Below are 72,089 nucleotides of genomic sequence, written 5' to 3' on the forward strand. Positions count from 1 at the left end.
ATACATATTGATGAAGATTAAGATAACACAAGCTCTCATTGATTGCTAGAAAACGCAAAATGGTACAACCACTTTGGAAGACATTTTGTCCGTGTTTTACGAAGCTAAACATAAGCTTATTATATGATTCAGCAGTTGTGCTTCTAAGTATTTACTCAACTGAGCTGAAAATTATTCCACACAAAATCCTGCATGTGAATGTTTACGATAGCCTTATTTATAACTGCCCAAATTTGGAAGCAACCAAGATGTTCATCAATAGATGAATGGACAAACGGTGGTAAGTAAGACCAAACAGTGGAATAGCATTCAGTGACAGGGAGAAATGAACTATTAAGCCATGAAAAGATATAGAAAATCTTGAATGTATATTGCTAAGTGAAAGAAGCCAGTCAGAAAAGACTAAATATTGTGTGAGCTAACTATATGACACTCTGGAAAAGGTAAAACAACAGAGGCAGTAAAAAGATCAGTGGTTGCCAAAAGTCTGCAGGGAGGGAGGGAGGGAGGAATAATAGATGGAGCACAGGGGACTTTTAGGACAATGAAGTATTCTGTATGATGCTGTAATGGTGGGTACATGACATTATGCATTCGTCAAACCCATACAGCTGCACAACACAGACAGCGTAACGTAACCTATGGACATTAGTTAATAATGATGTATCCATAACAGTTCATCAGTTTTAACCAATGCCCCACACTAATGAAAGACATTAACAATAAGAGAAACTGTGTGGTGGGGAAAGGGGTATATGGGAACTCTCTATACTTCCTGTGTAATTTTTCTATAAACATCAAACTGCTCTAAAAATAAAAATAATATAAAAAAGAAATATTTGGCTGGGAATGAACACCTAACAGCAGTTTGATCCAAAACTCATATATATATATATATATATATATTATATATATATATATATATATATTATATATAAATTTATAAGATGTAAATTCTCTCAGTATTTGGCTCTAATTTCTCCATGTTGGCTCTCTTCTTCTCTTCTGGGGCAGGTTATTTTCTCCACACCACAGAGTGATTGCCTTTATTTTCTTGGGTTATGTCTGTTCTCCCTTACATCCACCCAGAAATGAAAGCTCACTTTCCTGATAGCTCACATAGAATCCCAAAACTGAGTTTCATTGGCTTTAATTGTCCTGCCTGCTGTCAAGTGATGGCATCTGAACCAACCACTGTGGCCAGAGGATGAGATTTTCTTCCAAGAGGAAGGAGAACAAAGTATTACATCATTAGATGGATACAGATGAATTCCATCCAAGCTACACAACTGGGAAACCCAGAGTACCATTAATAAAGGGAGAGAGAAGAAAAATACATAAATACATGCTGGGAGGGCACCTAGCAAATCTCTACTGCTGTGTCTGTGTAAAGAATGCAGATTCTCTATACACTAGCCTTGTGCTTTAGCAGCTTATAGCATATTTGCTTTCAAGTGTGAAACTTCCATATCACAAAAAAAAATGCTTCCTCTATGGCTTAATGATGTCTGATATTTAATGATTGCAATTATGTTATTTCAGTTTATTCAACTAACACATATGTATCCAGTATCAATAATGCTCAATTGTAGGGAATACAAAGTTACATAAGACACAGAATAAGACATAGCCCCTGGCTTCAAGGGGTTTACAGTCTAGTAGGACAAACACAGGCTTGCTGTCTGTTGTCAAGGGTTGTTAAGGAGACAGTAGTTGCTGTTAAACAGGTGCCAAGAGAAGCTTCAGAGAGAAGTTCAGACTAGGGTTCAGTCTTGAAAGGCAAACAGAATTTCACCCAGTGTATCAATGGTGGAATTTATTCCAGCCTGACAAAAAAACAGAAACAAAAACAAAACAAAACAGAGCAAAAACCCTCTGAACAAAACATGGCAGCATGAAACCCCATGAAATATTTGAAAATCAGTAGTAGTTGAGTAAGATGTAAGAGTGGTACAGGGAGACATGAGGCCAGAAAATTAGATGAAGCTTAATTTTATCAAATACTGGATGGAGAACGCTTTGAGGCAGAAGGAGTAGCAAGATGAACATTTCCTTGTAGCATGTTTACAACTGTGTAGTCTGACTTGGGATTGTAGGACACCAGGCTATGGAAGAAGGGAGAATGTTTGGAGGCTGTTGTTGGAGACAAGATGGGAACTTCTCGGTTTTGAGTTGGGACAGTAGGGTAGTCATGGAAGAGCAGATCGACTTGAGGTTTCTGCTCAGTTAAGTACAAATCGCCCCGAGTTATAATACTTAGATACATAGCAGTCCTTTACACTTCAATGTGGATTTATATCAGGCTCTGCACTGTGCAGGTTTCCTTAAGGAAAATGAAGAGGGGCATGAGGACTTTAGGAGCCTATTGATAACAAAGGGTGGTACATACAGTTCTGGTAAATTTCCAGACATGATGGTAGAAGAATGGAAAAGGTCAACTTCTTCCATGTCAGTTTTTCCTTGCACTAGCCCAGTATAATCAGATGTCCAGAATGTAATAAATCCAGATGTTGTAAAGAGAATTAGAGCAAATGTTGATTTGCATGGCATAAAACCAGCTGCTAAGCACAGATCATGAATTCACTGTGGCTGGGTGAATCCATTTGATGTTTACATTACAGTGTAGGTTTCTCTAAATATAAATTTCTCCCATGTGTAAATGTGTCCCCAAACAGATTTTAAAGACCAGTGTCAATTCTTGTCAGCAAAAATATGCCATAAACTAGATTGCAAACACATCCACTAATATTTATGACTGATCTATTCCATTATGATGCTCATTAAGACAAGTTATCATCAAGTAAATTTTGAGGAGAATAAAAATATATCTTTGCTAATAAATTATGTATGTAAATTATTGCCATCGGTTTGTCTTTTTGAATGGAGCAGAAGACAAATTTTGTCCGTAATTCCAAAAGAATGCCACTCCTGAACTTTCTAAATCACCACTGACTTAAATTTAGAATGCTGAACTATTATAGTGTAGAATTTTGATCCAGTAAGACACTGAGGTTCTGAGCCTTATATTTGGAATATTACGGCCGACCATGGGAATACTCATGTTTATTCCTTTTACTGATCACGAATTGGAAAAGAAGAGGAACATTTGGAGAACAGCCCATCTCCAGCCACCATCTGCTTGTTGTAACATAGTTGTATGTTGTCATTTTTTTCTCTTTTTTTATTACTGTTATTAACACACTATAAAAAATACATTTAAATAGCATTAAGTTTGCAACACAAACCAGCAAAATGGAGTCATTCAATCTTTAACTTGTTCTGTGGAAATTGCTTTATTCCTCCTTTTAGACATTGTTTGGAGCCATGCAGTATCCTGCTGTTCAGTTATAGTGAAAACAGGTGCCCAAGAGAGGTAATTACCAGTGTTACATTTGGTGCTTTGTTTTCTTTTAATTCAAAGTCTTTTGTTCATTTCCTGCGTACTCCGATTGGTACCGGATTAATGTATGCAAGGATGTCTTAGTGTAGAATTGATCAAAGTTAAGAGAGCGTATGCTTTAATAGAAGAAATGACAATGTGACAAATAATATGCTAAAGTGAAATTTAAAAACAAAATAATATTAATTTAATAAACATGTATTAAGTCTGTTGGAAAAGCAGTGTGGTCATACTATTTTACATGATGTCTGATTGTTCACCTCCTATTGTTTATATTACAGATCGTGTCCAACCAACATAATCAAATTAGTGAATATAACATTTTTATAACACATTCATGTGCTTTTAAGATATTCAAACTTTATTCAGAATGAAGATAGGTTCATAAAGCGATGCACGTTTTTAACATAAAAAATGAGAGTAAAAACCATTAATATTCTCTACCATGAGCTAATGGTTAATGTGATGGTCCACATGGACATCTGTGTGTGTGTGTGTGTGTGTGTGTGTGTGTGTGTATACTATACATACGTATATGACCGAGAATTTGCAGATATTTGTATGGAGGAATGTTTTTGAGTCCCTGCGCTCCTGGCAAGCCAGCAGAAGATTGAGGAGAAGGATTAATAGGCAAGGACATCAGCCAAAGTCCAGTCAGAAAAGTAGAAAACAATTTAAGTGTTTCAAACAGAGGGGATTTAATACAGGGAATTGGTTACATGGTGTTGAAGGGCTGAGGAAGTCAAAAAGGGAAGTGAGGTAATCCAGAGATAAATAATGGCAGGACACGTCACTCAGGGAAACGAGAAAGGAGTCGGCGCACCCGGAGGCCCAGGGCTGAGACGGCGGAGGAGGCACCGAGGCCACAGCTTCTGGGAAATTGCTGCAACTTCTGGAGCGGCTGCTCGAAGCAGCAGCACAAAAGAATACAGAGGAGAGACAGAGAGGGAGAAAGAAACATGCCTTCCGCATCCTTCTTGCTTATGAACCTGCCAGGCCCGCCTATTAGGACAGGCTAAACGGCAGCAAGCCAGTTAGCAAGGGAGCCCGAGAATTGTAGCCCACAAAACCCTAGCTCCAGCGTTGGGGAGCAGAGAGGGGAAGGGAGGGGTGCAGGGCGGGGAGCAACGCTAACTCACCAGCTCCCGCGGGAAAGCGCCGAGACCATCTGGGAGGAGAGCCCTGGGGGTCGACTAGACGCCTCGACAGTTTAACAGGTAGGGGCTCAAAGGCAGTGAAGGGAGATTGGACGACTTTGTTTTATATTCACAGGCAGATGAGCTCTGAACATCCGGGTTGTGTGTGTGTGTGAGAGAGAGAGAGAGAAAGGGAGGCAGAGACATGGAGAAAGGGAGGCAGGGACAGGTAGAGAGAGAAAGACAGAGAAAGAGACACTGATGCTTGGCTCATAATAATGTCCCCAAATGGTAGCTATCATTGTTCTTTGACAGCATTTTTTAAATTATTTGAAGTTTTCATAGTTATTCTTTTGAGTGAAAAAATGACCTCATTCTTTTTCCATCCTCCATCCTTCCTTCAAAAAAAAAAAATAAAAAAGAAGTCGTTTAACATGTTGGATTAATCCTTTACTTAGCAGCAATCAGCTTTTCTTAGGCAAAACCAAACGGGTGAGAGTTGATTCTTCAAGCTATCCACCTAGTTATGTGAACTTCAAAGTGCTGATTGATAACACTATCCGCAATTACTTATCGGGGACGTGTGATGCCATGTGTGGGACCTCAAGGCATGAAGGACACAGAAGGCATTACTAGCACCAAATGAGCTTACAGTCTGTATGCGGGGGTGTCTTACATGTAAAATGTGAAAACTAATCACAAATGGAAGCAAATGTTAAGTTTTACTGTTTTTTCTTTCTTTTTTTTTCTTTCACACTCAATCTCTGGAAATCTATCATAATTAAGGCAATGAAATGACTGGCTTGCCTGTTCAGGTACATACATTCAAAATGACAATAAAACATGTGGGAACGTGGTGCCCAGTGCCCTTTTGTTCTAGTCTTAACGTTCTTTTTTGTGTGTGTAAGGGGATGGTTTGTTTTATTGTTAAAGATGGGAGGTAATGGAAGGAGAGACGTTGACACAGAGAACAGAGGGGTCTGAGAGGAAGCCAGACTAGGTTCGTACCTGGAACAGAACAACGGTGGGAGAGATGTTGTTTGGAGCCTCAGTGTGAGCCTGGCAGTCAGTGGGCTCAGCTACAGACAAGCCCACAGAGCCCGGGAGTCAGAGGCAGAGCCCTGGCCAGGTCCAGGGCGGGGGCGCAGAGGGACGTGGCGGACACAAAGTGTGTGAAATTTGTGATACTCGCTCACGGGAGTTTCAAAGCATTGTGTCCTTGAACTTTGCTCAGTGTCTTGGAAATTTGAACAAAAGAGATTTTTTAAAACTTTGTTATTTTTTTTTTCTCTTTCTGGGATTTATTCATGAGTCTGGAAGTTGATCCAGAAACGTGAATGGTGAAGACCACTGGCTGCTATCGTAAACAGTATCCAGATTCCCTCTCTGCCTCTAGATAGGATCCACATGGCCACATGCTAGGTGTGCACAGGAATTCTCTGTCTCCCAAGAGATTCCAGGACTCATATTCAGATAGATTTCAAGTGACCCCCTTCTTTGGCCCTGAAGACATGCCCAGATAGTTTACAAACCTGGACACAATAAGTTGCAGGGATTCTAAACTGCTCATATTAACCCCCAAAAGCATAATACTGCTTCTCAACTCTACTCCCATGATTGAGCTCACGCTGCTCTTTTTAACCGGAATGGCTTTCTGCCGTCACTACTTAGTGGAGTTCCCCAACTTCTACAAACTGTTTAAAATTCATCTCAGGAGTCACTCCTCCTAAGAAGTGTTCCCAGACACTCCAACACAGGCTTGAGGTTATTTATACAGAAACTTATTTATTCGTATATCTGGCTTCCTCAAAACATTGTGAACTCTTTGAAGACAAACAACACGTCTTACTCATTTTTGTATTCCCAGGGCTTAAAACGGTGCTGGCACAGAGTGTGTGTTTAACAGATGTTGAACCACTCCTCCATCTCTCCAGGTAAGTTTGTTTTCAGATTTCCTATCACTTCTTCTCCACTTAGGGGAGCAAGCAATATTGGAAAAGAGGTAAAATGTGGCAAAGTGAATAGAGTCATTCTGTTTTTTAAATAATATATTAATTTCATGCTTGCTTCCCCAGCCTGTTTCTAATCTTCCTCTAATAGCAACTGAAATACGCTCAGGGAAATCAAAATGCTTCTAAGAGAAACTTTAAATATATAACAAAATAATTGAACTTCAAGACAACCAAATGGTGCACCATGTACTATACATTTGAAAAGACTATTAGTTATCATTTAAAATAAGCCTCTGTTTTCAATAATAACAGATTCTTCTGCCAGTTTTCTTTATGCCATGTGCTGATACAAATACTTTGCACATAAATTCTCATTTAAATCTCACCATACTATGAAATAGCAATTAAAATATTATTCTAAATTTGCATACCAGGAAACAGATTTGGTGACATTAGGTCAGCCTGCTGAAGGACACACAACTAATAGCAGGTAGGGCCCAAGTTTCGATAGAAATCCTTATTCCAAGCCTGAGATTGTAACTGCTGCCCGATTCTGGCAGGCATTTGCTTTATTATGAAACTATACTCACAGCAATTAAATAAAAACCATGAAGAAGTAAACTACACTATGATGTTTTCCTTTAATCTTTTGCTTTAGTTTTATTCTTCAGGAAGGTAGTACTGACTTTACCAAAAAGGATTCCATTTGGAAGTTTTATTTGTCAATAAAATACTCCTAGTCTCAGATCAAGGCCGAGAGAGATAAAAATGAAAAAAGTGTTTTGGGAAACAATGGGAACTCTCGTGGCAAAGATGATTTGTCCCAAGGAGAACACAGGAAGAGAGACCATAAAACAGAGAGAACATTTCCATCTGCGCCGAGTTCAGCTCAGCAGGACAATAGCTCGTGACTGACCAGGGAGCCTCCTCTGCTATAAACCACAGAAATTCTGGTTCGAATCTCCATACTTAGAATGTAAAGAAAGCATAAACAAGAAGTTCAGCTACCAGATGGGGACCCTTCTAATTAGTTAAGTCTGCTCTAATTTTTGGCCACCGGTTGGCAGATGCAACAGATGCCAAGGGAGTAAACAGAATATGTTGGCAGTTTTGAATTTTAAACCAGTATATCACAAATAGATTCAATTTAGAAATATTTTCCCCTTTGGTTAAACTCTGTAACTTAATTTTGTCAAATGCCAGGAAGTTAGAGATCTATTATGAAGCATTTCTTTTTAGACATTCCACATTTTTGCCTATAAATTGATGGCAATGAAAGACATGTCTTCAGGCATGTGGTCTCAGAATTTGAACAGTGTAACAGTAATGCTTGTGTAAGAGTCATATTTTCTTACCAAAGGGGACTAAGGTGGTATTTAGCGATTAGAAAACCCTAACCAATGTGAGAGCTGTGTCTGGGAAAACGTATCTTAAGATGAACAGGGACATTAAGAAACTTAAGAGACCTGGTGACCATCATCGCAATCTCTAGACTCTGCACATTTTGGTGGTTCATGTCTTGTAAGCAGTTGGTCCTTGAAAGCAAAATTCCGTAACTACGTAGCTGATAGGAAGGACAGTGTCGTTTGAACTTTTTTGGACGTAACTGCTTTCCCTTGCAATAATACATCAGTGAGGAAGTTCTAATTTTTCCATTCCCAGGAATGATCGGCAAGTTTTCTTAAATTACTTGTCCATTCAGCTACCATCAGGGGTGGGGAGGGTGATTAAGTTGTACCTTATTTGCTGCCGAAAAATTGTGTTCTTAATTTTATCTGTATGTGTTTAATAACTCTTTGTGAGTGCTCAGTATATGCTAGCACAGTGCCTGTCCTGGGTCCACCGAGCTAAACAAGACACAGTCCCTAATGATTGCACATATATATAAGAAATCTAACTGCTACAATGTATTATGACAATCATTGTATTGGATGTAGGTCAAGTGTGTCATTGGTATTCACAGGCAGGGACATAGAGAAGTGTAAGTGATTCTGCCTGACTTGGTGGGGTGTGTATTACGAAAACATTTCTAAAGGTAGTAATATTTAACATGATTATTTGTTTTTAGAAAGTAAGAATTACCAATAAAATTCATGGAGTAGAGGGTTACAAAAATAGAGATGTATCTTTGGTAAAATGTAGTTTGATGGGACATAACTTAGTGTCTTGGAATCTTAATAAGAGGAAGAGTTGTTTGTGTTGGTAGAGAACAAGCAGGTGAGTGTAGGATGGACAGGAGGTGATAGAGACGATGTTTTATAGGTTTTTGACTTAGAAAATGAAGTTAACTTATGCTGAAATTGATCAAGATAGGAAACGCAGGGGAACCAGATGGTTTTAGGAAATGGATGAAGAGGTCCATGTTATAAGCATCAGATCAATTATTAATATTGATATCAATATCACTAGTATTAATTTTGTGTGGATAACGCTAATAATGCTGGTTATGATAATACAACATTTATTTGGGATTGACTCTGTGCCAGAAGTTGTGCAAGGTGTTTTGCACATACTACCATATTTGGTCCCCATCACAACCTAAAGAGATAAGTGCAGTTTTCATAAGGATTCAGAGGTACTCCAGGCCATGGTAGGGTCGTAATTCAAGCCCTGGTAAGTTAACTCCATATTCTTCAATAGTTCACGCAGTTTGGACCCAGCTTCCATAGGATTCTGTTTGCAATGTCTAAAAAGCAGCTGGCAATCTGGTTTCTGGACCTTAAGAAAAAGATCTGAGTTAGAGTCACAGGTTTAGTAGTCATCGTGTTAAGGTTGTATTTAAAACTATAAACGTATATTTTGTTTTGTTTTTGTTTTGTTTTTCTTTGCACCTGTCCAGAGCAGTGGTTCCGACCATGAGAAAATCTTAAGCAGTCACCCTGAAATTATAGCTAAATGCTGTTGCCTGTGCACTTTCTTGGGAAAAATTGCCCATAGTATTTGAAACATCCTAAGGAAGTCACAGGATTTCCCCCACCCATCAACATTTTAAGAATCTTTGATATGGAGTGATCAATATTTATAATAATGCCTAGAATTCTGAGTCTTGGAGAATCCTCTGGGTCTGCCAGTGTTCTATTGGATTTTCAAAGAAAGTGATGGTAGGGAAACCCATCAGGATAAAAGCTGTGTAAAGGGCTAAATCTGGCATGTAGAATCCTAGAACTGAATATCTTAGGTGTTTCATTCTTGCATATCTGTAGCTTTCATCCTGGTTTGCAAGGATGATATGACTTCCCTAGGGAGGCAGTCATCTCCTTCTTGGTCTTGGTCTGTTTCTTTCTTCAACTGGGCCTTTGCTTCAGATATAATCTGGAAATCTCTCAACTTCGGGCATTGGTATAGGTGAGGCTTTCATCTTAGAACTGATAGTTTTATATATTTATCTTCTAGGCCCCCTACGCTTACCTCTTGGAAATAACCTTATGTTTTGTAGCCCAGTGGGGAATATGGAGAATACCCAAGGTAAGAATGTGCAAAGATAAAATAACCAGTGTAGGGCTGTCTGGTCTTAATGACCCTAGAACATTTTCTGTCTTATCTCTTTCATGATCATGGCATTAAAAAAATAATATACATCACCTGGCCATAAAAATCTGTAGTTTATCAATATTTATTGCACAGATGAGTTTAAATGACAAAAGTACATGTGGGGAAAACTTCACAAAGCAGTAACAGGAGATATATAAAGTCTTTATCTATTTAAGCAATATTTATGTTTTTTAAAGTCCATATAGAATTACTTCAATATTTTTAACTTTATTAATGATAAGATAAACATTTAATGAAAGCTCCTATAGGCTGAACACAAAGAGGAACCAGAAACGTATTTTTCAAAGGGGAAAAGTCATGTATCTAGGTAATTGTATATCTGGGTAGATAGTGATGTGAGTTTCAGATAAAGGACTTCGGAATTTCGGAAAAAAGAGAAATCACAGTAGTGACTCCCTTGACAGAACTCCTCTTACGAGGCGTTTACAGGGGCCCTGCATGTCCCCTGTAAGGCAGACTGTCTGAAGTCTGAAGCAGGCTAACTGCTCTGCTCCCTAACACCTTTTTCTTTCTCCTCCCTCCTTCTGTGCTAGATTCTTAGCAAGACTGGGTTGTAAATCTGATTATGCTGCTAAATAAACCAAACCTGATTAAGCCAGTTTCACTAACTAAGATGATGACTCAAAGCATTCAATATTAACTAATGAATATGAGTTTTAAATGAAATTTATTTTTGCAAGGAAATCGAAGTGGAATGCACTTTTTTTCAAGAACTAATTGCTATATGAGTTGTTAAGAAGAATTTACTGCTGAGCTAGAAGTAGAAATTTTGGACGTTGGAAAATTTCATACAACAAAAGACTGATGTTTACTTTCAAGACTAAACATTTTCACTGTGTTGGGAGTGCTTTGCACATCTTAAACATCTTGCTGCCTCTTGAAGAAATAAAAAATGGGCACCATTCATTATGAATTGTGGAGGTGTTTTATGCAAAGGGCCAGAAGGTAGAATTCTGATCAGTAGCTCACTAGTCAAGGAAAAGACTCTTTCCCTAATCAAAAGTTTGTAACTGAAGCATTTGTCTAAGTTTTAAAGTACATTAATCCTCAATATGTGTGTAGCATGTAAAAAGTTTTATGTGGCAACCTTTTTTTTTTTTTTTTTTTTGATTAATTAACTAATCGGAAGTCCTGAATGAGTTGGAAGAGGGCTAGGACAATAAGGTATACTTTCTGAAGAAAGGATATTTTTCAACCCTTACTAGATCTTCCTTTACTGGTTTTATTTACTTAAGGAAGCAAACTCTTACTCAGTGAAGAGATCAATTACATTGAGCAAAGATTTATTGGATTTCCATTGCTTCAGGATACAGGATAAGTTACTGATCAGGGCATGAACGCATCTTCACAATCTGGTTCCTCCCTGGTTCTTCAGCCTCATCCCCCATCCCTCCTCACCTGACATCTTTATAGGTTAACAAGACAATGTACTTGAGAATTTTAAACCCCTACTATGTGTCAGCATTGCATGCTCTTGTACATTCTCTGCCAGAGGCCCCAAATGCCTCTCTTGTCATCAGGCAGGTAATGAATGCTGATTATGCAATGAAAACTCTGTTCATCTTAAAAAAAAAAAAAAAATCAGGATCTTTCCTCTGCCCTAGTTTGAGAGAATGCCAAACTATTTTTAATATCATCATGCCATTGATATTACACAGCAAGACAAAGTTTCCCCTGAATTTTCTCCAGAGTTTTTTCAAAAAATTCTCATGTGTTTTTAGGAAAAGCCTAAGGGGATTGGCATAGTGTTTATTTTTTCAAAAAAATTGTTAACAATATCAGAGTTTTGTTTTTTCACTTCAGTTAGCATTAATCCTTAATTATTACTTACCCCCCCACCATGTTCTAGTAAAGAATAATGTATCTTTTCCCCCTTCAGAGGATATATGGTACTGTGCTTGCCCATTCATATTTTCTTACTGAGATTAAAAAAAAAAATTCTTAAAGGTTCTACCATTTCTTGATGAAAAAATGAGACTATAAAAACTTTATTTTCAGTTTTTAGACTGATGACTGGTTTGTCTCATTTCCAGTTTTTCAATTTAAACGAACAAACAAACAGACAAAATATCCGGCTCTCTGCTAGATGAAAGGAAAATCAAAGACAAAGAGAAAAGGTTGCCCTAGGAAGAAAGACTTGAACTCAAGACTGTGCACCAACTTAGGGCTGGAAATAAGGGCCTAGGGAGCTACGAGGAGGAGGTGAATGACATTGCTTGAGTGGCCCAGGTGTGAGAGGTGGCTTTAAGGAGGAGGGGACCGTGTGTGTGTGTGTGTGTGTGTGTGTGTGTGTGTGTGTTCAGTGTCACATCCTCGGTTTGGGGTGTAGGTCATCCGTGCTCTGCATCATGACAAGCACAGGGAAGCTCAGATGGGCTAAGCAGGTTTGTGATGCCAGCTGTCTGTGAAACCCAGGTTGCTTAGTGGGGAAGACAGATGCCGTATAAATTCTAGTATTATGAGTGTAGAACATGAGCAGAAGGAAATGATTTCGATTTAGATGTAACAGAGCTGGAGACATAGGAAAACCTATGTATGTATGGGACAATATGGTGGAGGGGAAGGGAAGGGAGCTAACTGAATCTTTGAATACAAGAAAGGCTACTCTTAGGAAATGATGTTTGAGCTGATAAGCGAGGAAGCTGAAATTATTTAATTATGGACTGGATGTGAGAAATAAGAAAGTGGAGTTAAGGACTATCCTCTAAGTACTGGCTTGGGCACCTGTCAATGGGGATGCTATGAATAGTCTTGGAAAAATGATTTTGAGATGCCTGTGAGGCATTCTGTGTAGAAACATGGACCACATATTTCACTATATGGGTCTGAGTATCAGACAGGGTCAGTCTGGACTAGAGGTGAGATTTGCTGAAGCTGTGGATATACGTAAGATCCGTCAGGGAGATATGGAAAGAGAGATGAGCATGGAGTCTTGAGGATGGTGCTGGTAAATTTCAACGGTTCAAAAATGGGTAGAGGATGACAAGCCACAAAGAGACCTGGGCAAGACAGCTCAAGCAGGAGTGCATGGTGTGCTGACGCTGAGTCAAAAGTGCATGTGTGTGTATGTGCTTACAGGAGGAAGTGGTTAGTAAGGTCAAATGTCATTGCTAGGTCTAGCAAAATAAAAACTGAGAAGAATCTGTTGGATTTAGAGATAAGGGTGGAGATCATTGGCTATCTCAGCAAGAACAGTTTCAGTGGAACAGAAGGCTGCTTTGAATGAGTTAATGTGAAAAAGAGAAGTGAAGAAATTAAAGAGAGCGACTTTGAGAATTGTGGCTTTTGACAAGATAAGAGAGATTAGGGTCGAAACTGGAGGAGTGTGGGCCTGGCAGAGAATTTGTCCTCTTTCTTTTTTTTCCTCCTCTTAACTTTTACAATTTGATATCTTTAATTAAGTTTATTTGCTGATATGGAAGAACCAATAGTAAGGGGCAGTGTAGCTACCAGAAAGGATAAGGATAGTTCAAGTTGGGAGAACTGGAGTCGGGAGGCTGAACGGGATGTATTTATCACACAGGCTTTGCCTCTGTGAGGATAAGGGACAGCTCTTCCACCTAAGAACGATGTACAAAGATGAAGGACAGAAGGGAAAGGGACAAAGGTGAATTGATACATCTGGTGATGGGACGTCAATGGACTATGTCTTTCACAGAAAACATGGGGCCTTCAGTGAAGACATCTGCTGAGAGAGGAGAACATACCAAGAAGGACAGAGGTGGGTGAAGATGGCAAATGGTTTGTAGTCGTTGCTGTGAAGTGTTGGATTGGGAAACCTACCATAACAGCATTTTCAGAGTGTCCTTAATTTAGAGCTCATTAAGCTTGGCTTTGTCCCTCGCCCATGAGGCTTTTCAGTAAAGAGCAGATTCACGGAAAGAATAAAAAAGAATGTTTTCTTTGTCTTGGCCACCCCTTGTCTGATTTCTAGCAAGACGTTGATGAAAACTGCTCTGATTTCCATGTGCCTGTTGCTTCTCTTGATCCGGGTCCCATGGTGGTTGATTCTCTGGGATACAGTGACTGCTATGGAGATCATCACCGCTGTCACCGATGAGGGCTACTTCTCAGGGGACGGAGAGCTTGCAACGGCAGGCAAGCAGCCTCTTTGCAGTACACACCCAATTTTCATGAAATTTCCTTGGCAGTAAGGGAAGAAGCGAGGATGAGAAAACAAAACTTAAATCAACTGAAATTAAGGGAGTCACGAGTCTGGAAGAGGCCTTGGGAGAGAGATATTCTGACTTCTTGTGGACAAGGATGATATCTTACTTGATTTTTTTGTGTCCTCTCTGCCTGGCAGGGAGTAATAATAGCCAGTGTTTATTGAAGGTTGCAGTTCTGTGCCACAGACTTCTCAATGGTTTATACAGGGTAACTCGTTACATTCTCACCTTAGTGTGAGGCAGCCACTATTAATGTCTTTGCTTTTAACATAAGAAAACTGAAGGCACAGAGAGGCCTAGTACCTTGCCCCAGGATCACATGGCTAGAGTGAGGGCTCGGATTAAGCCCCAGGCAGTGGAACGGTGAAGCTCGCCCTGTTACAGAAACCCGGTGCGTGCTGACTTGAGTAAGTCACGCCCTTTTGCCGTGTTACCTCGTGTAATATAGTATTGCGATTTTATAGCTGAGGTCCAAAGTCCAGTTCAGGATTGACCAAGGTCACACCGTGAGTGACAGAGCTGGTATTTAACTTCAGCTCTTTTGACTTCTTGCCTTGTGCTCTCCCCACTTTGCTGTAATTGAATTAACTCTGTGTCTGATTTCAGGCATGGTGATCCCCTTTTGCCCCGAGTTTTGTTTGTACCTCCAACCTGTGTACCGCCTGCTCAGTTATGATCTAATACTTACTGTGTGGGCTTCAGAGTTTATTTGATTTGGAGCAACCTAAACGGCCTGTTGGCAAGGACTAAATATAAGATTGTGAATACAGGGACAAGGATGCATATTTCTGGCCAGAGGGGATCTTGCAAGCTAGGGTAAAACACTGCAAAGTATTGGCAACCGTTGCTGTAACAAAAATGAATTCACTAACTCTCAGTGTTTGTGGTATATTATAATGTAAATTCATCTGAAGAGAGGGAATACAGAATTAAAGCAATGATGTTTAATATTTCTAATGCATTACACTGGTTTAGAAAAGTGGGGTTTTTCAGTTTGCAAAACAAATTAATTCCGGAAGAGTCTTGCCTTGACAATCACATGTAAGAGCCGTTATGTTGCACAATGCATGCACCTTGCAGTGTTCGGAATAGGCTACTTTTGTTGTTACTGCCCTTGTTTCCTCGCAACGTCCTGTGTTGTGACTGGGCAATGCATTTTGCTACACTGATTTGACTGAGGGAGAAACCACAGCACCGTGTGGTTTAAATGACTCATTCAGTCTCGTAAAAGTGGTCTGTGTGAGAGCCAGGGTTAGGATTTGGATCTTCCATCTTGAATGCCATGCTTTGTGTTAAGCCACATGGTGTTCCAATATATCATTTGGCCCATTTAAACCACATGGATAATTCATTTTTCAACACCCTGGTTATATGTCATCTTAGCTGTCATTTCCATTAGCTGCTTACACACCTGCATGTGGCTCATAGCAGCCTCCTTTTCTGCCTGCTGCGACATCAGGAGCGGTGCTCATTGAGCAATAGAAGGCAACTAAAATACAACAGCAGCAACAACAATAACCCTTCTTTGTTCCACTCTAGTGCTTGTTACTTCCGGTTTCTGTTCTTATAGAGTCCAGCGTCACTTCAGTGCTACGATGCCTGTCTAGGGGGACTCACTCACTATTCCATTCTGTTGCTTGCAAACTTTCAGTGTCTTTCCTTATAGGACAAAAATGTTTTTGCATTTATGCTTGATGGAGCTTTGGAGATACCAGGAAGCATTTTATAACCATCTTTGTGAAGTAGCACAAAGGGAGCCTGGGGTGAAACCCAGGGTACAAACCCCCCATGACAGATTGTATATTTTCAACTTAAGTTCACCACCAACACACTCTTAGGCAGAGGAGAAATAAAGAATTGCATTCCCTGAGCCCCTCTGTTCCATATGGTTCCAGTTTCGTGTCTGCCAAGGAGAGGCATTCATGTGAGATTTGGAAGACAGGAGAGAAGGAAAAATTGACTAGAGGAGAGATTGACCCTGGGTTCACACATTTGTACATCCAGCAAATATTAATTAAGATCCTATATGTGGTGGACATTGTTTTACATTCTGATAATACTTCACCTATTCTCATAGAATTAATATTCTGTGAGTGAGTGAAGAGATCAAAAAAAGGAAAACGAAAACCAAAACCAAACAAACAACCCCCCCCCAAAATCCTCAAAACAAAACCAAAAAAAAAAAAAAAAAGAACTAACAAGAAAATACAATTATATATTTTAGACCATAATGGGTATTATGAAAACAAAACAAAAATATGATAGGAGATTTTAGAGAGGCGAGTAGACATAGATGAACTTTCATTTAGGAATAGTCTGAGGTTCTAAAGGATGATTTAAAGTTGATTTCTGAGGGAAACTGTCACTTTTGAACCCTGTCTGGAATTTCTGCTCAATTGTTCAAGTTTCGAGTTAGTTGGGTGTTGTGCACGCATGCAGTTATCAGTGATTTCTCTAAATACCCTGTGTTAACACATGAAGTGTGTTGCTTGCCACTAGCTGCTGTGAGCAGAATAACATCTTGATCTGTGGTTTGAGATGCTGTTTGGCTCCTGAAAGTCAGTCACACTCTCCATTTTCATGAATCCTGCCCGATCGGGAATGACACGGGATTTCAAGGGAGTCACTCTGACTTACCAGTGGGAACTGGGATTGGGTTCTGTAGATCGCTGCACATTTTATACTGATTTACTAGCACGCTGTCCTCAGCTCGGCTTGGTCCTGTCCTTTACAGGATTCCACAGGAAGGTGGCATATGAGCCCATATCTGAATAGATCTGGAAAACACTCTGGGTAGACTCAGACAAGGGAGATTTAACCCGAGGTTTCTCTGTCCCTCTCCTTAGGGAGTGAGGAACAAGCATGAGTCCTTACTTCCACAGGTAGAATTGAGTGTCTCTCCTTTGGAGATCGACTTTGATCTACGAGGAAGTGCACAGAGTGTGTCTTAAGGGCATCAAACTATAATTGCTCTCCTTCAAAGTGGACGATCATGCCCTCATCCTTCAAATAAAGGGGAACTGCATAACACCATGTGTTTATGTGACTTACGATTTATATCTTTTGAAAGGATTATGTCCTTCGTTAAAACATTCTTTTCACTGGGGATGGGAGATTTAAGGAATAAAGAGGATTTGGTCTTAGGAAGCTACTTTTTCTGTTAATTTTGCTTACCTCTGGGATCCTTTTATTTAAAACAAAAATTTCCTATGTTTTCTATGCACGTGTCCACGTGGAGACTTCTACTAGAAATTATCTGTCTCCATTCTCCTTATCTCATTTTCACAGCCCACCTCTAGACCTTCCCTATCTGTCACATCACATCACATCATGTTTCGGTGCTCGACTGTGCTGGGAAATACTCCTTTTCTTTCCAGTTCGGCTTTGAGAAATAGGGGCAAAGAGGGTTGGGTTCCAGTGTAGGCTTTTTACTTGATTACTTTGGCAACATGGAGCCAGACACTTATCTCAGGTATGAGGATCTGAGTCCCACTGACTTATTTGTGGAAAGAGGGGGTTTTATTACAAAAGCAGCTGTTAAACATTGTAGTCTCAGGACCCCTTTATATTCCAAAAGCACTCAAGGTCTTTTAGAGTTTTTTGGGGGGTTGCAGGGGGGGGTTTGCTAATCCAGCATCTGTGCTGTGAGAGCCATTTGTTAGCTATTCAAAAATCCTACAACTTTGTAGTGAAACCATTGGTAGCCTGAAATCAACCATGGTGGAAATATTTACATCATGGAAACCGGCAAATGCTTTTTATTCAGTGAGCTGATTTATCGGCATACTACTAATGTACCAGGGAAGAAATAAAGACTGAGACATTAAAACATATCTATTTATTAAATAATTGAAAATAAGAATAGGCCTTATATATATTCATCTAAATATTTTCATAAAATATAATAACATTTTCAGAAAAAAAAATGAATGAGAGTGGCTTTTCTAAATATCTCTGATACCTGGCTTAATAAAAGACAACTATATTCTTACGTGGGCTTCTACTTTCAGTGGGTTGTGATATTTCAGGTCATGCAGCATTTGAAACAGTTCGTTGTCCCCTTATGGGAGAATAAGCAAAAGCAGGCAAATGCTATCTTCTTATTATTATTATAAAAATAATTTTAAGCTCATTGAACCACTGAAGAGGTGTCCAGGTACCCCACAGTCTTCAGATTATACTCTGAGAACCACTGTGTCAGAGAATCTCTAGCATCATCTCCATCTCTGAAAAAAAATAATCAATACTTCTAAATTCCTCTTCTATTTATGTATTTGGGTGGTAAGACTTAGGCTGGGATGCAGCCCCTTGGCAGTTGATGAGCGGGCTTTGAAGAGTGGCGCTCGGATTAAAAACGAGTGGGGAGTGAGTCTCTCCTGCTGCTCACAATTGTGTCTGAACACCCGTTACTGCCTTTTCCCTCCTTCTTGACTCCTCTCCTTCTTTCCTACCATTTTCCAGTGACCAGGCTTCCCTACCAGGCCAGGTGAGCAGGAGCTGAGGAACTCTAAGGCATCGAAAATGTGTGCTCACCGCAGCAGAGTTTCGAGCTCATGGGAAGTGAGGAGCCAGTTAGAGCAACCTCGTGATAGGGATGGCGCAGCTTGAGAGGCAAACCAAGATGCCTAGCTCCAGCCCCGAGAGCAGAAAGGTGTTCTGGGTGTGAGCGAGTGTGAGAGACGGCTGTTCTCTTCAGGCACGAACGGGTCACAGCCATCTTTGCTGCCTTTGAACAGGAAGAACTGTGAACTCCGGTCTATAGCAGGGTTGACAAACTTTGTAAAGGGCTGGATAGCAATTTGTTCCCCCTGCTTTGCAAGCCATTCAATCTCTGTTGCCACTGCTTGATTCTGTGATTCTCTTGTAGTGCAAAAACAGCCACAGACAATATGTAATTGAATGGGAGTGGTTCCAATAAAATGTTATTTGGAAAACTCAGCCTAGGCAAGAAACGAATTGGCTTTTTGTCTACTGGTGAAATTTCCTCCCTCACCTTGACATGTCTTGTTGGGTAGAATCTCCGGAATGTCTTGCCATTCACACATTTGTCCTGAATCACAAAGATATCTGACTAGCTGGGATAAATCCAATGAGGTGGTCGATCGAAATAATAACGGTTATAACACTTGCTAGGTGCCAGATACTGTTCTAAGCACTTAACATGATTTAATCCTCACAGCAGCCCTATAATTAAGCACAATTATTATTATTCTCATTTTTTTTTATTTCCCAGGAAATGGATGCACGAAAAGATTAAGCAGTTTTCCGGAGTTTATTCAGCTAGTAAATGATAGAGCAAGGATTTAGATGCAGGCACTGTATCCTATGCTGCACCGCTCCTTGATATATGCCGGGATTATGCTATGCCCCTGTGCACACATTTGGAGGTCAGGTAGATCTGAAGACTAATTATGTTGAGGATCAGAATCAGCTGAAATTTAAAAGTGGGCATAAAGCCTGCTCAGGAGTGAGCTAGTAAATCTACGTAGGATGTTCCCCAATTTTTTTCCAAGCCAGACAGTTTTGTCACACAAAGCTTATAATGAAGGCACATTAGGAAGGAAAATATTCTGATAGCAGCTGTATTAGTGTTATTAATGGAAGAAAAAAATGAGCCCGTTGAAGGACAGTAAATGGTACATTCTCAGAAATGGATGAACCTAAACAAAGAAAGGAGTAATAAAGGGAAAGAAGAGAGGTAAAGTAAAATGTGCACAGAGCATATTTAAACAAATATTTAGAATATTAAGCAAATCATTCTTCAAATAATAATCAAATGAGTTATGTCCAATGCAGCATTTTGGTAGAAGCTGTGTACGTTTTCTTAAATAACTGTACAAAGCCGTGTTTGAACAAGTTAAATGGTCTGGAATTAACTTTTGAAGTAAAAGGAATAGGAAACACAAAGTAAAAGGAAGAGTCGAACATAAGGGAACTGAAGAAGGAAGCCAGTTCCCTGGATTCCTCCATTGGATGAACACATCTGGATGTTTGGGGCTTTTTTAGCCAGTTGCTTCTCTGAGGCTGTGTTCTCTAAAAAGGCAGTTGCTCAGGACAACCCACTGTGGGACAGAAAGAACATACTAGAACTTTTCTTTCTGTTTTTTCCCTATCTCAGAGAATAATCTAAGTTGTGTAATCCAGGGGTAGATGGGCGGTTTCATGATGATTGAAGACTTGGGTGTGTTCTGTCTTCTTGTTCTGCCACTTCAGGGTGTTTTTTTTCAAGGAGTTTTTCAGTCAAAGACAGTTCCACGCCATGCCCATCTTCCAGCCATCAAGGAAGAGGGATCTGAGGAAGGGAGGGTACCATCAGGTACCGTCTTTCCTTCAAGACCTCTACCGTTTGCCAGAATTTGTTCCCATGGCTGTACCCAGCTACAAGGGAAACTGGGAAATGTAATCATCAATTACATGAGCCTGTGCCCGGCTAAAGTCTGGTGACTCCTTTACCAAAGAAGAGGAGAATATGATTGGTGGCAGTTAGCTGCTATCCCAAAATATTTAAAAAGGTTTATAAACTTAAGGATCAGTCATGCATTTTTCTTATACAAAAAATGAGTAAGTCAGTCTTCTGTGATGACCAACACTTTCGGTGGGGAGCTATATAGTTACAAAAATCAATACATAGGCAATATTTCTTTTTAAGGTGATGGAGAAAAAGGCTTTTTTTTTTTTTTTAATATATATGCTATGGAGAGAGTATTTTGAAAAAAGGTGCTTGGAATTGGGTAGTTTTTGCTGCTAAGCAGCATTCAAGTGAGCCTCCTATAAAAGGTAGATCTGAGGGCTAATTATGTTGAGGATCAGAATCTTCAAGTTTCTCAGCTGTAACACCATGTGCCTCAGTCCTGTTTTGACTCTCACTTGTCCATGTCTGTTATTGTTGCCCACCTTGAAAAACCCAAGGTTTCCAAACCTTACGATAAACAGTGCTGGGCACCATGCCAAGAAGGGGGAAGGGGCATCTCCTTTGTGTCTTAAATTATCTTCAGATGTCAGAAGTAGCTCTGTGTCCTGTCATAAAGTCCCCTCAGAGGTTCTATTAGTTTCTTCCCATTTCTTCATAGTAGATTTATGCCTAGTCCAAGGGACGGGTGGGATAAAGATGTTACTCTATTCTTCTCCATTGTTCTTCAATTAACTCTTCCTTCTCTCGCACACTTGCTCCCAGCACCGCCCCCTGCATTCTCAATTCCAAAAAAATAATGCTTCCATGCACAGTGATGAAGACACCTTACCATTGGATCTGGGTGAAATTGGGTGGGGGATGGTTTGACATCAAGGGTTAGGGGTGGGCTCTTGACTACACTAGCAGAAATTAGTAAAATATGCTCCCTTCAAATTATGAAAGAGTGCTTTCAGTGCATCTGCCATCTTGGTAGCCTCTCTGCATATGCTTCCATTTGTTAATATTTTTTTCTCAAAATGGGACACTGATAATTGAACTGGCGTTCCAGATGTGACCTGATTAGGTCAGTGCACAATAGTATAGTTAATGCCATTCTTCAAAATCAAATCTAATCAAAGTGGTTTCCTGCTGACAGACCTCATCTCATTCCCTTTCTTGGTTTTTGCCAATCATGCTCAGTTTATACTGATGGCCTTGCCCTGACTCATCCCAATTTCCTTCCATACAACTGATACACAAACCTCTTGGAATTCATCATTTTCCAGTCTTTTCTCTGAATATTGTCCCCTCTTCTCTACCTGAAAAAAATGTTCATAATTGATCAAACATTTTTTTTTTATCTTGTCAGGATTGAATGGCCCTTCCTCTTTAGTCCCTTCTCCATCATAGCAGTTATCACCTTTTCTTGTAATTATCTTTTAAGCCTATATCATCCCAACTGTAAGCATTTTACAAATACTGAGGGCAGAAAATACATATTATTCATCTCTATTTCACCAGCTTTTTTCTCTGCCCAGCCCATGCAGATGTTCAAGTTTTTTTCACACAGTTAATGGACTATTGTGGCATTAAGTTACATTAACTATTTCATTACAACAACTGCTTTATATTTATCACACTATGAAATACTAGATGTCTTCTTAGGCTTTTTTTTTTTTAATTTGAATTACTCAGATTTTTGACTAAATTAATTAATGAAATGCCTTTGTTAATGTTGTTCTCGAATCAACCTGGGCAGAATTGCATTTTCCTACTTTTTTTTTTTCAGCCTAATCATCTGCCACTTGTACTATAATCACCATTATCTTTTCCAAGATAAGAACATTGAAGCCCAAAAAATGTAAGTGATTGCTGAAAGTTTCACGGCTAGTTAGTGGCATCAAAACCCAAGTCATCTCAACCTTTGTTTTTTTTTTTTTTAATGTGCATTATTCTACTTTCCACTATTATTTCTAATTTATCTTTCATAAGCAAACCTTCAGCCTCTGTTTACTTCTTGCTACACCTTTGCTTAGCTGCAGGATTGTTCATGTTAACAGCACAGGATTGGGAAGTAAACCTCCGCAGTTCATTATGTTGGCTTTGAATCCTCCTAGTCTGGTGACCTTGAGAAGATCATTCAAGCTGTCTGAGCCTTGAAACTAAGAAACTAAGTAGTTTTCTTATCTACAGAATGAGTATAATAATTGTACCAATTTCATAAATGGTTGTGAAGAATAAGGGATTTGACATAGATAAGGCACTTTGATCACTAAATATGCAAGCAGGACATGTGTTTGTCATTATGATGATAATTACCCACTTCTCTGTGCTTTTGTATCTGTCACTAAACTTTACGGCTTCCTGTTGTAGCCCTCTGTCATCATATCCCAAACAATTGGCCAATATCTTGGATTCTCCCCTTGACAGTTTTAAATAAAACTTTTATTTTGGAATAATCTTAGACTCAAAGAAAAGTTGTAAGACTAGTATGAAGAGTTACTGCATACCCTTCACCCAGCTTCCCCTAATGTTAACGTCTCATACAATGGTTGTCCATTTGGAAAAACTAGGAAATTAACATGGATACAATATTATCAACTACATTACAGACTTCATTGGGATTTCATCAGATTTTCTGCTGAAGTCCCTTTTCTGTCCCAGGATCTAGTCCAGAACACTGCATTACATTTAGTACTCTATTTCTTTAATGCTCCTTTTAAAATGGGCACCCATGATTGGACTTGAGAGTGCTAATATGGGCAATTTTGTCCAGAGGATAGAGGCACCATCACCTCTTTCATAGCCAGGATGCTGCACTTTAAAGACATCTAATCACCCCAATCTCCTGATAGAAACCAAAGTGTGCAGACTGGGGAGATAATCGGTTGTCCTACTTGAAGGTTATACTTTCAGAAGCTAGGGAGCATGTAGGAATAAATAGACAGTAGGGAAGGGAGCTGCTCAAAGGAAAGTATTGGCAGGCTTCTGGGATTTGGTCCAGGATGATGGCTCACAGGTAAAGAGAGTTAATGTGAATATCTTCCAGTCTCTCTTGATTCAAGAAAAAGTTTTTAGAGAAAGACACTTATTCATTTATTCAAATATTTATTGATCACTTAGTATTGTTAGACATTATTCTTGGTGGTAGATGTTATTTAGAATCTATAAAAATGGTTTAATCTTTCTCAGATTAATTCTTTCTTGCAATGTAAATAAGCAAAGAAACTTTAGTTTTTAAATTGTACTGAAGGGGAATAGAATTAGTCCCTAAAATATGTCTCTTTGGCATAAGGATTATTTTAGGCTGATTGTTAAAAAAAAAATAGCAGCAAACATTGGAAATGCTCTGAAAACCAAGAAGTTACACTTTTGTAAGAGACATTTCCATTTATAAGGGAAATCTTCATTTGTAGGGTAATCTCCCTCTCTGTACCAGGAAAAGGAAGATGACTAAATCTCTAGAAACTCTTATCAGTGGAGAAGGCAACTGACTTAAGTCTACCTAATAAATTTTATAATTGTTTCCTGTGCTTTGCCTGATAACTTCCCACAACTGGTTTCTCCTCACCCCACCCCCAACATCTTCTTTTGTCTTTAGCTAGAGATGGTATTTAAGTCAGTGGCTTGAGCCATTCTGGGGAGTTACTGAGTTTTCCTGGGTATCCTCCATGTATACAAGAGCTATACATGATATTAAACTTCTGTTAGTTTGTTTCCTGTTAATCTTTTATTACAGTGAGTGGGTGAGGGGAGAACTCAGCCAAGAACCAAGAAGGGTAGAGGGTGCCAACTAAAGAATGTCACTTGCTATCTGGTTCTACAATAATTAAGTCATTAGTCATCCCACTTGCTTACCTTCAATACACCCTGAAAGGAATTCAGGGCGAAGATCAGGAATGAGGCACTCTGTGCTTTGGGAAAACTAGCAGAATAGTCCTTCATATAGATTTTTTCAGGAGAAAAGTTTTATGAACTCCAATTTTGGTATCTTTGCATACTTGGAAAAATACTAAACCATGAACTCAGACAACCATTCCCTCATGACTAGCAGCAAAATTCTACGGAGATGTGTGCTTGATTGCACGCATACCTCTTCTCCAAAATCACATATATACTGACCTCTCCCCTTACTTCTTCAGAGCAGTTCCTCAGACCTAACTGAGATGCTGTCTCTTGGGCTATAGTCCTCAGTAAGTCCCCAAATAAAACTGAAACTCACAGCTCTCATGTTGTGCATTTTTATTTCAGACAACAAGGAAAAATTATTTTTCCTCTCCTACAGTATCATTTCTTGATTGCAAATTCTTTGAGGACAATGACTATACCTTATTGTTTGCATCATTTAATTTATATTTATTGAGTTATTTAATTTCCCACATTGTATTATTAAATATCATTTTTTAAATCTTGACTATGTGTCAGAAACTGTGTTCAAACCATTGATATTATCAAGTAAATACTCCTTAAACCCTCCAAAGTAAGGATTTATCTTTTACTCACAGAGGTTGGGTAAACTTCCTCCTCGTGATCTCAAGACTTTTGGGGTCAAAGCTTGGATTTACATCATTCCACTCTGAAAACCATATCTCAAGACTGCACTGCCTCTTGCTGTGAAATCAGAACTGGGGGAGACTGCAAAGCACACAGTTAACTTGAGAGTAAAGGGCTAAGACATCCTATTCAGACATAAGTTTGAATCTGCTCATTTATTAGGGGAGAATGATGGACGGAATGCAGTTGTGTTTATGTGGTTGAGAGTAAGACCTTATGGAAGGATTAAGGGAATCTGAGGAGAGGGCTATAAAATAAAAGTTTAGAGAAGAGAGTGGATTTTCTAAAGCAAAAAAACACTGATCAGAAGCAAAGTCAGTAAATCTTCAGGTTTTTCTGTGGTGGTAAGTAATGAAAAACAAAACAACAACACAAAAACAAAGTCAAGAAACAGAACAGGCCTGGGGAGAGGCTCTCAGTCTCTTGTTAATGAGACCTATCTCTCCTCTCCTCCCTGGAGGGCCATGTCCACCTCTGCCTCAGACTCACAGCGCCCCGTGGAGGGCGTGGGTGGTCATGGGCAGCCATCACAGGAGCAAAGGCTGAAGCTGCCGCTTAATACCCTGATGCCCGGGCTGAAGGTTTTATTCTTGCATCTTGAATAACACTGCCCAGATTATGACAAACAACCTTATGAGGTTGTGTCATTGCTTAATGTCTCATGAGGCTTCCAAGGGCGCATTTCCAGCATGTTCTCCCAGAACAAGGTCACGGTAGGATTAATCTCCAGATCAATGTCACCCTTGCTTTTGATGGAAGGAGTGTCATACAACTTTTGCTTTTCTCAAGGTACTCAATTCTCTCTCGCTTGCTTCACCTCTGTGCCTTTATTATACAGACAAGAGCTACTTTGAAAGAAGGTCAGGGAATAACTATGTTAATCAACCAATGTGTGGTACCAATTTTGAGGGGGGAGGGTGTGACTTTAGATCTTGAAGGACTTCTCAAGCTTAAATTAGAATTTGGTCTTCAGAAAACCTTGCTATTCCAATTTGAGAGTGGACCACCTGTAGAAGAACCTTAGATGCCAGCTGGTTGAACTGCCTTTCATTGTGTAGACAGAAAGGTTAAATGCTTTTCCTAAGGCACAAAGTTAGCTATGGGTACAAACCCAATCACCTCACTTCCAAACCAGTGTTTTTTTCGAACGTGACACTAAAAAACAAGAGAAAAAAAAATCAAGAAATCCATTTATAATAAGGTATATATATGTATATACATATATATATATAGTAAGGTATATATGTGTGTGTGTGTGCGTGTGCGCGCACACACACACACACATATGTAATTTTTTTTTTCTATTTTGCCTGTAACTAAAGTAAATAGTCTTAAATTTTTAGAAGAATTTTTAGAGGCCTTTCGGTTAAACACCAAGATTTTCCACCCTTCTTGAAAGCCTCTTAGAGGTTTGGCTGGTGGAAATGACTGGCATTTGATCAAATGATCAAGGAGAATATTTCTGTGACCAAGTCAAGCATTCTGCTGGGAAATCTATTATATCATGGTGATCATTTTCCCTCCATGACTATGGAAATCAACTCCATAAAGTAAAGTAAAGTGAAAAGACGCTTGAGTCTCATAGGATAAGAAGGTACCAGGGAAGAAATATTTGTTTCAGCTTTCTGCTTCAGAAGCCATGTAGTGACATGAGACGAATAACAGCTCATAGACAGTAGACCACCACCAATGATGCATTAAGTTCAGGACTGTTATGAGGGAGAAATAGGACAGAGCAGAGCTTGGTCTCATTACTCATTTTGTGCCCCAGGCATTCAACCCTTTCAGAAATAGACCTGCCATTATGATTTTGTTACAAACCATGGTAGTTCTCCTTATTAGTGAGAAAAGTGATGGGAAGGGACAGTGTTCTCACCTGCCATTTAACTTATCATAGCTTGTCCATGGATGTCTATAAATTAAAGAACCTTGTTATCTCCAGCTGAATTCTTTTATTCCTAATCACATCTGGGAGGAAAGCAAAGTTTTCTGAAATTCTTTTAGTGGAAGGAGACAAGGCTTAGACACATTTAGACTAGCAAGATTACTTTCCTAAGTACTTTGACTCTGTAAAATGAGGACACAAGGCTAGATTATCTTGCAGATATTTTCCAGTACACAAGCCACAAGATTTACAACATTTATATCTCTATTTCCTCTCTTCTCGGTGATGAAATGGATAGATCTTGAAAATTTATGAGCAAAGGGAGGAACTACATATACACACACATTTTCTATCTCTGTCTCTCTTTCACTCACAGACACACACTTACACACACACACACATTTGCCCAAGTTGATACAGCCATTAACAGAAGTGAGACCAAAATCTCTGACCCCAAGATCTGTGGCTTATGCTAGAGGATCAATAGAAAGGTCTGGAAACTAGGTACAAACAATAAGAGCCCAAGTCACATCACCTTCATTCTCAAGCCTGCATTTTATTGCTCTTTCTTGGCAAATGCTAACCACATTCCCTGTCTCTGTCTCTGTCTCTTTTCCTCTCTCTCTCTTTTATTTACTTCTTTTCAGAGGCATTTTAGATGTTTTCTTAGTCCATCTCTCTGATTCCAACAGAAGATAAACACACAAGATGAGTCCCATCTGTATTTTCTACCTTTTTCATTTGCTCTCTTAAAAGTAGATTTTGGAGAAGTAACACGATAACGTGGAAAGGACATAGATTTTAGTTTGTTAGTTTCTTGGTTTGTAATTTGAGGATGATAAGCCATCTCCCGGGATTATCATTAGTTATGAGGCCCACTTGAAGCTTTAGTACCACGAGACTGGTATATTCTGCAGCAGATAGGGTAATCCTCCCGCAGAGCTGATGCAATGCAGAATGGGGAAGACTTGGGGAAAGAGGGGGTGTGATTGCCTAGCCTATGTTGTCAGAAAGTCAGTTTTCCTTCCCAGTAGATATTGGCCTTAGCAGAGGGAAAAGGAGGTAAGGATACCCACCTATGGGAGGTCCTGCTATGAGCCATCTGAGCTCTCCTGTCAGCTAGTGTGGCTGTGATTGAAGGACTGAAGTGCTCCCCGAGTGGCATCACCCACTCTCTTTTCACACATCATTCATCTCTCTGTTAATAACCGGTTCCGGTTACTCCCAAGTCCCAACTGGCATTAAAAAGCTTCAGATAAATTATGACGCTTAAGAAGTAGTGTTATTGGAGATTCAGATGCCACCAGATGTGTTCATCCCCTTGCTTCTTCTTACATAGATTTAATCATGTTTATTCATCCAATATTTATTGAGTATTACAGTGAACCAGGCACAATAGAAGAAATACAAACCACAACAATAACAGTGACAACTGACATTCATTGGGTGCCTCCTATGACAGGTGTTTTATATTTTAAGTGCTTTATATGTGTTGAGTATTTAGTTCTCACAAGCCTATGGGGTAGACACTGTTATCATCATCCCATTTTAAAAGTGAAGAACTGAGGACACCTAGCTGGTAAGCAATGGAGTGGGGTTTGAGCATGAAAAAAACATCAACTTTGCTACCCTAAAGAGTTCATACTCTAACAGATGATAAGGTAAATAATGAAATAAAATAAACAGTTGGAAAATGAACTATATAACAGTGCTTGTTATTACACTGCACACCACCCCTTCCACAGGAGCAATTAACTCTAGTTGATGTGTCATAACAAGGTATCCAATTTGAGTCATATCTTGAAAGATGATTAAAAAAAAATCACGTGGTGGACAAAGCAGAGAGAAGCCTCCAAACTGAAGTGACTGTCATGGGTATTTAAGAGGTCTGTGGCAGAAACAGGAAAATGCAAGTAGTTCAGAACAGTTAGATTGTAAAGAGACACTCAAACTAGAGACGTCAGAAGTACGCTGGTCGTTAAGAGTTTTGAGCTGTAGAAGTTTAGATTTTTATTCTTCAGGCAGAGGATAAGAGCTTTGGGGATTTCATAACCAGAGAACTGACATGATGCAATTTAAAGTGGATTAGAAGGAAAGAGGATGAAGCTGAGGGAATCTCTTAGTAAGACTGCATTAATCTTGGTACGAGATAATTAGGAACAGATTGGTGGTTATTGAATTAAGAATAGAGAGGAGGGGGCAAATTTAACTGACATTTAAGAGTTAAAACCTCCTGAACTTGGTTAGCGGAAGGGAAGACTGACACAATTGCAGAAAGAAGCATAGTCAAGAGACTAAGAGGAAAAAGTCTTGGTAGTGTTTGATTTTGTATTCCAATTGCAGACACTCAGCTGTACCCCTGCCTCTCTGGCTTTGTTACATCAATTCCCTTTTTGTTCTAAACTAGTTCAAATTGGATTTTTGGCATTGGCAGCAGAAAGGTTTTTTTTGATGAATATACCCAGGAACCACAAACATTTAAGTTTTAGGAAGTAGAAGAGACAATCCAATACAAGATCTGACCTCATGAATGTGGATTATTGATGTTGAACATTCAGCTGAACAGATCATTCCACTTTTAAGGCCTGGAAACATTATGGTCTTATGCATCTCTTGATATCGGATGGGACTGTAAGAGGTGCTGATCCTTAATCAAAGCTTGTTCCTTTGCATAGAAGAGATGTGAGGAACAGAGAGTTTCTGGAAGAGTTTCTCCTGAATTCACTACTTTAAATTGAGGTGCTGTGATTGATGCTGTAATGAACTAGATTAAAAAGTGGGCAACATTCATGAAATATTGAACAAGTTGAAATCATTATCATGGAGAAAGAAAGGCTAGAGCACAAAATTGCTGTCTTGAATTATTTGAAATGTTCTGAAATGGAGCTCCATGACAAATGTTTCTTTCTCTCCACTGAGGCCAGAGCAAGAGGAAATGGATTCAGGCTGAAGCCGGATCTATTTAGGTGAATTATATTAGAGGGCTTCCTGACCTTGAAGGCTATTTGGCATAGGGATGGATTGCTAAGCCAGGTCAAGGAATCTCTTTCTCCAGAGAGAGAATCAGAAGGATGAAGGGGATTTGGGAAGTCACTTAGGCAGATGAAAATTGATCTTTTTAAAGACCAAGCCCCCTGAGGAAGAAATGCCATTGCTTCATATCAGTGCCTAACAACCTTCACTCTACTATGTCAAACTTGTCTTTGCAGCTTTAAACCATTTTCCCATTTTCTCCTCCCCGTTGAGGTAGAGAATAGTTACTCAGGATCTTTAAAACTTTTGGTTACTTTAAAGGTCACTATTAAATCACCATTCACAACCTCTTTGCAGGCTAAATAATTCCTTCTCTGTAGCCTTCTCTCATAAACATTGCTTCCTAATCCTTTACTTGTCCTTGTGGTTCTTATGTGAAAAGTTTCCAAGATTTCATATTTGTCTGTAGTTTTGAGCCCCAAACTGGACACAATGATTCAATAACAATTTTAAATGCTGAATATAGTAGACCAGTTGTTTCTGAGTTGTTACCTTTATTCCTGTGTATGTGATTCAATGTAACTTTTTTTTTCATTTTTTAAAAGCAGTGATGTGTCTTGCACACTGCATGCTTACACTGAGATTGCTACATTTGTTTTGTGCTTTCATCTAATTCCCCCCACCCCAGCGTCTATCGTAACTCCTGGCATATAGTAAAGTCCCCAATAGTAGCATGTTGAATGAATTAATGTTCTAAGGAACATTTTTTATATACCTAGTTGTAAGTTATTGGGAGCATCCAATTAGATAATTCATGATACTGTTTTTCATAACCTGAATGCATGCTTCTGTTTCACTGAAAAATTTTTATACCTGTAATTTGAATATATCCCTTCAAATTTGCACCCTGTAGTTCATAATATTTTTAAATCATTTGTTTTTGCAGTAGGTACAGGCAAGGGCCATATTTTCTAGTTTATTTGTCGGTTATTAAAAGTTATGAATGCTAATAGCAACAAATAAATAAAATTTCATAGAAGAATATAAAATAAAAGTAAATATTTCCTCTTCCCATTGCCAGTCATCGTCCAGAAGTAACTACAGTCAAAAGTTTTCTGCTTTCTCCTCTGCCACACAAATGTTATCATACAATTTATTACCGTTTTTCACTTTCCCCCAAGTGTGTATGGTACCTTAAAATATATGCAGCATCTAACTACTTCTAACCCTCTTGTTACATCATTCTATTCCAAACCCATCATCATCTGTTGGGAATTATTCCAGTTGCCTTGTAATTTTTCTCCTTGTTTCTACTTTTGTATCCTGACTCTAGTTCCTTCCCCTCACAGCAGACAGAATGATCTTTTAACGTAAGATGTAACTTGTCATTCTTTTGGTTTTAGTCCATGTCTCTCAACATTAAGACAAATTCTTATAGGAAGTAGTCCGTGAGACTCCCCAGGGTCAGGATCTCTGCTACTTCTATGGCATCATCTTACTATCATTAACGTTTATGCCCCACATTCACTCAATCAGCCCATCCTCTTTGCTATCCTGAAATATTCCAGGCATAATTAATTAATTCCCTCAAATCTATGCTCTGCCATTTCATCTTCCCAGAATTCTCTTCCTCTTATGTCCACAGAGCTATTTTTGTCATTGCTTTCACAGCCCTGTTCAGATGCACATTATCAGAGAGGACTTAATTAATAGTACCACAAGCCTGTGCAGATGTTAACCCTGCTCATCCATATTTTGGATCTTCCTTTATATTCTGGCGTAGGGTGGGGATAGAAGGTCTGTTCCTACTCTATCCTAGAACTTGGAAAAACACCTGAAATAGAGCAAGTGTTCAGTAATTATTTGATGACTTAATAGATGATCTTCATAACAATATAGTATGGTGAGCATTCTATATCACTAAGTATAAGCTCTATCTTATTTGATTTTTAGTTAGATGGATGTACCATAGATTGTATGGATATGGACAGTTGCTAATGGTATTAAGCTATTTCTATTTTTTTTTTTACTTTTCTATTAAAATATGTTACAATAAAGATTTAATCTATTTTTCCCACTATGTGTTATATAATAATATATATTCCACTATTCTATTGCAAAAGTATGAAATATTGTATCTTTAGGATAACTATCAAAAACAGATACTCGGGATTGAGGTATAATGCAATTTTAATTTAATAAAATTTTGGCTTGCATTGTCTAATTGACTCATAAAGAGACTGTTGCAAATTAGAAATATGAATGTATGAGAGTGTGAGTTGGAGCTACGAGAACAAGGAGACCAGAGGAAGAAATATCCAAGATGCTTAATTTGTCAAGGTGACTTGATATTTGAAGTTGAGAGTGAGCTGGGAGGTCTGAGGAAAGAGAGAGAGTGTGTGTGTGTGTGTGTGTGCATGTGTAGATGTTGATCTTTTCCATGTGTATGAATGTGCCTGACCCTGTGACCATTCTCTTGCTCATAAAAAACATGCGTAGAATCTTGTTTTGTGTGTGATTATGATCAGTACTTGTCAAATGCTGCTCTTTTGACATTATTTGCTTGGATGCCGATGAGGCCAAGTGAAAAGGTCACGCTGAGAAAGATGGAGCCTCTCAGTCATTCAGAAAGTAGGTTATTACCCGTGTTGCATAAAATTCCGCAGTGTGTATTCTGTACATCCCTTCCGATTCAGAAGATTGAACCATTTTACTCATTCTGAGAAAGAAGAACACCCCAATAAGTAACACAGCAAACAGTAAGTGATTTGCCTAAACCCACACGGGAAGCCACCAGTCTACAGGAATAGAATCAAAAGTTCCCGACTCCCTTTCCTTTGCTGATGCCACTATACAGTTTGTCAAAACACTTCAAAGTCTTTCTTTCAAAGTAAGTGGAAAACTTTTCATGAAAGTCTGTGTTTCTAAAATTCATCATCTAAGGAAAGAATATTTTTAAAAGTGTTGCTAGAAAACAAATATTCCAGTTTTATGTTGCCAACACTACTCTTTGCAAACGCCAGCTTCCTACCTCTCTGTTTCTATCCCTCCTATTAACTGCCTTCCCTTGCGGCAGGGCAGGAGCCATTCAAAAGGTGAGACCTGTGGGTGTGTCTTGGATGGTATCTGCCCACATGTTCCAGAAGCACTTGTAACATGATCATTTAATCAAAGTGAAAGTAAAAGAAAAAGATGTGTTCAAAAATAATGTTGGAGGAGGATGAGAATAGGGAGTGACTGCTTAATGGATACAAGATTTCTCTTTGGGTTGATGAAAAAGTTCCAGAACTAGATGCTGGAGATGTTTGCACAACATTGTGAACGAGCTTAATGCCACTGAATTGTATACTTTAAAATGATTACAACGGTTAGCTTTTAGGTTATGTGTATTTTATCATGGTAAAAATGTTAAAAAGTTTTTAAATTAAAAGATGGCATGCTCATTATCTCTTAGCTGAGAAATTTTATCTGCTAATGCACATCCTTTTTGAATATCAGCAATTACTGCAGGTGAATTTGCAAATGAAGACATTTCAAAATGAACTGAAATGCACATCTCATTCCCACTCATAAAGCTTTATGAATACATTTGGCATTTTGTATCCTCAGGTTCTGCATCCATGGATTCAACCAATTGTGGGGCGAAAATATTTGAAAACAATTCCAGAAAATTCTAAAAAGCAAAACTAAAATTCACCACATGCTGGCAACAATTTAAATTATACTTACAACTACTTACATAGCATTTACATTATATTAAGTATTATAAGTTATCTAGAGATGATTTAAAGTATATGGGAGGATGTGTCTGGGTTATATGCAAATACTATGCCATTTTATATAAGAGATTTGAGCATCTCTGGATTTTGGTACATGGTCGGGGGTGGGCGGAGGGTCCTGGAACCAATCCCCTGCTGATACTGAGGGCCTACTGTACATTCCCATTGATTAATTTAACTTGTTCCAGAACTTCATATAAAGAGACTCATTCAGCATGTACTCTTTTGTGTAAGGCTTCTTTCACTCAGCTTATTTTTGAGATTCAGTTTATACAGTCATCCTTTTCAAAACTAAAATGGAATTAACAAAATCAAGGCTTGAATGAGGTCCTCCAGTGTTTACAAAAATGGCATTACGTAGATCTGTTGCCTCCAAAAATCACCAGTAATAAAGTGTAGACCTCATTGAGGGATATATAAAAATTTTCAAGTGGCTGAGCACTCAGAGAACACGTATTTGAGAATATTACATGAATCATACTGACACCAAAAAGTACAAAACACATTCCTGTTTTGCTCTGTGCCCTGTGGAATTGAAACTGCATACAGGAGTTTGTTCTGGAGTCAAAGACGTAGTGTTCTTTCTGAAGTCAGCGAGAGCTCCTGCTTAGATCAGTCAGTGAAGGATGGAGCAAAACCAGATACAGGCAGATTTGCATCGCTTGCCACATTTAAAAACCATGCATCTGCTTCCAATGATGGGTACCAAATCATCTGTCTGGATATTTTATATTTTCTTGCCTAAAGTGTGAAGCATCATATACTTTAAAAGCCACAGGATACATTTAGCGAAATCCTACAATCCCCTGTTTTCTAGATGAAGTTGCCATCCTAGGGAGAGCGGACAAAACTGAATTCTACTGCTGAGCAGTTATATTTCAAGCTTCAATTCAAGTGCTTCAAGTTTACTTTAAATGACCTGATGCAAACATATGATTTAGATCTTTAAGTAAGAACTACAGAAGCTCTGCCAGGCTCCATTATTTAGTCTTGAAAGTTCCATTATTTCCAGACATCCCAAAGGCAGAGGCTGCCAAGAAATGGGAGGAACAGAAGGCCCTATCAAAAGGTGTCCTGCCAGGGAGATGACAAGACAGATATAATTTCAACACCATCCTAATTTGCTTTGCTGACCAGAAGGGGAAGATTCCAGCTTTCTCCATCAACAAAATCTTCCACAACTGAGAACTCTATTTTAAATCCTGTCAGCTGAATTCTCCTCCCACCCTCCACGCATGCCTGTATTTTCCAGGTGCAAAAACACGAGTTAAATTTTGAAAATGTTTTGCATTTGTTGAGGGGGAAGGGAGCAAGTATGAAGAATAACAACAAGCAGAATCTTGGAGAATAAAGAATATTTATTGGAGAATATTGATGAAAATTAAATAAATCTGCATTTTTTAACCTTTATGGAACTCATTACAAAAATTTATTTTTAAAGTTAAATTAATGCAATTTAGAGAATCTAAAAATGTTCTAAAGCAATCTAGAACTCCACGTTGAGTATCAAAGTGATTTCTTTCTTTTTTCAAAATGATTTCTTAAAAAATGTGAGACACCTTTGTTCCTGGATGTACTTAAAACTAGATTAAACTTTGATCTGGATGTAGGATGATATGGCTGATGGTAGGATATGGGAGTAGATCATATTAATAGTTATTAAATTGATTAAATATTTATAAATCCATTGAAATAAATTATTTGATTTACCACTCAGTAATAAATCACAAAAATATTTTAGAACATATTTTCTGGAATAATAGTAATTAAATTCTCAAATTGTTATAACTCTATGCCAATTTTTAAACAGTATTTCTTTATTTTAACTTTTTTCTCAGTGTAGATTTTAGCCGATAACGATGAGTTGACCTATTGACTTCTGTTAAATTTAGAGGAAGGATTAAATTTTAATGAAATCAATATCGGAATGCTATCTTTTAATTTTAAAATGACTACTCAGAAATATTTTGTGTGTGCTTTTTTTCTTGTGGATTTTAATTTTATTAATAGTACTCTAGACACTAAACTAAACCTTGTGCATTTGATCTTTTCTGCCTCCATGTATTCACTTAGTCAATGAGCATTTATCAAATACCTTCCATGTGTCACGTTTTTGGGACAGAACAGCCACTGGACTCCTGGAGATTCCATTCCAGCTGAAAGTTTATTATTATTTGAAGATTCACAGTGACTGGTTGTACCTTAGTCAAGAATATTTGAAAATGCTGGAAGATTCTATGTACTTAAAAAAAAAGGCAGACAAATGTATTTACTCCTCAACTGAATCAAAGAGAGGGCCGATTATAAGCTTCTTCTACCCAAGAAAATGAGAAGTATAGATACAGCACTTAATAGGGCTGTTTTCCAAGTGCCCATAGTTTGGCAGAATATTGATCAAGTAGTATGCATTAATGCAGACTTGACTGGAAAAATCATTTTCTTCTTGATTTATCTAAATGTTATATTGCTCTGTTCTCACATTTTAAATATACTTTCCCTGCCTCTTTCTGTAGCCCATTTCACTCACTTTTTTTTTTGCATTTTTGGAATGCTTCTCTATACTCCGTATTTGACAAGAAATTGCATTTTCCAGTATTTTAAATTGCTACTTTGTGTGTTGTTTCCTGCGAGGCCATAAGCACTATCTAAAGAGAGTCGATCATATGATTTTTCCTTCCCCAAGGCTTACAAGAAATCAAACAAATATTGATAACACGAATGCATTTGAAAGGTTCTTAAAATGACTATTTCCAACATATAGTGACAAATAAAATTTGAAAAATACAGAAAAGTCTAAGGAAGGAAAAAAAGTCACCCATAGTTGAATTCCCCTTTCCTCCTAATATTTTCCTTGTATAAGCTTTACTTTTAAGTGGATCTAATCCCAGTTTATATTCAGTTTATGAAGTAGTTTTCTTTAAGCATAATATTAACATTAAAAGATTTTATATACTGATTAGAAAAGTTATTTTAGTGGTTACTTAATATCCTATTGAGTAAATCTTTCAAAATGTATGCTTAATTCTTAGGTTACTACACATTCATAAGTTTTATGTCTTTCAGATGGAACTTTCATCTGTTAAGTAGTGGCCTCTTTTATCCCTAATGATTTCTTTTGCATTTAGTCATTTTTAATATGTGCAATTAAATATATATATATATATATATATATATATATATATATATATACACGTTTCTTTTAATAGTAATTGTTTAGGTATATTGTTTTCATACCTTTATTTCCAACTCTCCTATGACAAGATGATTTGGGTTTATCTCTTTGTAAATACCATAAAATGATTTTATAATTCAATCTGAACATATTTTTCTTTCATATATTTATTAAATGGCATATGATTTGTCAGAACATGTGTAATATACACTTGTATATTTATGCTGTTATTATTTATATATTAAAATTATATACATATATTTATTGTAGTTAAATCAATCTTTTTAGAGCTTTTTTGTTTTGAAATAATTTTAGACTTACAAGAATTGCAAAACTAGTACTCAGATTTTCCATACACTTTCACCCAGCTTCTCCAAATAAATCTTACATAACCACAGTGTAATTTTTCAAGCCAGCAAATTAACATTAATACAATATTATTAACTAATAACGCACCTTATTCAAATTTCATCAATTGTCCCACTACTATCCTTCGTCTTGCCCAGAGTCCAATCCAATATTCCACATGACATTTAAGTGCAATAGCTTTTTATTCTCCAATAGGAGACAGCTCTTCAGTGTCACTGATGAACTTAACACTTTTGAAGCGTTCTGACCAGTTATTCTGTACAATGTCTCTCTGTTGAGTTTTTCTGTTGTTTTCTCATGATTAGACTGAGGTTTTGCGTTTTTGGCAAGAACATCACTAAAATAATGTCTTGCTGCTTTCAGAACACAGTATCATGCTGCACGTGGTGTATAATATATATATGTCTCATTACTGAAGATTTTTAGCTTTAATAATTTGGATAAGATGATGTCTCCAGGTTTATCCACACTGAATTATTATGTTCCCCTTTATAATTAAGTATCTTATAAGAATGTATTTTGAATCTCTAGCTTTGTAGATTTTATCAATTTTGGAAAGTTTTGGCCATATTTTTTAGCAATATTTTTCCCTCTCTCCTGTCCTTCCTAGACTTACACAGTAGTCTGCTTCATATTTTCCTGTGTGTCACTGAATCTTCGGAATTCTGATTTATGTTTTATTTTTCCCTTTATTTTTGTGATTTGTTTTAATTATTATTATTATTTTTTGCCTTTTTGCCTCGTTGCTCTCTGGGCTTCAATTTGGAAAATGTCCATTGTTAATGTCTTTGTATTCATTGATCCTTTCTTCTACAATGTACAGTCTGCTGCTAAACTCATCAAGTGAAGTTTTTATTTTAGATTATTTTTCCTTCTTACTAGTTCCACTTGGTTCTTTTAAAAAAATATTCTGTTTCCCTTCTCATTATGTTCATATTTCCCTTTAAATCCTCAAACATATTTGTAGGAACTATTGCTTATTTCTTGTGTGATAATCTCATCATCTGTCACTTTTGGTGTCTTTCGATTTATTGAATTTTCACATCTCGTTGCTCCTTCACAGGTTTAGTAAATTTTTTTAGTCCTTAAGGGATGCTTTAAATATTTTGTCATTGATGCTGGATTTTATTGTCTTTCTTTCAAGAGTTTTGGGATTTCTGGCAGTCAGTTAAATTACATGTGGGTTAACTTAATCTTTTGGGGGTTTGATTAAAGTGGATCCAGAATAGTCTTAATCAAGACTAGTTTTGTTCTGTTAAAATGTGCAATGTTTATTGAACACCCTGAATATTCAAATAAGATTCTTCATCCTCCCTGGTTGGAAATGGAGTGTTTCCTAATAATCTGTTACCACCGGACATTTTAAATTACATTCTTGGTGTGCACAGCTAAGGTTTCTGCACACATTCCCAGGAATGCCGATTTCTGATTTCTGGGGCTAATTCTTAGTCTATCTCCAACATCTCTGATTTCCGGCCACACAAATTCCAGTCCTCTCAGTCATGTCACATTCCAACCTCAGTTCCAGTCTCCTCCGCTTAGTGAGCCTACATGTTCTATTTGGGATTTCCCTTCCTGTACCATGATCCATAAATTTCCTCGGGGACAAAACTAGGGCAACTGTAGATTTTATCTCATGTGGTTCTTTCTTCTTAGGGATCCAAGGCTTGCTCTACATAGTTTTCAATGCTGCTGTTTTATGAATCTTTTTCATGGACTCATATTCGGTTGATTTTTAACGTCTGTTTTCTTTTGCTGTAAGATAGGGATGCTACTAGCCTGTGATCAATTTATCTCCCTTCTAAGGTCCCTGACCTAACGTGGGAGCCTCAAGTTCTCCTCTTTTGTAGTGCCACTCACCTTGTGATTGTTATTCTTCTTATAATGCTTATTTGGTCTTTTGCCCTCAGAGAAATCTTTCTTTCCAGTATGTTTACTACTAACCATTTTGAACTCTGCTTTTTTTTTTTTTTTTTTTAAGAGAGTATGTGTGGGTGGCCCTTGGAGATTTTCTTTGCTTCCTGAAAGCACAGGGTTACAATAAAAAGCATAGTTTATGCAGGATCTAGTTGTTTGCAGCAAGAAGACCTTTCAGATGATTTTTTTCACTGTGTGGCTGGATATAAAATTCTTCTGAACTTCCATTTTTAAATATTAAGTCAATTTATAGACATTATTTTAATATTATCTTTGGATTTTTATTTGTGCATTTTTAAACCATGCTGTTACTTTATTTCATGTGTTTCTCCTCATTTCTTGTCTCTCCTTGTATTAACATTGTATTTTTCTTTTGTTTCCTCTAAAAATTTGGGCATTGTGTTGGTTAATTTTTTTTTCTTTTTTTTTTTATGTCCACTTGGCTGGGCTACAGCACCGAGATATTTGGTCCAGCAGTATTCTGGGCATGTCTGTGATTGTGTTTCTGAATGGCATTAACATTTAAATTGGTAGATTACCTTCCATACTGTGAGTGGGTCTCATAATCAGTTGAAAGCCTTAGAACAAAGACCACCTTCAAGCAAGAAAGAATTCAGCCAGAATGCCTTTGGACTTGACTGCATCTCTTCTTGAGTCTCCAACCTGCCCGCCTACCTGCAGATTTGGGACTCACCAGGCCTCCAAATTTGCAAGAGCCAATTTCTTAAAATCAATCCCTTTCTCTCTCCATTGCTCTCCTGTTTCTTAATTTGCCTTAATAATAAATCAAAATTATTTTTTTGCTGTAATTCTTTTATTCCTCAACATTCATACAAAGTTTTTGATATTCACTGCTTAATTCCACCTTTTTCCTCAAATAAGTTTTTCAACATTTTTCAGTAAGAGTTTATGAATAAAAATTTTCATCTTTGGTAGGATAGACCTTTTATTTACTCTTAATTTTGAGTTAGGATTTAAATGGGAATAGAATTTTAGTTCAAGATTATTTAATCTTAATAGATTAAGATTGTTGCTGTAGCAAGTTCTGTTTTTAGTCTTTAGAAGTATTTTCTCACTGCTCCTAAGATTTTTCTTTTCTTTCAGTTTTCTGTAGTTTCATCACGCTGTGTCTAATTGTAAGATTGTTTTCATTTAACATCTTTATGACTTTCTTTTTCTTTTTTTTTGATCCTGTTGATTTAAGACTTTTATAATATCTGGACAGTCTTCAGCCATTATCTGTTATTTATCTCATTCTGTTCTTCTTTACTCTCTCTATTGAATATATGTTGGCTCTTCTCATTTTATCCTGTATATATTTTAGCTTCTTTTTCATACATGCTGTATCTTATTTCTCTCTGTTGCATATGTGCAATTTCCTCATTTTTATCTTCAAATTTGCTTAATCTATTTTAGCTGGCTCACATTTGCTTTTTAATGTAGTCATTTGTTTTGCATTTTAATATCTACTTTTAACATTTCCACTCCCGTATATTTTTTCAAATGTGCATATTGTATTTCTACAGTTTTTTTAACAATTTAAATAAATGTGTTTTTCCTTTCAGATTGTTCTATAATTTCAAACCCTTGAAGTTGTAATTCTGCTGTTTTTTATACTCATTTTCACTATTAGTGGATGTATCTTTATGTATTTTGCAATTTTTGACTGTGAACTCATCTTCAATGGCATTGTGTGTACAAAGAGAGACAGAGAGAAAGGAAAAAGACAGACAAGACACAGAGAGGGAGACAAGAGGAAAAAAAAAATCCTGTGTTCTGGGTTTGCAAACTTTCTTTCAATTTTGTTTGTTTGTTTGTTTTGTGCCTCTGCCAGGAGACTCAAGCCATCACTGGCCAGTTACAAAGGTCCTCCTTAAATTTTAAGCATGTGTTCCCACATGATGGGAAGATTGTAACTTAAACTCAGAGCCACGTGGGTTAAGAGAATGTGTTTTTTAACTTCCAGGAAATACATTTTTTCTATTGAGAACACAGGCAAAAAAAGACTTTGTTTTGATTTCCTTTGCAGTGAATAGCATTTGTTTTTTCCAGTCTATCCTCCAGGGTCTTGGCTTTGACTATGTGCCTATATGTGTATATATCAGTTACATATCTCCAACTTTCAATTACAATTTCTCAATGTGTGTGGCCCCAGGACCTTGTCACTTACATTCAAGTGAATATTAAAGCACTAAAGTTACTTACATTGACAATTCCTCAGAGCAACTCAATGCTTACCAGCCTGGTTTTCTGTTATCTTCTCCTTTGATCACATCCTCACATGTGAGCTTGGATATTCTATACAGTGCTACTAAATAAGCATTTAAAATAATATTCACTGTATTTTATTTAACAGTTCTAGATACTTGTAGTGGAAGGGATTTTTGAGGTATCTAGATGATCATGTTTACATTTCAAATAAGTGAGTCTGACCCAGCTAATTGATTGTAATGGTTATCATTGACCAGAAGTATCTGTGTAGCAACAGTGCGTCCTAGTGAGACCAAGTGATACGGGAAGTGAAATGTGATATGGGAAACATTGCTCTTAAGTTCAGTTCCTCTTCAAGCACGTGGAACCCAGAATCAGATCCTTTCTTTTATCCTCCTTTGTAGAAAAGTTTTGTATTTTTTCAAGTTTTTTTTTTTTTGCCTCAATTATTTCAAACAGATGACTTTTCTTTTCAGCTCAATAATTGGGATAATTACATGGATGATTTTAAATTGTTGAACCAGCCTTGCACACTTAGAATAAATTTCAGTTGGTCGTGATGTGTAATATCTTTATGCATGGCTGGATTTGATTTGCTAGGATTCTGCTGAGAATTTTTGAATTTACATTTGTGAGAGATATACTGGTTTGTATTTTTCATTTCTTGTAATGTCTTTATCTTTTTAATGTATTAAAGTAATGATGGCTTCTTCGAATATTTTAGGAAGTGTTCTCTCTTTCTACTTTCAGTTTCTATGGGGAGAATTGGTATTTTTTTTGATAGAATTCACAAATAAAATAGTCTGGGTCTGGACTTTTCTTTTCTGGAATATTATGAAGCATTGATTCAATTTCTCAAGTAAGCATAGGGCTATTCAGGTAATCTGCTTCTCCTTGTATAAGTTGGTAGTTATACCTTTTAAGAAATTGATCCATTTCACTTAGTTATCAAATTTTGGGGCATGGGGTTCATAGTATTCTTTCAACTTTTGAATGTCCAAGATATCAGAGTGATGACATCTCTTTCATTTCTAACATTAGCCATTTATGTAGTCCCTCTTTTTTTAATTGGTTAACCCAGCTGAAATTTTTCTCAACTATTGATCTTTCAAAGAATCAGCTTTTTGTTCAGTTGGATTTTTTTCTATTGATTTTCTTTTCTCAATTTCATTAATTTATAATTTTTATTATTTCCTTTCTTTTCCTTATTTAGGCTTAAGTTGCTCTTTTACCTCTAATTTCCTAAGGTGGAATTTTACATTATTAGTTTTACATCTTTCAACTGATATACAAAAGTATTACTACACTATAAATTTCCCTCTAAGCACTGCTTATACCGCATTCCACAACTTTTGGTAAATTGTGTGGTCATTTCCTTTACTTCAAAATATTTTAAAATTGCTTTTGATTCTTCCTTGATGCATGAGTTACTTATAACTGTTCAGTATCCAAATGTTTTGGAATTTTGGAATTTTCCAGCTATCTGTTGTTATTAATTTCTAGCTTATTATCATCTGAGACATTCTTTGTATAATTTCTATGATTTTAAAGTATGTTAATTTTTTTTAATAGTTTGACCTGTCAGAGGGGTTTTGAAATCGCCAACTATATTTGTGAATTTTTCTGTTTTATCAGTTTTTTTTCAGTTCTATCAGTTTTGATCTTACACATTTTGATGTTTTTCAGTTAGATGTATGCATATTTAGAATTTTGTATGTCTTCTTGGAAAACCAATTCCTTTAAAAATTTTTAATGCTTCTCTTTAGCCCTGTTGATTTTTCTTGCTTTGAAGTCATATTTGTCTGTAATTAAAATAACAACTTCAATCTGATTTGATTAATGTTAAGTATGTTATATCTTTCTACATGTTTTAATTTAAGTCTTTATGTCTTCATTTGTAAAGTAGGTTTCTGGTAGGCAACATATAATTGAATCTTTTTTAAAAAAAAATCCATTCTGACCATTTCATTTTTAATTGTATTTTAACTGGTGTATAAATTATATATTCAGTTGTAAAAAGCTTATTAATATAGTTAATTTAATATCTAACATGTTTGTAACTGGTTTTTATATGTTGTATTTTTTAACCTCACCCCCATTTTTCACCTTCACTGATTTAAACTGAGCATTTTCTATGGTTCCATTTTATCTCATTTCATAGGACATCAATTATGTTTCTTCCAAAATATTTTTCACAGTTGCCCTAGAGTTCACAATACATATTTTTAACTTACATAAATTAATTTTAAAATTATACTGTAACATAACTTTAAATGTACTGTGGGTAGCTCATTACAGAGTACGTGCAGTTTCTCCCATATGTTATTGATACTGGTGTCATTCATTCCACTTATATTTACTATAATTATTTGATTCATTGTCACTATTAAAGTTTTAAACACACAGGTATATTTTATATCAATTAACAATAAGATAAATAAAATATTTTACTTTTATTTGTTCTTTCCCTGATGCTTTCCTTTTCTTTACATAGGTCACAGTTTCTGGCAAATCATTATCTTTCTGCTTGAAGAACTTCTTTTAACATTTTTCCAGAGAATGTTTGCTAGAGATGAATTCCTTCAGTTAGATGGCTATGCTAGAAGGCTTTCTATCTCCTTTATTGTTGAAAGATAATTTTGCTGGATATGGAATTCTCGGTTAGTAGATTTTCTCTCAATATGTCAAGTATTTTACTACATTATCTTCTAAGTTCTGTGTTCTCTGATGCGAAGACCACTGTAATTCTTTCCTTGGTCATGTGGAGTCTACTGATAAGCTCCTTGAAGGCATTTTTCATTTCTGTTACATTGCGTTTTCATACCCAACATTTTCTCTTGATTTTTTTTTCTTAGTATTTCCATATCTCTCCTTATATTACTTATCTGTTCTTTCTTGTTGTCTACTTTTTGCATTAGAGTGATGAGCATATTAATGCAATGATTTTAAATTCTCTGTCTGATAATTCCAACATCAGTGGCATAACTGTGCCTGGCTCTGATGATTGCTTTATCTCTTCACACTGTGTTCTTCCTGGCCTTTTGGTATGCTTTGCAATTTTTTTGTTGTTGTTGGAGACACAAAGTTACTAGAAATTGAGGCTAATAGCCCTTTATTGTGAGGATTCTGTTAAGCTGGCTAGGGGGTTCTGCTTTGTTTAGTGTCTCAACTAAATTGTGATAGGTGCCTTTGGCTTCAAATTCCTCTAAGTGTGCCTGTTCTGTGCCCCATCTTGTGTTGGGCTTTCTCATGTAATTCTCCTCATAGAGAGTCTGTGTCCTGCAGCTCTTTTGGCTGTAATCCACCATTACCGTCTTGGAGTCCTGCTGGTGTGAAGGTCACGTGTGAGGAGGGGAAGAACTCTACAACCTCCTGAATAAATTGTACATCTTTCAGTGGGCCTGTGTTTCAGGGCTGTTATGATCACAAATTCTTCTCTGATAGTATAGATTTCTGCCCCTTGGTTCCCTACTCCTATTCTTGACAACAGGGTTTCCAGTCTATTTCCTTGAAGCCCCGAGCTCTGTTGATTTTAGCCCACTTTCCCCCCTCAACCCCAGGTGGCTGGGATTTAAGAGGAATGCCTTTCCCCAACCAGGGACAAGGTCCTGGTAGCCTTTTCCTCTGGGGTATAAACCTCTATTATGATGAAGACATTGGGTGTATTTTTAAATGGTTACTCTTCTCTTCCCCCTCCAGAGACGTGAGGGCACCTTTCTTAGATCATTGCCATATGAATTCTGTAGAAAAAGCCGATGAATGTGGGGGGGTGGGGGGTCCCTGTAAGACTGCTGGCCCCAGGAATTTCTTACTCTCATTCTATGCTCGGCTGCAAGCCATTCCTAGTAACCACTGAAGTGTTCCTCCCAGTTTATGGCTCCAGCAGCTTCTGTTCCAGGTAAATAGATTTTGGGTTCTGTATCTCTCTGGATGGGACTATCTTTGTAGATTTCAGGGTGGCAGTACACCCTGCACCCAGAGTTTTCCAACGACTCCAAGAAGATTTTTTGATTCTCAGTTTGTCTAGCTCTTTCCTCTTATAAGGACAAGAGTAACAGCTTCCAGGCTCTTTATGTATCACAGCTGAAACTGGAAGCCCATAAGTGACATTTTGATTTTGTTAGTTTGTGTGTGTGCGTGTTATTTGGTTATTTTGTAGTTAGCCTTTTTCCACAGCCAGAGACCTACAATGATGAAAAACTCTCTGTCTTACAAGAATAGAGTCATTGTCAGTCTAACTATATTCCAATCAGACAAATCACATTTTCACTTTTCCGTAGACAGGAATAATTAGCCTGCTCTAACAAAAAAAATTGTCTTCAGACTTTGAGCCACGCAAAGTCGCAGATGCTGTGAAGAAGGCCAACCCGCGTGGTGAAAACTTCAGCTTCCCTCAAAGGCCAATTAAAAAACCACTACCTTGTTATGAGCCAAAAATTGTAGAGCCATCTGGGATACAGAGCAACCAATTTATTCAACATTTCACATAAAATGTGTATATTTCATATTAGGACATTGTGGATTGATTCATCTTCAGTCTGAGTGATTATAATACTTTCTAGTCTTTGCCAATAGTAATTTGTGGTTTGAAAGAGGAGGTGTGTTTACAATTTGTGCTCTGAGAAGACCGGAAAAGCCCTTTTACAAGCTCTGCATGCATTTTCCTATGGCAGCATGCTTCAGAAAGCATTTGTACGATGATCTTTATATGAAGGCTTTTTCAGGCTCAAAGAAGACAGTTTGTTGAGGAAAAAAACAAAAGAAAACAAAACTTTCAGACAGCAAAGTAGATAGCAGGAGAGTCCATGTACATCAGTAAGATGCAGGTGTTTCCACTGGGGAGTGTTAATAATTTGCCAGGATGAGGACTCTGCTGGAACGGCACGGCACAGCTTTTGTTCTGGGGTAACCTCCTGTGGGTTCTGACTTACTGAAGCCCATCAGTCTCTGAAGTCTCCCTGAAAGACTAATCGTTTCCCATGATGCTTTTTTTTTTTTCCTATTATGGTCAGGATTTTATTGTTTTTACTGTATTTTTTAACTTTTTTTATTGATTTATAATCATTTTACAATGTTGTGTCAAATTCCAGTGAAGAGCACAATTTTTCCGTCATACATGAATCCCATGATTCTTTCTGGTCCGATGCTGTTTCATTTTCATACAAAACCACAAGAAATCTTCTCCAACATTCATCAGTTTCACATTGAGTCATTTTATTTTCCTTGTCATGGTGAGGGGTACCGACCAAATTGGACCATGATCCAAAAGTTGCATTAGGTCACAGAAAAGTGTTCAGAGATGGATAAACTGCTTTATTCTGTGTAAATGACACACAAAAAGCAAAACTCCAAAACAATAAACAAAATTACTCAGTCCTACACCTATGATCAAATTTGAATGAAACCGAGCTCACATAGTTTTCTTAAACTTCAGCAAGAACAAAACAGGGATTTTAGAATATTTTATTTTGTGATAACAATTAAAGAACAACCTCCAAGTCTGGAAAACTTGGTGACATTTGAGATATAGCAGGTGAAACAAAAGACTTTCTCCTTCTTCTTCTTTTTTTTTCCCTTCAATTCTTCCACATCTTTCTTCATTTGGCTGTGATATGACTTGCCCTCAATGCTTTTGTTTTCTTTGTAATGAAACACAGATTTAAAACTTAGGGAAGAATTTGTGTATATTTGAAGAAAGGAAATGAGATCTTCTTTGCCTAATTATGTTAAATTAAAAGCTATATTTTATTTGTTTGAAGTACAGTAAACCAATTTAATTTTTGTTAAAGGGCCTGGGTTTTGTCTTAATAATTTTATAGACTCTAGTACAGTAGAGGTATTGGCTGTGCAAGATAATTTGAATTTTCCTGCATCAATTGGGTTAACCACCCTTTAAATTTGAGGAATCATATTAGTGCCCTTCTTGCCTTTAGACGCAGCCTGGCATATCAGCTTTACAAATAGCACGACTTTTCCCCTTGCAGGATTAGGCTCTGTTCCAACCTATGAAATTCAAAAAGGCTTAATTCTTTAACTGAAAATTCAGAGGTATTCTTTCATTTCCCCCTCAGTTGTAGATAGAATATTGTTCTGGTGACATCCTGGAAAAGTTGCTTCTATTTTATCACAATTCAGTGGATGTGGTGGTTTCTTCCCAGTAGTAGTGAGGGTTTGTTTTTGGCTAGTTGTAACATAAATGTCCCCAAACAAGAGATTAAATAATGTAGAATTTCTTTTTTTTTTTTTTTTTTTCTCCTGTCTCATGTGAAAGATGCCCAAAGTAGAGCAGTCCTTGGCTGGTGTGGCAGTTCACTGGTGTCAGGAATTCTGGCTTCTTCTTTGATGTTATTACAGCATCTTTAGCATATAACCACATTGCCAAAGAGGCTGCTTGAACTCGGTCCCTTGCATCAAAATTCCAGGCAGCAGGAAAAGCAAAAGTCACCAGAATAGTTAACGCTGTCTTTAAAGAACTCAAGAAATTCCACATGGTACTTCCACTTATATCCTAGAGTCTAGAAGCCAGTTAAAAAGCTACACATAGATACAAAAGAAGTCGGGGAAGTTGGTCTTTTACCAAGGTGTCAATTTGCCTAGCTAAACTAGAGAATTTTTTAAAAATTGAGGTAAAGAACTAAGTCCCAGAAACAGTGATGGCTTTTCAACATATGAACTTGGCTGGGTTGAACTACAGTCCTAGGTCATTCGATCAGACACTGATGGAGGTGCTGCTGCGAAGAAGTCACACAGGTATGATTACAGTGCCTAATCAGGGACTTGATGCTAAAGAAAAGAACAGAATCCTGAGTGGGACTGACCTATTCAGGTGAGCCTTTAAAGAGGACATGTACCTACTCTGAGTTTAAAGATTACGAATGGCCTTTGTTCATGGGGGTCTACACTACTCACAAGCTTCTTCTTCTGATTTTCCCTGTAGACTTTTTAAAATTTTTTTTGACAATTTTTATTTTGAGGTATAGCTGACTTACAATATTATATTAGTTTCAAGTGTACAATATAAAGATTCAGTATTTTTACAGTTTATCTCTCATTAAAAGTTATAAGATAAATAGTTATTATTCCTTGTGCTATACAATATATCCTTTTTGTTTATCTTTGTTTATCTAATTTATACATAGTACTTTGTGTACCATAATCCCATAACCCTAATATGCCCCTTGTCCCTCCCCTCTCCCCACTGGTGACAACTAGTTTGTTTTCTATATCTGCAAGACTGTTTTGCTTTGCGTACTTGTATTATTTCTAGATTCCACACATAAGAGATATGATACAGTATTTATCTTTGTTGGACTGACTTGTTTCACTAAGGGCAGTAGTCTCTAGGCTCATCCATGTTACTGCAAGTGGCAGAATTTCATTCTTTTTTTTAACTTAGACTTTCAACTTGCTAAACCAGTCTCCAAAATCACAAAAGCCAATTCCTTACAATACATTAATCTCTCTTGCCCTCCCCTCCCCCACAAACTGCCTCCTGCTGGACCCCTGTAACGTCCATTCCAGTAGCTGAGTAACTCCCTCAGTTTTCTCCCAACTGTCTACTCTACATGGAGCTGCTCATGTGCTCTGAGACTATTATTCCAACTTCAGTGATTGAGCATGCAGCATATTATCCTTTGGCCAGTTATTGGTTCCAGAACAACTCCAAGACCTAATTTTAGCCACTGTAGTATAAAAGAGATTTAATTCATGTTTCTCAAAAAGATAATTCCCAGCAACTCTGAGATAAATTTCGGGAAACAATATTCTCTCTTGGCTTCAATGCCAATATGGGAGAATGGAGCCCCAAGAAACTGTTGACATTGGAAATAAAGGAGAAGGCAGTCTAAGAATGAAGCTAACACACAGAAAAGAGAGTAGAGAGTCAGATAATGTTATTATTTAAAGCTGTAGAATCTATTCAGTCCTGCCATTTTATACCCTCAGCATTAAGCTAAGTGAGCCAACAGAAATATGCTAATTGTTTAAACGGTTTAAGGTGGGTTTTTGTCACTTGCAATAAAACATACCCTAACTTATATAACTAGCAAACAATTCACTTTTACGAATGATTAAAAATAAATAGATGTCTAATTTTGGCATTGCTTAAAGTAATATCTGAGAATTTCTATAGTGTGTCAGACAGTGGCAGACTGCTGTTTCATTTGGCACGCAGACAATTTTCAATTTAGAGTTAAATACCAAAACATAATCATTTGTTGATAATTTTGAATATTGTGTATGAGAAATCAGTTCATTAGAAAACCACATAGAGCCCTTATGTTTTGCTGTAAAGATCAATGTGAATGTTATCCACTCCGCTTGCTTTTTTGCGGGCCCACCAAGAGAGTCTGCACAAGGAAGATGATGGCAGTGACATGTTTCACGAGTCAAACTGTGTCCCTCTAAAAAGTATGCTGCAATTTTCCAAGAAGAGGCAAATGCCAAGTGAAGACAGGCTCACAGGGAGAAGTCCATGTGATGACGAGAGCAGAGGCTAGAGTCATTCAACTGCAAGCCAAGGGGTGTCAAGAATTACAGCTACCTGCAGGAGCTGCAAGCAGCCAAGAAGGAGTCTACTCAAAGTCCCCGAGAGAGCGTGAGCCTGCTGACACTTAGATTTCGGACTTCTAGACTCTGGAACTGTGAGATAAACATTTCTTTTGTTTTCAGCTACCCCATCTGTGGTCATTTGTTAAAGCAGCCTTATGAAACGAATATAATATGAACATTTCTTTTTAAAAAAAATATGGAGAAAGAGGAAAACATTGAGAAGGGAAATTGAATCAAGGATATTCCAGTTAATGATAGCATGGGGCATCTTTATTAGCTGTTTTTCCAAGAAAAATAAACTATGGGATGGGAGAAAAGCAGGGAGGCTCTCAACAGGTACTTACATGTCAGGCCAGGCATGATGTCGAGTGCTTTATATACGTTACCTGATTTAACTTGCAAAATCTCTTGGCGAAGTAGATATAATTATGTTTATTTTATTGATGAGGAAGAGGAGGCATAATGAGGTTAAGTAACTTGCACTTTATCACACAGGTGTTCAGTTCTCACTTAAAAGTCTAAGCTCTTTCCTCTAGACCAGGTGTCAGCAAACTATGGTCCAACACAAGGCTCAAAGCTAGTCTGCTTCTTGTTTTTGAAAATAAAGTTTTATTGGGACACAGCCATGTCCATGCCTGCTGGTGTCCTTCAACAGCAGAGTTCAGTTGTCATCACAGAGACCTATGGCCCACAGTGCTGAAAGCCATTACTATCTGGCTGCTCACAAAAAAAGTTTTCTAAACCTTGCTCTAGACTTGTATGAGAAAATCTTCAGGTGGGTCTTGACTCTCCTGCCTTCCTAAGGATCAGATCTTGAATAAGTTATTTAATGCTTAAGGCTGTTTTCCTATCTATAAAATGGGTATACAGCCTCATAGAGTTTTTCTAAAAATCATTTGATATAGTGAGTGTTAATGTACTTTGTATACTATATAGAAATAAACAAACCTATGCAGTTAACACTTAAAAGTAAGAAAACCCACATTATTAAATGAATTTATCACTTTAATATTGAAAAAAAAAACCCCACTATCACATACCTTTAGATTTCTGTCAATTTATGCCATTGGGTTTGTCTTAGTAACAAAAATTATAGGCAGACTTACATCTCAAGCTGCCTTCCTTGTTGGGAGTCTGTCTGAGCAGGGTGGTCCTTCTCCCCTGGGGAATCTGTTTGTTCTGTGATCAAAACAGTTTTTTTCTTTAAAAGGCAGAATTTAATCTTTGTGGTGAGCCACCATGAGAACATTCCTCAGATTCCAGGAGAGAGAGTTTTTCAAATTTAGAGATTGCAATTCCCTGATTAAGTCCAACAAATCTGACCTATTTCTTTCAAATTTATCTTGAGGTGGGAGTACTAAAACTGTAAAGGCTGTATCATTTCATCCAGTGGCAGTGCCTGGACAGTGTCTCCTGTCCAGATTCTACATTTAATTCTTTCCATCTATTGGAACAAGACTCTCCCTTAGGGTCCACAATAAAGGCTGCTGGATCATTAAAAAAAAAAAAAAAAAAAGCACTCATTTTATTAGAACTCCCTTGACTGTTTGCTGTAGGCACGTGGGCTAAGGTTTTAGGCTCAAAGCCATCTTTCTGAATCCATACCAATGCCTAGACAAAAACCCAGCCTTTCTAATCCCCTTTCCTCGCTGTGTTTCCAGCAGACGTCTGTTCAAGCCCAGGGCTGGTGTGGCTACCTGTTTTCTTTTAATAAGATGAGTTGTCAATGTATAATACAGCATGAGAAAAATGAAATACGCCATACAAGCACTGTTATGCTGTATGGATTTCCAAAATAGAGGTGTGATGCATAAAATTCCTCTAGAGAAAACAGTCAACTGTAGTCAAATAATTAGGAAGTGGTAAGTTTTGAGGCCTTATGAATTTTGTTTTTATTATAATTGATTTAACTTTACACATACCAATTTCATTTTTATTAATGACTATTCTTCATAACCAGCTCACAAAGTTTCTGATAACTTAGCAACAAGCTCTCAAGGACCATACAGCCAATTCCAGCATACCACTGCTTCCCAGGCACAAGGCTACCTAAACCCTAGTTTCCAGTATCTTGTATTGTATTTCTTCCCGCCTCCAACATTCAGTAATGTCACCTCAGTTGCTTGAAATCAGTCATGGTAAGAGTATTCCACTATGGAAATTGGCAAATGCTACAAGCCAGAGCTTTTTCATTCTTGTCGCTCCTCAAAAAATAGAATTGTAAAGGTTTACCAGTGCATTGCTATGAAGAGTCCTGTAACATTTTTGCATACAAGTTCCCTGTGTGCACCCAGCATTGTACAGATCAAGCTTTTTCTAAGGAGTTGCTTTGTTAGAAAGCAGCCTCTCTAGGGGGGGAGGGTATAGCTCAGTGGTAGAACTCATGCCCAGAATGTATGAGGTCCTGGGTTCAATCCCCAGGACCTCCATTAAAATAAAAACATAAATAAACCTAATTACCTCCCCTCTACCCCACAAAAAAAGAAAGCAGCCTCTCTAAACATATGCGGAATGGCTTCTATGTAAGTTCAAAATGAAAACTTAATCCTCACTATACAATGTTAGCTGCATGAAAGTAGGAACTGCACCCTTTTCACCACTGGATTCTCAGCATTTGTTGGATGCTTGGTTAAACTGGGATGTATCGAATAATAATATTATCAATATTAGTGAACACTTATAAAGCTTTTGCTATGTGCCAGAGGCTGTTCTACATATATTAACTCCATTAATCTTTACCGCAATTCTGTGGTGTGGTTAGTATTATCATTTCAATTTACAGATGAGGAAACCGAGGTACACAAAAACTAAGTAATATTCTCATGATCGCACATGAACAATTATGCAGTTATCAGAAAGAAATATGTTTCCAAAACGTTGTAGTGAAAAATAGCTTTCTTGTAAAGAAAACTGTAGCACATCCTCAATATTTTGCACAATTAAATAAATATACTAATTCTCTTCAGTGTGGGCTTTACTCAAATTAAACAAAAAATTAAAATTTTTCTGTTTCGTCTAAGGTGGCCAAACTAAAGACTATTATTTTTACTGTACAGAAATGCTATTCATTTATATATTTTGATGCTTTTAGAAGTCTTTTAAAATTATATTTCTTGTGACCTGAAACCCTCAATTCTTCTTGTGCCCAATCTCTATATCCTTCTGATGACCAATGGCATTTTTCACCTCTGAGAATGATTTGTGAGCTAACTAATTCACGTTCTACTGACTGTCTACGCCTGCCAATTGGTTCTGACACTTAATTTCTTGATAATCATCATCATTGGGTTAAATTTTTCCGTCATCAATATCTCTAAGCAGATGGCAAGACAGTCATGGAGTTGTAGGCAGAGGGCTATATGTATGCCTAAGGATTGCATATTGGGTATTTTTTTTTAAGAAAAATATTCTAAATTAGAAAGTTTATTCTTGGCAACTTTGTGGTTGTTAGATTCGTTGGAGATTTATTAGGACGAATCCTGCCTGTAGTCAAGAACTTGGCTTTGAGAAATTTGCCCAAACACTTCCAAGTAGGTAGATCTGCCCACTTTCTGCACCAGAACTGAAGCTACCTTTCAGTGAGTTGGTGACAGTGACTCATCACACTTCTCACAAAGGTTAAAAACTGAGCAAAAGACTTGATAAGTTAAAAACTTAATGCCAGGCATTGGATTCAGTGAAAATTTCTTTAAAAGTTTTCAGTAAATGAGCATTTTGTAGATGCTGTCTCATTTGACAGCTACATCCCCATGAAATGAGATTTTTATAACGTGAGTTGGGTAGATATGATAGTTTAAGTAGAAAATAGCATTAAAACTTCTGATTTTCTTTTTCTTTCCAAAGACCAGAAAGGCAGTGAAGCTGGAGCATGGTAGAGCTAAAAAATGGAAATTCTTCATGTAGCTATGAGGTACCAACATTTCTGCTTCCAAATGATCACATGGACTCTTTCTCTGTTGTGATCTAGGGAGTAAAAGATGACTGAAGGTAGAAGGTAGGGAAGCTTTCCACATACACACACGTGTGTGAGAAAACCAGGAGTGGCAATTGTGCTGTACCTACATTCACGTTCCCTGAAGCTATTTTTTTAACAGCAACAACAAAACCTCCAGGTCCTAAACAGTCAGTTCTGTGCTTTTCTTACTTGAATATGTCCATGCTCTCAGAAGCCCCCCATCATTTGGTTTTTCTTCCTCAAACAATATACTGCCAGGTTGGCCTGAGCATGTCTGAATGTAGTTTTCCTGAAAATTTCTCTCAGAACTAGGCGAGAAAGAAAATGACTTTGGGCTTATATTATATTATGCCTAAAAAATTATATCTGATTTTTCATTCACCTCGGATGGTATGCTTTCCCTAAATTAATGACTGTAGTTGGTGCACATTGAAAGCTTTTACACTCGTGCACATTTATTTATTAGTATCTATATATCTTTTACTGAAGGATATTGATGGAGTGTCATCACTTGCTGAAGTTTAGAATTTCTCTGAAAATATCAACACACAAACCTTATAATTCCCCTGTTCATATATCACCCTTAAATGCCTCTTTTGGTTGCTTTTATGCAACGGTACTGGACAAATTGCGCCCTTGTGGTGGAGAACAGATATAGTGAGAGCCTTCATTCCACCTGACATGCCCTGGCAGGCCCAGCCGTGGACACACCTCATCATGTCTCACATTCTGGCCACATTTTCTGCAGGCTGATTTTATGTGGTCACCTTACAGACTCAGTGAAAAGTCCTGCACTGTACTCCCATTTCTGTGTCGGAATCAAAACAGCGTGCTCTAGTGAGTTGCTTGATAAAAGGTAGCAAATAAAGTCGGGGTTCTGAGATAATTTTCTGTCCCAGAGGAAGAGGCTCAAGGCAGTCCGGCTGCGTCACAGTGAAGAAGATCATCAGAGTGGGGATGCTGTTCGGAGGAAGAGAGTGCAGATGAGCGGTCAGGGCTCTCTTCCCGACTGACATCCAGAAATAGCGGTTGGTAACTAGAGAGGCCAAATTATCTGAAACACAAGAGACTAGAAGCAAGTTGTATGGAAGCTCAAGGACTTTTAGGGAAAGTAAATGACTGCAAATCAGTAGCAAAACCCCTCCATTTATAAAATGTAGATTTTCAAACTTTTGATACTTAAGTTGTAGGATAAGACTACAGGAAGAAAGCGTCATGGTTCAAGGTTGTCTTGATTAAATCATGCTGATAAAGAGGCGGTTGGAGTGTTGAGATTTGATCAGACAGTGTAAGTATACAAACTTAAACGGTCTATGGTGGTCTTCCATTGGTGCCCCCTGAAGGCCATGCCTCACAGTTTCCAAGACTTCCTGTAGTTCTTTCTCATATTGGCTTTGGGTTTGGCTGTGTGACTTGCTTCGGCCAATGGGACACGTGCAAGTATGATACAGCAGAGCGCTTGATAAAGCCCTTGAATGCTGAGCCTGTTTCTTGGACCACATGTGATGCTGTAAAGAAGCTTGGGCTGGTCTATCAAATGATGAGAGAACTATGTGAAAAGAGACAGTGGAGGGTAAAGACCATCTTGGATGTTCTGGCCAGAGCTGAGCTCCCAGCTGAATGCAGTCTTAAGAGTGACATTAGTTACAAAAGAACCATCCTGCTAATCTCAGTCAACTCAGAGTCATGAGAAATAATTAATCTTTGTAGTTTGAAGCCAATACCTTTCAGGATGATTTGTTATTCAACCATGAGCAACACAAACACTAGCATTTAGGTTATTTATTTATAATGTTTATATTCAGTTATTTTTTATTTCAATAGCTTCAGAAGAAAAATCCATTTAATGAGGCGATGGTTAAAATAAATATCCACTGTGGAGTTACAGTGCCTTCCAAAATCCAAATGGGTAGTTTCTATGCAAGTTGTATGAGCATAATCTAAATAGCTCCCTAAGAAGAAAGGGTTTTATGAAGAACTGTAACATTTAAAGTCTTCTAAGAGAACTTTCAGTAGCTTGCAGCAATTTATTAAATGATGTATTTAGTCATATATCTTAACCTTGTGTGGCAGCTAATTATATTTGTGCTCATTCTCCATCATGAACCAAGTCACTAATGATTTCCTTTCTTTTCTTTCTTCTTTTCTGGTGATACAGATAGGACTTTCTTTGGGAAAACAAACTAGAGAATTTTTTTGACCAAACTGAAATTGAGGCTGATTATTTGTTGACAGATTATTCCCTTTTTAAAAGAATTTGCCTCAGGGTTCCTGAAATTTGTAATTCTTTCCTTTGTTTATATGAACTACTGCTGAATTGAAAATATATATATATATATATATATATATATTAAATTTAATAGAAGCCCTTCTCCATTACATTTGTAATGTAAAACCAGTATACATCTGTATTTTTATATTAATTTAAAAAAAGAAGCACACATCTCTGTTTCTCATAAAATGTAAGTAAATAGATGTAACATATAATGGCGGTATAATTATAATTTCAACAGACAAAATTAGAAAAAAGATTTTTGGGGTTACAGATGTTTGTAAATTAAGTAAATAGTTGCACCTCTTCAAACATAAAGGTAGATAGTAAATTGTCATCTGGAAATAGGTATAATAAAATTTAAGTTTTCTATGCCTATCTTTTACAAGAATTTCAGTAAGTTACACTGTTCCTTTCAATTATACAATGCTTAACAATTTACACAGTTCTCTCCCAGACTCTTTCATTGATTGGTTGCTCAATGCCAATCACTATGAAGATTCTAAGGTATCCAACTTAAACCCAACAGATGTATTGACATGGATTTCAGAGTGAGATGGTCCATATCATTACAACGTGGAAAGGGCCACATTAGGAAAAGTAATTGACTGAGAAAAGATCTCACTTTGGGTACTTGCTCTAAATTTGGGGTAACAAAAGTCTGTCTAGGGAGATAATCAAAGCCTAAAGATAAGAGAACACAGTACATGAAAAAAAATAAAAGGAAGGAAAAATAATTCAGAATCACTGGTGTATAGCTCATAGGAGGGAAGTGGTAAGGAGTAGAAGTAGAGAGATTAGTTACCATGTAGATCAAAATTGGCTTTTTAAACCAAACTGAATCTCAAGAAATTTATACTTTTTTTTTTTTTTTTTGCAGAGGAGGTAATTAGGTTTATTTTTGGAGGTGGTCCTGGGGATTGAACCCAGGACCTTGTGCATGCTAAACATGCACTCTACCACTTGGGCTGTACCTTCCCCCCTCAAGAAATTTAGATTGTATCCTATGGAAATAGTGAAGTAGAACACAGAAATACTGAAAAGTCTTAGAAGGAGTAAGACATGATCTGGTTGGATTTAAAATATTAGACTTGGCTTCCCACAGATAACGCATGGGCAAGGGTAAGGCCACTTGCAAGGAGCCCAGTTAGGAGGCTACTAGGGGGATACAGACAACAGATGATTGAGGATGTAACTCGCTATCAGTTGTAGTGGGTTAGGGAAGGGGACATGTTGAGATTATTTCCCAAGGTTTATAGTGTGAGCAATAGGATACTGTTTCCTGTTGTCCATACTGTTTCCTGGGAAACATGAATGTAAGAGAGAAAGTGAGTGTTGGGCTAATGCTAATACATTTCTGTTGATGGAGACTGATTTGCAGGTAACTGCTGCACAAGTAAGACAGATTCATAGTAAATGTTATACGAAAAATGAGGGGAAAGAAGGAGAGAGAGGAGAAATGAGAACAGGAGTAGGTAAGCAACTCTTAAAAAAAAACTGGCTCTAAAGGGGAAGAAGGAAACAAAAGATGGAAGAGGATATTAAGGTTAAAGTAATCTGAGTAGAAGACAGAAACAAACTGAAGACAAAGGAAGGAAGGAATGGGAAGTGAAGTTGTCTGAGGACCACAATAAGGAATCAGTTATGGAGCATGTTATCTCACTGAACTCTCTCTCTCTCCACACACAATAGTAATAACCACGATGTTATTAATTTGGGGATAGTGTAACTAAGATGTGAGGTTACACAACCTATGAGACGTCTCTTCCCTGGTCCATCTGAGAGCTAAAACTCAGCTCCTAGCCTCTTGGGAGTTGAATCCAGGGCCCTATTCCCCCAGAGGCCAGGAGACCAGGATTATCTAATTAGTAGCTAGCACACATTATTGAACTCTAGCTGACAAATTAGCCCATCCATTAAAATGATTAGTCACAACTAATTCTGCAGCTCCAAAGTCAAAATTGTGTTTCCTTTTGAATCTAAATTGGTAATAAGATTATTTTCATATAATCTAGACTAGACTGAGGTTGCCTGACTTGTTTGAAGTAAAGAGGCATTAGTGACGTGAGTAGTAAGCAAATTCGTATCTCTTGATTCCATATGTGTATACTTTGCACTGCCTCTGATGTTTTTTAACTTTGGTCGAAAATGACCCATTCATTAGCCAGTGTTCAAAGAATAAGAACTTTGCCTTATGGTTTTAAAGTGGAATTTATTTATTTGAACAGCTATGAGAGTGAATGGCAGGAAAAACATATAACAAGAGAGATGGAGACAATTATTTGACATTATTTTGTCCTGTATAGAATTAACCCTGTAACTGCTTTTCTTTCAAGGCTTATATTATCAAACACAGCAGTTTTATTCCTGTATTTAATGTAGACTATTAGACGTTTAGCATTTTTTCTTATTTTGGATTCAAGTTGCATAGGACATGCATTATTCATGGGGAGAAAATGGTAGTATGCACACTTGTATAAATATCATATGTAGGGTATTTTAAATTTAGAAATAGTATTTCACCTTATGCTTCAGGAACATCCTCCTAAATCATACAATGACTAAAGCATTTGATAGACACTTATCAATCCGCGGTAGGATGCCTGCTGTGACAAGCTGTCTTTAGGAACCGAGGATTTGTGAAGATAAAGTTACACTGGGTTTGCTCTACAAAAGGCAAGTCAGTGTAAACATTTTTGCATTGTAACCCAACAGTGTAGATCTTGGACTTACTGGAACAGTTTGAAGTTTGTATGTCCCGACTCCTAACACATGATATATGAAACCGTATATCCTGAATTTCGTTAGGTAAGTATAGTCACCACGCTGTGACGATACGTGCTGTTGCCAGCTTGGCTTCTTCAGATCTGTCCTGAATTCATCCCAGTCCAGATTCTTCCCCACACCTGAACTAAAACTGCCTACATCCATCACTACTGTCTATATAATGTCATCTTCAGTGGCCATTTGTCCGTCCTCATGGGAGTGGACCTACCAGATGCATTTGCTGTTTATCACTTTCTCCCTCTTCAAACACCTTCTTCACGTGGCCTCCGGGGCTCCATTTTCTTGATTTGTCTCCAGCCACTGGATTCTCTTTCTCAGATTCATGATCACGGCCTTCAGTCGGTCACTGCATCCCTCGGGGTTCGGTTGTTGGACCTTAACTATTCTCTACCTACTTTCCCTTTGGAGGTGATCTTGTGCACAACTAAGGCCTTTCACTTGCTAAAGCTAATGGCTCCAAGTTTTATATCTCTAGCATGGACCACTCACATGCAGTGTGAATCTGTTTATTCACCACCCCCTGAATATCTAATAATCATCACAAATCAACCAGTTTAAAACCAAACTCTGAATTTCTCTTTCTCTTCCACCTGCTCCTTTCCTAATCAGTCTGGTCTCAGAATGTGGCAAATCCATTCTTCAGTTACTCACATCCAAGACCTCAGTCACCTTGGATTCCTTTCTTTCTGCCACACCTCATGTCCAATCTGTCGTCATATCTTGTCATTTTTGTCTTCAGCTATATCCACGGTCAAAGTGCTTCTCACCCTCCCCCACTGCTTCTCTCTTCTAAGTGCCACGTTTCTTGACAGGGCCGTTGTAATTGCCTTCTAACGTTTTCCCCTGTAGCCACCTGTGCTGCTTGACAGACTCTCTGGGACATAGCTTCCAGGGGGATTCTTTGAAAGTAAGTCAGATCATATCTGGCCTCCACTCGTAATTTGCCAATGGCTTTCTCTTTCACACCTGTGAAAAATTTAGAGATTTGACTGTAATCCTCACGGTGCTATGAGATCAGACTTCTCTCTCCTCATCACTATTCCTGTGACCCAATCTCCTTTCAGGGTCCTCCTTTTCCACCACTTCCTTCCAGCCCACCTGGCTCCACTCCAGCCACGCCAAACGCCTGCTGCCAGTGCAGGCCCGGCACTCACTATTTCTTCTGCCTGTGATACGCTTTTCTTTACAAGATCTGGGTCCCTCCCTGTCTTCTTCCAGGTGCCTGTGAAAATCCGAGAGGCTTTATCCGAGAGGCCTTCTCTTATCTCTTGATGGTAAATGGTACCCATGTTTCCGTACGTCTGCTTTTTGCACTTACCACTATTGGACAGACCATTTGCCTGTTTGTTTGTTTATGGCCTATTGCTCTTAGACAATTCCATATTGAAAAATCAGAGCCGCATACTTCTAATCAGGCAAGTGGAACAGTTAGCTCCGTGGAAGCAGGGAATTCCTCTGCTCCATACCCAGCGATGGTGCCTGTTACACTGTGAGCTCTCAGTGAACACTGGATGAACAAATGATTATATATGTATTCTTGCTTCCTGAATTGAACACATACTTTTTCATAGAGTAACAATCAGCCAAAGCAAAGCTCTCCAACACCTACCTATTACTGCTGCTTCCATAAAGTCAGCTTCTTAGCTATCTGGCCTTGATTTCTGCCTAGACAATTCTCAGCTGGAGAAGACAGGGCTAGCAGGTACTGTCAATGCAGGCTCTAATTCATAGAAATATCAGCACTGGACTATAAACACAAAAGGAGTTAACTTCCTGCCACCTGCCTTCCGAGTCATGATAATTGCCCAAATCACAGCAAAGGCTCTGATCTGCTGGCCGATTGTGAATTCTAACAGTGGCTTGAGTTCTGTTACTTATAGTGCTTTCTTTCCGGGAGTGAAATTTCTTTAATATAACACAAGTGTGTTTACTATAACAAAAATAGAATCACCTAGGAGCATCTTCTCCAAGATTTATCCTTCTTATCTTACAAATCGAAGAACTCAGCATTGACAGTCCAAAAAAAAAAAAAAAAAATTCTGGCAGGCAGTACTGCAGAGTGACAGGGCCGAGGCGCTGGTCTGCCAGGTGGCTTTCAATCACCAGTCTTCCAGGTACTAGTCGTGTTAGTTTGGTTGAATTATAAACTTAGTCCAGCTTAGTTTCTTTGGCTATAACATTGAGAGAATAGTAGCATCCACCTCAGAGGGCTGCCTGGAGGATTAAATGAGGGGACAAAGCTCTCAGGAAAATTCCAGAGAGAGCTCCTGGGGCTTCTCTTTCTGATTGTTAGCATTCCATTGACTGGTTTCAGTGTTCCTGTGTGAAGCATCCTACTTCCATGGGTCTTAGTTTTCCAGGAGATTGCAAGGACAGTTATAAACGCAGTCTATTGTTCCAAGAACAGAGTGTGTGTTACAGGAAAACTGCGATGATTGCCTATGTTTGAGAATTAATGTTTTTCAAGTTCTTTTTAAATTCTAAGGGGACGTAAGATTAAATTTTTGCGCTATGTTGACTCAAAAGTGTGCAAGACTGTTTTCTTTCCTCCCACATCAATAACAAAATAATTTTAAAGTGATTTAAATTAAAAACACAATTTAGAATGTTTTAAAAACTGGAGCTCATATGTCTTTATATTATAACATATTTGCCACCTGCAAACTAATGCTACAGAAGTTTGCATCATGTGTTAGTTTTTCTGTAGGAAGGTGTTAATGTTCCCTGAGTAGCATATGGGCCATTAGATCGGATACAGGAGAGTGACTGCAATCTTCTGAAGGATATTAAAGGATTTTTTTTTTTGCAAGAGAAGCGGAATTTCTAGAGACACAAAAAAATCAAAATACCAGCTTGAATATTATAATGACACTTTGTAGTTACATATCACCTTTCTCAAAATGCTTCACACCTATTTTCTCATTTAAGTAACATTTCTATATGTTAGTAAAAGGCACGTATTAAGCTTCTCTTCGATAGGAAGGGAAACATATTATTAGGAAGTAAACAACTGTGTTTCAGTTTGTACTACTGAATTCTTCCTGATTGAGTTTACTTATTTGATATTTCGATATTTTCATTATTTTACTGAAAGTGAGAAGATTGCCAACTATAGCATTATCTTCAAATACAGGAAATAGCATGGGAGACAGGTACGGATGACTTCTCTCTTTCTCCCCCTTGTGTGTCTCCTCCTACTTACTTCCCCTTTCCGTCCTAGGCTGCCTTCTGGATCTTCTGACATTGAGGTTGGAGGCAGAGAGAGGTAAAGGGAGGGATGTTCTTAGTTGACAGGCACTGTTAAGATCCAGCATTTGTGTTTTCTAGGGTGGTAGCTATTTGAGGGTAGCATTTTCTGAGGACATGCCTGAGCATTTCTTAAAGGTTTCTTAACTGAAAACATTTAGCTGTATCTCCCTGGGTTTGTTGCATATGATTCTTTCTTAACCATAGGGGTGACCAGCAACCTACCCACTGTGTTGGCATTACAGTGGGCTTTAAATGAACTCAATTGTCTCTATCCCTAACAACAAGAATTTCCCATATGCCCTTGCTCCCTTGAGCAGTCCAAGCTTGGCTACCAACAAATCCCTCTCAGTCTACCGCTGTTCTGGCATCATAGTTCCATAATGAGAACCTCAAAACGTTATATTCCTTAGGTGGGAGTCCAAGATGAGTCCCCTTTGTCCCCTTAATACTAGGGGACAAACAACACTCTCTGAATGTATTTTTTGGTTGTCTCTTTTAGCTACATTTGGAAAAAAATGGATAGACAATTTTTTTTCAGTTGTGGGGAGAAAGGAAAGAGTTAAGCTCTGAAATTATTTACAGTAGTAAAGGTAAATATTTTAATAAAACAATATTCCCTATTTTAACACCAATGCCTTTTTTTTTGAAATAAGTCAAAGATTACAGTGACAATGTATTTTCCTAAAATTACTCTATGGAGCATATAGTAATGTTTTTCACCACAAGATGTTGGACAAGTGCTAACAATTGAGTTTTTAGTGATTCAGGAGTCGAGGGGCTGTCTTATGTGGACAGCTGATGAATTGGCAACTAAAACCGAAAAAAAAAATAAGAGAATCAGAATTGAAAAATTAAAACTACATGGTGAATTGATGTGCAAATTTGAGGTGAGAGCTAACTATTTTAGAGAAGGTGGGCTAGAATGGTAAGTGATTAATTATGGATGTGGAGGAGGTTCAGTCAAGTTGCCTGAGTTTCATGGATTTCCAGGGTTGATTTCATGTCATTGCAGGTTTGGTAACTGTCCCTCTCCTTTATCCAAACTCCGTGTGTTTAATTCCTAAGATGATATATTAGGTCATAGTCAAGTTCATGAGACAAAAGATATTGATGTTAGCTAGAATCTCCACACTGGCTTCCTGGTTGATGATTTGAGAAGCAGACTGAAGTTTGATTCAGTTCAAAATATAATTTTTGTCCATGTACTCTGTGCCAACCAGGGTACTAGACAATGATCCAGAGATAAAGACATGACTTCTGCCACTGAAGACATTGATCTATGGATGCCACGGAACAGTTGGTTGTTGAATTCTCCCTAACAGATTTGCAGAAAAGATATTAAAGGAAAGAGTAGTGTGTTCAGAAATCCCAGCAGGGTTATTCTCTAAGAACAGTACCCCCTGGAGTTGTGCAATGCAGGGAGTTTCGGGGATAACTGATTTTCAACAGCTGCTGTAATACAAGTTTCTAAATATTTAAGACAAAATTATTTCTACCATCTCCCTTTTTAGTTATAAAACTGATTCTAGAAGAAATGGGAATCAGGATGATGGCCCTGGTGAAAATGGATTGACTTGTAGTTATTTTGATTTCAGTTAAAATTAATAGACAACAACAACAACAACAAAAAGAAAACAGCTGTAAAAACCCTATAGCAATAGTTGATTAATTCCATTAAAAAGAGATGAATGAAAGAATATGCCTTCCTAGGAAGAAAAAGTATAACTGAAGAAGAATTATATTTGATAGAATTTTGTCTTAGATTGTTGTTTATGTTTTGTTCTTTGCAAATCAAATGGAAGGGTTTCCCATATAAATTGGCTTAAATGTGTGTTTAGTAAATACTAACTTCAAAAGAATTGGTCACTAGATTGGATTCAGCTGATATTGGGTGAACACAGAACAGAAGATTTCATGTGTGTATAGCTTGGGAGTACTGTTTATTTCTCTCATTTAATAACCATACACAGAGTAGATTGCATTATTACTTACTTTATTTTATTGAAAAATTCTCAAGGAGTTGTACTCCGTATACCTTTCTCTCTTTATTTTTTTTACTTGTTCATATGTTTTCCTGGCCATTTTACTTTTTGTCAAATTTCAGGCTCAGAAGCTAATATTTAAAATGTTTTAAATGTAATAAGATATGATCACTGTGATGTCATATTTAAATTATGTAAACTAAATAACAGTAAGGCATTGGAAAATTGACAATTGTAAGTTTATATTTAGTGAGATAAAGTACTTTAGAAAGGAAGAAAGTAATTTCACATAGGAGAAAGTAAAGGGACCAATGTAGATATATCAGAGATTGGGTTGGCTACAAAGAACAGAAAATGCTATGAATCTTAAAAACACAATAGTTTTTTTTTAATTACATTATGAGCACCCTGAAAGTAGACTGCTGTGGGAAATATGGGAACTTTAGTTACCTAAACATAAGGAAAATAATTTAAATTTAAATAATTTGCCCTAGTGAACTAATTAGGGATACAACTATTATTATATAACATTTGTTAATATTATTATTATTACTATTTATGTAATCAAGGCTTCATTACCATTTTTGAAAATAAATCCTTTTTTTTTTTCCCTTAAGATTTCCCACCCTTCTCCTGAATTACCCAAAGTCTCTGGGTGTCACTCTACTAAGTGGCTCAGTCCTGGTTCAGGAAGATCCGCTCAGTTTACCAGCTCTAACCACTTGTTATTAATGCATCATATTCCAGTGGGTGACTAACTTATGACCTCATGGAAGTTGCTTGTACACTCATGGAATGTACTGATTAGTTCGTAGCCAATCTAGGTGCTGGCTTGGTCAGTGATCTCTGGCTTCAAGTTTCAATCTGTTTGGTTCAAATGTATATGCTTAACAGTTTTTCAAAAGTCTGAAAGGAAATCAATTAAGAGACAGTTGAGAAAACCAACCATGAGATGGTGGTATTAGTAAGAATGGAGAACAAACAGAATCAAAGGCTCTTTTGTTGGTAGACTCAGCAATTTTTGCATTTTCTTGGAAACGTTGGGCAAAAAGTGAAAGACGACTTCAATGTTTCTGCCTTGAGAAATTCAACATTTCTGTATTGAGAAGGTATCATATACTGAAGCAGAAAACACTGGAGAAGAGCAGATATGAAGCAGGAGAGAGTGGTTTTATGTTAAAACATACTGAGTTTTAATTGCTTGTGAACACTATAAACCTATGATTATTTGATATCTGTATATATAGTTCTGAAGGTTAGGTGAGGACACTAGACTAAAATTAAGGCTTTGGAGTGATAAATGTATATGCATTACTTATTTCATAGGTATAGTTTGTAAAACTCTAGAAATTCACCTTACTGGAATGAAATGCCTTTAACCTAATTGATCTCCTGTCCCTGAAAGGATTCAAGCAGAAGATAAATGTTTTTAGTCACCATTATAGTAAATGGACTCACCGGGCAGCTTCAAATTCTCCAATTTTCTCTCCACATTCTTTCTTGATTATGTAAAAGTTGGGAAATTCCAAATACTGGTAGGTATAAACATTTTTTTCCTCACAAAGCCAATACTTAGGTAATTCAGTAAAGGTCTTATTCAAAGACCATGAAGGGAGCTCTCACGCCACCCCTAGAGAGAAGGCTCAGATCATATGCAATGTTTAATTGCTTCTAGAAACAACAGATGAGAAAAATATTGTCAGCAAAGTAGCAGAGAATGAGGTGCAATATGAAAAGGTCAGGGGAGGTGAGAGTTGGGCAGATTTTTGTTCAAATTCTGGTTATACAACTTATCTCCTATTTAGCATTGGACTGATTTAATCTTTAAATTTTCTCACGTGTCAGATCAAGGAAAGGGTACCTACAAGATGTGAGGATGACATATATTCTCTATCATGTGCTTAGCATGGCGACTTTCAGATATGTGGGGCCCAGTAATATGAAGTGGGTACTACTGCCAGCCATTTGCTTATTCTGACTTAGATTAAACAAATTGAAATAATTTGTACAAAATCTGCCTTTTGAATGGGTCTGTCTCCAAGTGTAGCAGGTAAATTAAAATATATAATCTATACTTTTCATTGAAAGTAAAGTATGAACATGTGGAAACAATAAACATTTTTACTGAAGTTTTATGGTTACCTGACACTGAGGCATTTTCAAAAAAAAAAACTCACAGACACTTATTTTTCTTCTTTGCTATGATTTGCATAAGTGATGAGAAATTCAAATTTGGACACCGTTTGGAGTGAAAAAAATAACTACATCGGGTTGATGGTTAAACACAGAACATTTAATTATCTGTGATTCCTGAACTGAAACTGATATTAAGAAGCAGTGCTCAAAAAAAAAAAAAAAAAAAAAAAAAAAAAGAAAGAAAGAAAGAAATAGTGCTCACCTTTAAGCTGGCTAAGCAAGGCCAGAAGTCATGCACAGTGTCATTTTTCCTGTTATTAAGGGTGCCCTGATAGCAAATCATAGCAAGTCAGGAAAGGAATGGAAATCAGGATCCTTTGGTGCAATCTCCTCGATGGAAAGATGGAAGGCTGAGCTCTGAGAGGAGGATGTGCCTGGGGACTGCAGACCAGGCTCCCAGACCAAAGTCTCCTACCTTCAACCTCTTCAACCAAGCCTGCACTCCTATAAACTGCCAGACGGTCTACACCGCAGCAAAAATCTGTCATAAACCCACACAATAACAGAGAGCCCTTATGGATTCGTAAGCTTAAACAAGCATGCTGGGAAAAGCTGTGTTGAATAAAAGTATATTGCCTCCTTTTGGATCCAGACTAATTACTCAATGGGTCCTTTATGAGGAGTGCATTATGTCCTCCAAACTGATTCCATGCAGCTTGCTGGGGCTGCAGTTACAAAGCTGGGGCTGGGCTTGTCACGATTAGATCTGCTGTGTTTACTTTGAATTTTCCCAGGTCTGAAGCTTGTTCTTGTTATAAGTCTTCAGTTGTAAGTGATACTAGCTCTGCACCTGAAATCCATTTACATTTTCAGCTACCCATGGGGGTACGGCTCAGTCTCTGCTTTGTTTGGAAATGACCAGCTCCAGGACGCCAGGCCATCGAGATAGCTGGGGAGTAGTAGCTGATTATCTCACAGATGTTCCAGCCAGACACTTCCCAGCTTCAGGGCAGGAAACGGTATTTAAAAACGGAGATCTGACTTCCAGATACAGATACCCTAGCAGATAGTGCATCTTAGATATTCAAGAAAGAGCGTGATCTAAAAAAATATTTTTTATGGGAAACATGCACACAAACAATAAAGTATTCCAGCCAGCAAATGCTCATTTCAGGTTTTTCAATACATGCTAAAACCTACTAAAAACTTCCATCTATTTAGCCTTATTTCTCTTGAACCAGGGTTTCTTAAATTACATGGATCCTAGGACAATAACATGTAGTCTTCTTTTTAGGGAAGTTGGTGATTATTACCTCCATTTACACTATAGTAAAAGTTGTGGCACCTATCCCTAGAAAAATGTGCCAAATTGCACATACAACCACATCAACAATTTTTTTTTTCATATAATTTTAGGAATTCATTGAATGAAACCCATCCACAGACTTCCAAGGAGTTGAAGCCTAAAGACTGAGAAACTAATTAAGAAGCCTTTGCAATAATTTAGGAAAGAAGTAATAAATAAAGCTTAGAGAGGGCAACTAGAGCAGTGTTCCACAGACTTTTTATCCCAACTGTACTGAAAATTTAAAATTACATAGATAGCTTGCATTGTATATCTCTTGGACAGCACTGCTTTAGATACTGGGAAAACGGGAAACCTGTTACAATTTATTCAAGCGAGAGACATTTTCAGATGTCTAGCCACATTAAAAAGTAAAAAAAAAAAAATCAAGTGAAATTAATTTAATGATATATTTTATTTAACCTGGTATATTCAATATACTATGTCAACATGTAATTACTTTGAAAACTATTAATACCTCATTTTTCGGTACTGCATCTTCAAAATCTGATGTGTATTTTACACTTTACACATTTAATTAGATAGCTAAATTTTCAGCATTTAAAGTGAAATGAAGTCCTGCTTTCAAATCAAGCTATGTTTAATAGCAACAACACAGAATTTACAGTGCTTCAGCTTTGACATTTTAATTAGTTGAAATAAAATAAAATCAACAATTTAGCTTCTCAGTCCCACTAGCCACATTTCAAGTGTTCAAGAGTCACAGGTGGCTGATGGCTACTGTACTGGAAAAGTCATGTTTATAAGATAAAACTGAAACTCTTTACAATGGATTATGGAGAATGTCTCTTGCTGTCACCCCTCACAACACACCCCCCCAGTCACAGCAAACATTTCCCCATTGCCCTCATATATTGTGGCGTTCTCATGCCTCCATGCCTGAATATTCTTGCCTCATATTTTTGCAGCTCTATTCACCCTCAAATATTTGGCTCCCCTATTAAGTCTCCCATAAGAATCCTTTTTATTCTGCTGCTGTCTCAGCCCAGATAGGAAGAAAGTAAGTCTTCCTCTGTTCTCCCCTGGGAAACGCACTGTCTCCAAGTACCTGCAATGAGTATGAACCTCTTTCAAATATGTTTTCTCATATTATCCTGTCAATATAAGGGGAAACAAACTGAGAGAATATGTTGTCCACAATCATCTGTCCAGAACTAGAGAAGGAAACAGAAGCCATTAGCTGGGAATTATCTATATGTTTTGAACACTGAATGTACAAATCCATCTACATTTGTATCCACCTTCTCTCTCTTATCTTCTGTTACATTGGAGGAAATCAATCTCCAATGTAGAAGGTAGTTTGTGTTACTACATTGTAAAAAAGTACTATTTATGTTACTTTCCTGAGTGCTTTGGATAACATCACTTTTCACTTATCCAGGACTTTGCTTGTTACTGCAATTTGGTGTCATCTGAGACATAGAAGAAACATTTAGCTGGGGTCTAGTCCATGATTTTCCCCTTCTGTCCTCTCTGTCCCCCTCCCCTCCTCCCTCTCCTCCTCTTTCTATTTTTTTTTTGTTGTTGTTTTTAGTTCCAGAATATTTTGTTCAAATATAATGCTAAAGATATAAAAGTTAAAGGCATAAAAAATTAAAAAGAAATAAAATATTACAGGGAACTATGTTCAATATCCTGTAATATCCTTTAATGAAAAAAAATGAAAACGAATACATGTATGTTTATGCATGACTGGGACATTGTGCTGTGCACCAGGAATTGACACATTGTAACTGACTGTACTTCCATTAAAAATGAAAAAAAAAAAAAGAAATAAAAGACTAAAAAGAAGCAGCGTATATTGACCCAGATCATTAAGCATGCCAGTAGCAGAGCAAGGACAGACATACGGACCTTTTAATTCTTGGTTTGATGCTCTTTCCATTTTATTGTGGCTTCCTCTCCCAAAGCCCTTACTTCATAAAGAGGCAAACTGTTCCCCTTAATCTTCAAAGAGTAGAAAGATATATCTGTGGAATTTTATCAACAAAGCTAAGACCAAGTCCAAGAGTTATAAAAATCAAGTATTTGGTGCTAGGTACTGATGTTTACAAACTATAGGCAATTTGAATTTCTGCAACCATCAGGATAAACTTATGTATTCAGCAGGGGTACACAGGGCAGTAGTTCTTCTATCGCTATATTCCATTGGCATCCAGGATGTTCTTGTAGTTATTTTCAGTAGTTAAAACTTAAACCTTATTTCTTTCTAATGCCTCTAGATTGTTTCTCTTCATGTTTCTCTGTAATGTACGTAAGAAAAGAAACTGAAAGTAATTAACTTGGTAAGTAAAGTACTTTCAGGATGTCCGGTTGTGAAAGCATTTTCCAACTCTTAATACTTAAAATTAAGCTTTCTAAACAGTGATAAATTAGAAAGCATTCATGCATCAAGATAAATAGCCAGATCTTCTAACCAAACATTTTTTTATCAGAGCAGAGTGGCTATTCTGGTTAAAGAAAATGAATAAAAGAAGAATGGAGACCATGTCAAGATTGTCCACAAAAATGTTTCCAGAATTTTCTACATCAGAAAAGCTATGTTTCCACATATGGATTTATAATAAGGAAAAGGTAGGTATAAAGGTATAATCAGCAAAAATAACATCTAAGAGGTTATCTTGATTATTAAACTATAAACCATATTTACTATTTTGTATTATTTAGGATATTGGGATCAGACAAATTGACTGTAGCTAAAACAGGGATGGCTACGTGTGTTACCCAGATATCATGGAGGATTTTCCTGTCCTTTGTGATCGGATAAACCAGGCTTAAACTCTCAATTTCTCAGTTTACTAAATGTATGTCCTCCTGAGATTCTTACAAAGTTACAATCTTTGTATTATTTCCTTTTATATTTGTCCTCTTGGGTACAAAACACTGCCACTTGATGGCCATCAAAAGACACATAATCACAACAGGCAGAACGTTGCTTGAGTTACTTCACTAAGAATGTGGAGGGTTATGTGCAGTAGGTACCAATGAAATGGAAGCTACCATGTTTCTACTTGGCTTCCTCCCTGTTTTCTCTGTTTGGAGACCCATGTAAATCCCACCTGCAGCATCAAACCACCTGGAAAGGGGCTAGAATCAGCCCCAGCAGCTCTATTCATGGCATTGCTTTATTAAAGTTTTAATATCTCTCCTAGCCAGCAACCGCCCCCATTCACCCACTAACCCACCTGACCTAGAATTCTAATGAAAAATGTGTCTTCCTCCTATGCAAATTCTGTGGCCAACCTCTTGATACAGCCTTTCTTAGCCTTGATGTTCACTTTTGTTTCCAGAAAGACTGCTCTTTGTTGTCATTAAGAAAAATCTCTGTCTCTCTCCTTCTCATTCTCTCTGTCTCTCTCTCCAGTAATATCTGTTAAACACACACATATACGTGCACACACACACACACATACACATACACTTACCTTCTCTGATTTCTACATTACAGTAGATATTCAAATGCTATGAGGCTGTAAGAAATGGCTATTACACTACCCTGCATCACTGTATAATACAGTACAATTCAATGTCAAAAAAAGAGGCAATGCCAACTCTCTCCTAACTTTTAACTTTCCTATTAACTGCCCAGAATAAGGAAAGGTTCATTATTCAATTCCACAAACATTGATTTAAAGTCATCTTGATGTTGTGTCTTGCACTGTCCTGTGTTGGAAGCAAGAAATAGTGTAATGAGAAAGACCCACCCTCTTACCACGAAGGAGTTCATGATCTGGCAAAAATGACGGGCACTATCTTTCTATTACTTTACTCTGAGCAAACCAGTAGGCACAATGGTTGTCTCTCTCACCTTTACAACACCCTAGGAAGGAAACACCCTTATCTCAATTTTGCTTATGATCATCCTTAGAGAGTTGCTTTTATAGCAAGGTGCTCATTCTCCCTGGTGACCTCTGGCTTCCCACTCCTCTCACACCTGTCAGTGTCAAAGCCTCAGATTGCTTGGGACCAGTGAGCAGTTTACCAACCTCCTGCTTGATTTCTCCCTTCCTGCACAGAGTAGATGCTTGTAGGAGCAGCTCATTTCAAGGGGCACTCAAGCCTGGATCTGAACTGGTGACTGTCTTGCCCTGCCTTTGCCATTTCACATATACGTCATCTCTCTGGACTATGGGCAGACTGTTTTATATCACCTCCAACAAAAGATGGGTTACAAAAAAAGGGGCTGAAATTTAAATCAACTCATAAAGCACTCTAGAAAGGAGCTTTAAAAAAAATCTGTGTGCTAGTAGAGGTTGAATCCATGCAATAAAGAGAGGCTTGGATTTTTCATCAGTTCCTCTGAGCTGTTCCCGCATCATCAGGGCCATGAGA

At 37.5% G+C, this 72,089-nt stretch overlaps 1 long non-coding RNA gene across 1 annotated transcript; it reads left to right on the top strand.

The window, feature by feature from the left end:
- The first annotated feature begins 6,400 nt into the window (after positions 1 to 6,400).
- Positions 6,401 to 19,083, top strand: LOC135318691 (uncharacterized). The gene is made up of 3 exons (XR_010376966.1): positions 6,401 to 6,470; positions 13,699 to 13,761; positions 18,671 to 19,083. It is a non-coding gene; the product is annotated as an uncharacterized LOC135318691 (long non-coding RNA).
- The last annotated feature ends 53,006 nt before the right edge of the window (positions 19,084 to 72,089 follow it).

The sequence above is a fragment of the Camelus dromedarius genome, chromosome 20 (assembly GCF_036321535.1).
Source record: "Camelus dromedarius isolate mCamDro1 chromosome 20, mCamDro1.pat, whole genome shotgun sequence".
Lineage (NCBI taxonomy): Eukaryota > Metazoa > Chordata > Mammalia > Artiodactyla > Camelidae > Camelus > Camelus dromedarius.